This window comes from Rhea pennata, chromosome 13 (assembly GCF_028389875.1).
Source record: "Rhea pennata isolate bPtePen1 chromosome 13, bPtePen1.pri, whole genome shotgun sequence".
NCBI classification, from domain to species: domain Eukaryota; kingdom Metazoa; phylum Chordata; class Aves; order Rheiformes; family Rheidae; genus Rhea; species Rhea pennata.
Window position 1 is genome coordinate 21085266 of NC_084675.1, and position 70304 is coordinate 21155569.

The 70304-nt window shown below is 48.1% G+C and overlaps 2 protein-coding genes across 5 annotated transcripts; one reads left to right on the forward strand and one right to left on the reverse strand.

Annotated features, from left to right (window-relative positions):
- Positions 1–2142: 2142 nt before the first annotated feature.
- On the forward strand, positions 2143–20125 carry MTHFSD (methenyltetrahydrofolate synthetase domain containing). Of its 4 annotated transcripts, none has more exons than XM_062586736.1 (8): positions 2143–2196; positions 2394–2497; positions 3731–3844; positions 4619–4732; positions 6768–6858; positions 7713–7825; positions 8044–8169; positions 17506–20125. In XM_062586736.1, exons 1-8 carry the CDS (start codon positions 2169–2171, stop codon positions 18034–18036), a joined length of 1221 nt encoding a protein of 406 aa, XP_062442720.1. In that variant the 5' UTR covers positions 2143–2168; the 3' UTR covers positions 18037–20125. The 4 variants fall into 4 exon arrangements, with proteins under 4 accessions (XP_062442720.1, XP_062442721.1, XP_062442719.1 ...); XM_062586737.1 differs by having other exon boundaries at positions 3770–3844; XM_062586735.1 differs by lacking the exon at positions 3731–3844 and adding an exon at positions 3893–4006.
- A 10068-nt stretch (positions 20126–30193) lies between these two features.
- On the reverse strand, positions 30194–33612 carry FOXF1 (forkhead box F1). The gene is made up of 2 exons (XM_062586520.1): positions 32553–33612; positions 30194–30900 (listed from the first exon to the last, which is right to left on the reverse strand). The coding sequence occupies exons 1-2, from the start codon at positions 33610–33612 to the stop codon at positions 30740–30742; spliced, it is 1221 nt and encodes a 406-aa protein (XP_062442504.1). The 3' UTR covers positions 30194–30739.
- Between the last annotated feature and the right edge of the window lie 36692 nt (positions 33613–70304).

Below are 70304 nucleotides of genomic sequence, written 5' to 3' on the forward strand. Positions count from 1 at the left end.
ATTTTTTTAAAAATGAGTACTAGAAGTAATTCAGACCTGTTGAATGGAATAATTTACTAGGCATTTTGGTGGTCCTATCCACTTTCCGTTAAAAAGAGAGACTTTCCACTGTCATGTGTATGAACTGCTAACACTAATGCTAAGGGCTGCAGTATGAATAGAAGAGATCCTGGAAAAGTAATTTGGAGCAAACAGGACTTCAGACCCATGGAAGCAAAGCTGAGAAGTAAACTGGTAGAAAAGACGTCACCAATTAGCAAACTCCTCATTTAAGAGCCTATGGCAAAATATCCTCATTTCTACTGTGCTGTTTTGGGCCCTCTTTTTTTGGAAGCCGAACCCACAAAACTGCCTTGCACGGAGGCTGCAGAGAGGTGTAGGTGGTCTGATCAGATGTGAGCCCCTGTGGCTGTTAATTCATTAATTTTCACAGCATCATTGCTAATTTATTCACTTAATAATGATTCACAATTCACTTCCTTAAATGAGAGGAGGAAGAGCGTCCGGTGGAGCGGAGCCCCGAGTCCCACAAGCTGCAGCACAGTGATTTGGGGGGGGACCCAAAGCCTTGCGGCCAGAGAGGATCCGACCACAGGCATGGGGGGGGTCTCCCAAAGGAGGGTCCGGGCGGGCTCCCCAGGATGGGTCCACACGCGCCGACCGTGGTGTCCGGAAAGGAGCTCGGTCTCACGAGCCTCCTCTTCCTCAGCTGGGAGCGCAACGAGCAGCTCCGAACTAAAGAGCGGCTGCACGCTGCTCACCAAAGGCCCAATCCCGACCTCCCCATGGAGATATCAAAGTCGCTGGGAGTTTTCCGTGAGTAGGAAGTAGAGGAATGAGCTTCAAACGCTCAGGCCCTGCTCCACATGGGTGGTCTATTATGCCTGGATGGATTCCCACTGGCTCCAGCAGCACTCGGAGGTAGGGAAAAGGCTCTTTCTAAATGCACCCCATTGCAGGACCAGGGCTCTGAGCACTTTATTTGAACGAGCACTAGGGATTTCAGTGGAAAGGTGAAGCCTAGGTGCATTTCAGCTATTGCAAAGCATTTGACCCCTTGCATTGGTATTAATCCGAGTTCAAAAAACAGGGGGAAAGACTCCTGCACCCGGCGGAGTCCTGGGCTCCGATCCGTGCTGTGAAAAACAGTTCAGCAATCAATGGCAGTGGAGAAAATACGTTTGTATCTGCCCAGCTATATATATGCAACTATTCAAAGAGCATCCGAATTTGTTCTGCCTCTCGGCTGGCAGAGCAACAGTCGCCTCGGACCGTGGATGTGTCTCGGTAGCATCTGAGCCAGGCAGATTAGGAAACAAATCCATCAGCCATATCCCCCTTCCCCAGCATGCTTTAAAATAACCCTTCTGTCCTGTTGTTCCCATGACCCTGCTATTCCTCTCCACGCGGGAATGTCCGGATTCTCAGCACTCTCCGTCTTCTCGGAGTGATTGCTGAACATATTAATTCTACAAACAATAAATCATGCGGATTAATCATTTGCTGGGCTATTAAATGCAAGTGAGAAGTGCTGGGAGATCTGGAATCCCTTGCAAAGGCTGGATATTCATAACCAGCCAATTTTAAATGGAAAAATAATTGATTTGGGAGTTTATCTGATGAAAAGCTTTCTTTTCTTTCTTTCTTTTTCCCCCCGAGATATGACACACGATGCAGAGTGAGACCATGCTACTTCTGTAACCTTGGGGGTTATGCGGCATCATCTCTTTTTTTTGTTTTGTTTTAGGCAGAAGCTCGCAATGATTCCCACGTCCCTTTGCATGTTTAATTCGAGGAAGGAAGGCGACGCTGCTCAAGGTTTTGGGGCGGGTGAGCCCTGATACTGCTCTCGCAGAGCACAGGCAGAAAGACACCGCAGGGCGCCTGGCTGCAAAGACTGCCCAGCGAGGGAGTCTTATGAGAAAGGAAAAAGGCAGCCAACAACAGCACATTGGGAGAGCCCCGGGAGGATACTATGTGTAAATGAAACATTTCGCTAAGAGTCGTAATTCCGATTGGGGCAGAATCCAGCCCCCCCAACACACACACACACGCACAGACGCTTTGACTTTGACGGGTTTTGGCCCCCGCACGCCACCGTAGCCGAACGCGCGCGCGTGCGCTGAGAAGGGGCGGGGCCCGGCTGGGTGGCTCCGCCCCGCGCCGGCATGGAGGGGGCCGTGCGGCTGCGCGCGGGTGAGCGCGGCGGGGGCGCGCGGCAGGGGCGCGCGGCGGGGGGCGTGGCCTTGTGGGCGTGGCCTGTGGGGGCGCGGCCGTTAGGGGCTCGGCCGTTGGGCGCGGCCGTTGGGCGGAGGCGGCCTGAGGCGGCCTATGGCGGCGGTTCCTGCCTCCGGCGCTCTGAGCTTTGGCCTGTTCTGCGTTTCTTCCCGCAGGTGCCTCCAAGTGGGACGTGCGGGAGCAGGTGTGGGACTACCTGGAGGCCAGCGGCCTGGCCGCCTTCCCGCGGCCCGTGCACCACCGCATCCCCAACTTCGAGGTACGATGGTCTGCGGTGCTGTGCCTGGGCGCTCCTCTGCGGGCTGCGCTGGGAGGGAGGGACGGACGGCAGCGGGAGGCTGAGACCGGTGGGCACCCCTCCGCCATGCCAGCAGTGGGGCAGCCCTAGCAGGCCATGTCTGTAGCCCAGTTGTACCAAAACACCTTGTGAGGGATGTAAATATATTCATGAATGGGGGAACTGAGGCATCTGGAATTAAATCTGCCCATCTAAGGCCTTCAGCAGGCCTGTTGCGAGGGAGACCTCCCATCACCACCAGCACTCGGCCTTGGAGCTATAATGTGTGGCTCAGTTGTGACCAGTGCCAAAGTTACTGCTGAGCAGTGCTGGGAGAGCTCTTCTTCCTGCTCTGGCTGCCTTATGCTCTTAGCTGATGAGTGGGAGAAAGGAATAGGAAGGCTTCCAAAACTCAGTTGCTTGGGTCAGGGCTTTACTGTCTGCCTGTTTTGATCCAGGTTCAGGGTGTGCAGCCATGTATCTGCCATATGTTGAAGAAATGATGATCATAATAGTGTTGTGGGGATGCGTGTTGTGTGTTTTAGCCCATGAGCGGCATTAGGGGATCGGCCCTGCTTTTGCCAGAGGGACTGGCAGAAACACTGCCTCAGTATCACAAGGAGGGCAGTGGCCTTGAGGTAAAAAAAAAAAAAAAAAAAAAAAAAAAAAAAAAAAAAAAAAAAGAGAGAGAGAGAGAGAAAGTGCTGAAAAGGAGGGAGCCTGAGACTTTATCTCCCCCCTTAAGCAAAAGGATATCAGAGTTGAAAACGCTAAGTGATGGGAATCTGTGCTCTCCCAACCTTTCACATCTTACTTGGTTAAGAATTGAATGTTCTGAGATCTACTTAGTCTCTAGAGAGCACCTTGTCCAGGAAGTGGCTCATCTGAAAAAAGTATCTGATTGTGACCTATGTTTAGAGGAATCTATCTGTATTCATTGATTAAAAACAGAAACTGGCCTCCAGTTTTGAGTTAGGTACAGATGAGGCAGAAGTCAGGCAGTGTGAATATACGTGGCTCCCCTTCTTTCTGAGGCCTGCAAGATATTAGTCAAGCCCAGCAACAGTGAGAGCTTCCCATAGAAAATATCATAAAACGTGCAATATGTCCCTCACAACTCCTACAGAAATCAGCCTTTCTACTTGATGAGAGAGTACAGATTTCCCATCTCTGGTTTAAACTCCTTGCTGATATGCTGGTATCTTATGAAAACAGGGTGCTTCCCATGCTGCAACAAGGCTTCTGGGTTTACAGGAATTCAAAGCTGCCAATACTGTAAAAATAAACCCTGATGCTCCCCAGAAGAATGCTCGCTTTCTAACCCTGGAAGTAAGTAAATGTGTTCTCTTGTCTCCCTCAATTCCTTTCTTCACACAGGGGTCTCACCAGGCTTGTTGCTCTATTAAAGAGCTTGATGAGTTCAACAGAGCAAACGAGATTAAAGTGGATCCTGACAAGCCTCTAGAAGGTGTTCGGCTAGCTGCACTGCAGGTAATGGGCACCTCTGCACCCCCAAGGAGGAGCACAGCAATAGTGCAGTTCACAGCATCTTTTGCTGAGCACCTGGCATCTCTCCTATTTCAGTTTTATTAGTGGTAAGCCTCATGAGGCTGCTTCTGTGAGGATGTCTTTGCCTTTTTGGCAAATGGTAAAGGTGTGTTTAGGGTTTATGTGGAGCAACAGCTGGTTCACCATCTTTGTGTTCTTGTTCCCAGAAATGTGTGTGATAGCCCTGCTTCATACTGTCTTACATTTATCACTGAATGAATGTGTGACAGACTTAACCTGGAGCAGTGAGTGTTCTCTAGCTTGTTATTTTGAGTAACTTGTTTGTGTTTCATACTCTTTGGACTAATAGGTATGTCTTGTCATCTACTTCCTTAAAAAAAAAAAAAAAAAAAAAAAAAAAAGTTTTACTGCACTGAGAGGATTCATCTACAAGCACAATACAAACAATGTTAACCACTCTGTAGCAAATAAGGTAGTTGACCACATGGAAACCTATGGGACAATCAACTTCCTCCTTTCCCCCCCACCCCCGATATATTTAGTGTAAGATGAGTCTACACTCTTTGTAATGTGATAACTTCTGTTATTACACAGGCAAGGAAGACTCTGTTGGTTCCAACACCACGTTTGAGAACTGGTCTGTTTAATAAGATTGTTCCACCTTCAGGTGCAACTAAGGAGATTCTACGGATATGTGCTACATCTCAAGTAGGAATAAAAAAGGGGGAGGTCTGAATTAATACTTAAAAGTGTGTTGAATTAAGGCATTCTAAGTAAAGTTGAAATATGAAATATTGTTCTACTAATGTGTTATTCCTATTTTGTGTATACATCCACTGTGAACAATTTTTTGCTAGTATTTAAATTGTCACACAGTATTTTTCAGCATTATTTTATTTATTAGTACGATATCTGTATTTAGTGAATGTTTTTGGAACATTATGAGCAACTTTTATGGATGACCTAAATCTTTTAGCTTCTAGTAAATATTACTTCTATTTTCTTCTGCAGTTTTCAGCTGGTGAATTATAGAAGGAAAAGTATTTTAGCGTGCATAGGTTTTGCCTAATCTGATCGATAAAATATTAAATGTACTGTATAGGAAAGATCAGTTCTTTTAGAATCCTAAGTCTAAAGAAACATTAATTCTGTCATTTACTTCAATTAAGGAGTAGCAATGCTGCTTACACAGCTGTTTTCTGTGGTGTGTTGCTGCCCTCTGGTGTTAAAATGTCAAACTGTATAGTTAAACTCATTTGGCAAAGAATTCTGCATTATTTTAAGTGCATCTTGTATTCGATGTAAGAATAAAAGTTCTACAAAATGAAGTTCTACTATTCATTTTCTCCAGCTGAAAGCAGTGAACTTCCTGCAGTAATCCTGTATTCAGTTAAGGACTGTAAATGGATGGTAATTGTTAATAGAACAAAGAAGCTCATTAAGGTCATTAACTAATTAAGCTTTTCAGGGATGAAGAGCGCTTTTGAAAGAGACCTTTCTTTTGACCTGCTCAGGCCTCATATCTCCTCTGTGATCTTGCCACTATGTGTCTGTTTCCCCCCCCACCCCCCAGGCAGGCATACTAATGAATAAATGCTATTAGCAATTTGTGTTTACAAAGCATTATACAAACAATTCTGACAACGTTGCTGTGAAGTGGGTAGTGAGTATTACTCTGATAAAGTGAGTCAGCCACAAATTATTGATTTTTTTGCTTTTGTGCTCTAAGCTGAAAATATTTGTCCTTTTATTGCGAAGATTAAGTTAGGACAAGATTGAGTTGGTGTGAGGATGATTTACATCACCTGTATTAAGAGTCATAAAATAAATCTACAAATATTTTTTTAAAAAATTCTGAAACCTTAAAGTTTGGAAGCTGAAGTGAAACAGTTTAATTTCTACACTTTTGTACAGAATTTGAGCAGAAAGTATTCTTTGAAGAGGATCCTGAAAGGGAAGAAAAGGATGGGGGGGCAGGAAAGGAAGAGGTGACTGGGTAAGGCTTTTCTTTCCCTTTGCCAGGAACAGTGTGTTTTTCCATTCGTTAGTGTCTTAGGTGGTTTCAGCAAAGATAGCTTAGCTTGACAGTGGCACATCCTGAATGATGGTCACCCCTCAAATTGTTGGGGAGCATGTAGGCAGCTTTGGAAGATGCATTTAATGATACATGTGCAGAGAATCTGACAGTACAGTGGATATGACGTGAAACGGCAATTCAGATTGTGTTCCTGGTTGTGCTTCAGCAAAGCATTTTCTGTAACTTCAAACAAGCAGCTTAACATCTTTATGCTGTGTTTGCCTGTGTCTAAACTGAGCTTCAGGGTTTGTACGTAAGAATTAAATTAGGAATTTGCAGCACACAAGATCCTCAGGGAGAGGAACCTACATTTTATGACTATCACGCAATTCATTTTGCTTGCCATCATTTTCAAAAATAGATGCCCAGTCTAGGGTTTCGAACTCAGAGCTTACAGTCTTAAAGAAATAATCTTGCTCGCAAAAGTGCCCACATACTCTCTGAATAGCACTCTCTGAAGTGTGCCAAAACTTTCATCACTGTAGTAGAAAATGTATTCTAGGATTCCCTAGAGGATAACTTCAGAAATGTTTCTTCCATGTGTAGCCAAGTTATACACCTTGAAACTTGGGGAACTACTTGGATTTATCAGAATATTCTTGATTTCTGTCTCACTAGTTGGGAGGTTCAGCACTCTGCAATCCTAAAATTATGTTTTGATTGCAGGGTGTAAAAGAATACAGTGTGCCTATAGGTCTTGATGGGAAAGCACGAGTGGACTTGGTGGTTGTAGGATCAGTGGCTGTCTCTGAAAAAGGTATGGTAGTCCCATAAACTTTTCAGAAGGAGAGCACTAAGCTGTGATTCATAAATTTCAGTGTTCCTTTTGGCAAGCCTGAACATCTTTGGAACTGGATCATTGTCTTGAGTTTAGTCTCTTCTGTGTGACAAGTTATTGATTTCAGTCCAGTCAGGAAGAATCAGTGCCTGCTTCACAATAATGCCACCAAGATGTGGTGGGCAGGCAACAGTGTGGTTTGGAGCCTGCAGGCCAGTGTTCTGGCTTTCAGTAGAACTTCTCAGGCAAGCATGGTGTGAGCAAGGAGGGCTCTTTGTTCAGAGGATCTCCTCTGTTAGAGAAGGGAAGTGTAAAAGGATAGGTGTTGCAGTTGCTGATTCCGTACCAATTTGGGGAAAAAAATGCACTTTCTACTATTTTATAGACCAGCTAGTAGTAGAATGTTTTTCTGTCAACTTTATCCATTACCTAGAAATAAAATCCTTTTTGTCTGTTACCCAGCCTCCTTTTTGTCCATAAAAAGTTAATGCATATTTGACATGAGTAGATGGTTCTAATTAAGGCTGGTAAATAGGCTTCAATTTTAACCAAATGGGATCAGTTTTGTTTTCCTCACAAATTTGTCCTGAGTTGCAGGCTGCTGGGATCCTTCAGGTATTCATTGAAAGTGATATTCTTTTTTTTAATTTCAGTGCTAATCCTAAGGAAAGGTGTGTTCAGTGAACAGAAGCCAATCTGAAATTCTCCCAAGTTACAACTCCATGCTTCATTTATCTGTTGCAGACTGTTTAATTTAGTCACATGCTTTTGACAGAACCATCCTTTCCACTCTGCTATTCTGTGTTTACTATCACTATTCACTTTTGCTTTAGGCTGGAGAATTGGAAAAGGGGAAGGTTATGCAGACATGGAATATGCAATGATGGTGTCAATGGGTGCAGTTCAGAAGGATACACCTGTAATTACTATTGTGCATGACTGCCAGGTAAGTTAAAATATTCACTCTGAAGAGTTTTAAAGATTCAGAATTGTGTACTACTCAGCAATCCATCTGAAGAGGAAACCTGGCTGGTTTTGGCATAGCATCTTTACTTTGTTTGCACTATCAGTGAGAGATTTTGCTGTGTTGCAAGGCATCAGGAATGATGCACAATTTAGTGAATTCTGTTTTTAACTACTTACTATATTTCTTGTTCCTTGTAGGTTGTTGACATAGCAGAAGAGCTTCTTGATGATCATGATTTAACAGTGGATTATATACTCACTCCAACAAGAACTATCAAGACTAACTGCAAACGATTGAAACCACAGGGAATAATATGGCATAAGGCAAGTTGGCAAGTTATTCTGCTAAAGGTGGCTTACTCGTACCAAAGTTCTGTTGATAAGTCCCCATTTTTTTTTCTTCAGTAATTCTGTAGGGAAAATTACTTTTCTACTTTTGGAAATACTTGAAAAAGGAACAAATATATTTGGCAGATGAAACTGAGAAACAAGATTTTATGTTCAGCTGTTTGTCAGTGGTAATAGTGAAGAGGAAGAGTATGTTTTTTTGAAGCTGAGGTTGATGCATCAAATGGTTTATAGTGCGAGAGTCACAGAAAACATTGTCTATGGATTTTAAGATAGACGTAGTCTTGTAGTCATTTGTGGTATAACAGTCTGTGGAAGCTGAGTGGCTGCCTTGCCTTACATGTCCTATTCCTGAAAGCTGATTAAAGTTTGTTCTCTTCATTTTATGAAGACAGTGCCATAAGGATAACTTTATGGCATTAGGCTGTGGAATGAGGGAATATGTGCTGCTCTGTTTCTGTAAGAAAAACATGACCTGGTGGCTGGTACATTGTTGTATACATAGTGAATATATAGGATTTACTTTCAAATGATGCATTATTTGTGGCTGGAGCTCACTTTCAAATGGAGGCATACTGACTTGGTACACTTATTAATCATTTCATTTTAATTATTTAATTATTGTTTGGTCATGATTGAACCATGAACAGTATGAGCACTAAGAAGAGGAATAATTTACCATTGTCTTGCAGAAACCACTAGGGAAGTATTAGTGAATACTTCTAGGGAAATCAGGAGTTGTTTGGCAAGCGCTTAACAAACAGTAAAAAGAGTTAAATTTGTTAAGGTAATGTATCTACAACAAACAATTCTAGCCAGTACTATTTTTATCCCAATGGTGGGAGAGTATTTTATCCTGACTGTGGTTGAGGATTTGAGGTTAAAAATATAAAAATAAAATCTGTCTGTCTGTACTAGTGCATTTTTTCCATTGAATTATTTTTGAATCATATTTTTTTAGAATATTACTGAAAGTAATTGTTTTGAACACTTACCCCTTGTGCCCCATGCATCTTGCCAACATACTTTTGATCACACTCTGTCTTTCTTAGTGTCAGAATTCAGTCTCAGTGAATGACCTTGCTAACACTTTTTTCTTCTCCCTTCTGCTTCCCTTTACTAGCTACATTTTTCAAAGGTGTGAGGAATACACGCCCTCTTGCAGGGTCCTTTAATCTTTGTGTAGCTTGTGCCACTCCTGAAAAGTCAGTCAGTTCCCAAGCAATGTATTGCATTCACTGTTATCTTTGCATTTCTTTGCTTTTCAGAGAAAAATTCAAGATTGATGTGACATATGCTTCATAAATACTTCGCAAGCTTATGACAACTCCTTTGTGCTTACATTTAAAGCTTAAGTAGATGTTTAGTTGAGTCATATCTAAAGCTTGAGACGCACGGGTTTTTAAAAGTTTGTGTGTTGTGATGAAGCTTTTCTTCTATAGTGATCTCTACATTTGTGAGCATTGTCTGAAAAATACAGCTCTCGCTGAATTTCCTGAAGCTCTCTGCAAGACCAGAACATGTTACATGACTGAGCCTTTATTTAAATATTTGAACTTTGTTTTAACATCAGAAAATCAGAGGATCCAGCTTTTGACTGTTCCCCGGGGCTTGATGCGATTAGGTAGGAACACTGGAGAACTACTACTCAAAGCTGGGATAATCATTATGTTTCCATTGCTTTGGAACAAGAACCAAGTATCTTATATATATGAAGAAGAAAGAGCTTGCATTATTCTTTCACAGGGAACTGAGCAACTTGTGTATGTTTTGTTTGTGGTTGTAGAAGTACCTGTGATCAGCTGCTTCACGGAGAGTCTTGAAAGTGGGAGGTCTAGTTAATAGTCAAGGTGTTAAAAATGCAGAATTTGATTCTTGCTATTTAAATGCTTGTCTATGGGCTTTTCATGCCTGTTGCTACATCCTTTTTTCCTTTGAATCCTGGCTTTGCTATTGCATTCCTGTTCCTCAGAGCAAAATTAAATGAACTAAGAGACAGTGAGTAAATAAGTACTCCACTTGTGAATAGGGTATTTTGTCAACAGAAGGTAGCTTAACTGCATTGTTAGATGTGTGGTATGTAAAATACATTGCAGAAAAGCTCATCCATGAGGAACATGACTAGGTCAAGCAAGAGAATGGTTTAAGAGCTTAAATTAAAGAAGTTTGCAAACATGGGATTGCTACTAAGCGTTGTTCTAAGGGATGTGCTTTCTGTGAAACCATTAGGACTTATAGCCATCTATACATGTGTTCTGTTTTCAGCTCACAAGAGGTCAAAAGATACTTAAGCAGCAAAAAAAAAAAAGTACATCTTCAGGCTGAATTTCTGTGCTCAAAGAGGCACTGTATTTTCTTGGAGTACATTTGGTTGTTATGTAAGAATGAAGCAGTGAGTCAGATATGGAGATAAGTGGAAATAGGTGTTACTCTGATAATAACTAATTTACAGCTCTTGGGGTAACTGATATGATTTGCCCTCAGTTGCTTCCTTTCAGGTACCCTCAGTGCAGAATTTGCAGCTGAATTATTCCATGCTGTCAAGGTAGTATGCTTTTTTCAAAAACAGGAAGATGTGAATTGCCTGTTACAATTTTTAGCCCAGAAAAGCTGAATCCAAGTAAAGCTGACTTCCAAGTAATATAGCTATTTTATCAGAAATAAAATATTACTGATGTCAAAGAAGCATTATCAAAATCAGTACTAGGTGCTCTAGAAACACTTCTAATTATGAAGGTAACACTGGAGTGTGTGAGGGGAGAAGTCTTCTGCATCTGAGGTCAGGGTTTCAAAAATCAGTAAATATTTTTGGAGGAGAGCAAAAGCTTCTAAGAATTGAGTATGCTGGAAAACTTGGCTAATTTATCTGGATGCCAATGGAGAATTATTTGGCTTCATCTCTCTTAAAAATCTAACCCATTGTTTCTGGGAACTCTAAATTCATGAAGCGACTTACATTCTCATTTAGTATTTTGTATGGGTAGCTGTGATATTTATCTGTGACACTGTCTATTATGTTTGTCACAATTATGAAGTTATTTTGTGCTGTGCTTATTTTGAAACTATACAGATTCATTAAAATATTTGGGGTCATGGAGAGGGAAATGAGTAGCTGGTGGAAAAAAAACTAGAATCTAGCAAGCATTTCCTTCTGTGTGGGGGTTTGTGGTTTTTTCTTTTTGCTTTTGTTTGTTTGTTTGTTTGAATCATTCTTTTGCTGAGAATTTAATAGAAGCAAGAGAAGATTTTTCCCAAAATGAAACAAACTGGGAGCATGTAATGCTGAATGAGTTTAGTATCTGATGGCAGAGGCAATACCTAACAATCATCAGCTTTTGATCCAGGTCTGTGCTAGAATATTTGGAAAATAAAATAATATTTCAAGGCTCAGAAAAATCACACACCCAAGTTGGCAGAACCTCTAGCACGGACACAGCTTGGCCATAAGAAGTAAATTATTATCAGTTTAGCCGTGGCTTTTTTTGGAGGGATGGCACAATCAGGGAGTGCTTCCATGTGTGCTTAAAGATCTCAACACCTTTGTAAATCTGACCCTTGCTATAGAGCCCATGGAGGCAGCTTTTGCTGATGGATTCCAAATGTGGGTTGCATAAGTTGCTTTCTCCTGAGGGACACCAGCAAACTTTATGGGCTGCCAACTCCCAGAAATATGCCCTTGCATTGCGTGCACATATTTGGACATTTTGTGCAAATGAATGATAAAATGTGTGACGGCACTAGCCTGTCCTAGCTGTATTGGCTTTGTCTGTGCCACCGTTTTAAACTCCCGTGAACTCAGTGCTCATTGAAACAAGCAGCTGCTTAAGGACACAGCACAAGAAATGGACTCCGTTCTGGAGGCCTTTTAAGGAGTCTAGGGTCAGACGTCCTCCAGGGTGGGCAAGGATGCATCGTTCAAACTCTTTCACCTTACTAGCCTTAGGACTTGAAAGGGCTGCTGGATCTGCTCTGCTAGAGACTCTTAGGCCTCCTTCTCAGTCCTCCCCCACAGCACCCTCAGCCCCACCCAGGGCAGCAGTATCTGTCTCCATCCTGAACCATATTTCCTAATATTCGTTTGGGCACACGGGTCAATAGCTTGGTGAAGCAGAATTTAATAGCAGATCTAGCATGCTCTCTATTCTATAACTGTCCTTCTTGCATCTGCTGTACATCAAAACTGCACCGCCTTTGCTGCCAGGGAAATCAAAGTGGTATTTGGCTTGGCCTGCACTGTATCAGGGGTCAGCATTACTCATTCTGTCAGAGGATAAACAGATCTTTCATTTTCCTCGGAAAAATATTGAAAGTGGCTATGTTCACTGTTCTGGAATAACAGAGGTTGAAGAGAGCTCTTGATGTTCCAACAGAGATGCTGCAAAAGTCCATCTGCCTCTGCATGGTTTTGAGACCAAATCAGGTGTCATAAGAGTGGATGCTCAGGGTTAAGTGCTAGGAGGTTTGTATTGGCAGTTAGTAACCCAGACTTTGTTTTCTTCAGGTTTCTGTCAGAAAGGGGCCACATTTCCCTTCTCAGCTCCTTTCCCATAGCTTGGTAAGTGTGTGCCAGAAGAATTCATTTACCCTGCTGTCCTCTTTCCCCAAGGCTCTCCCAGCTATGGCAGGGACAAGCCAGGATTGTTAAATGATTAATTGCCTTTTGGTGGAGTTATTTTTAACCTGAATCACTTCAGTTGCTGAGTTTATAGCACAGATCCGCAAGTACTTTTGTGTTGGCCAGCCCCAGAGGGCTGAAATATCGAACTGGACTGGTAATTGATGGTTGAGGGATGATAGGAAACTTCTTCAGCTGGCTTCACTGTCAAAGCCAATCATTTAACTACATCACAGCACTCTATATAAAGTTTACAAACATCAGTAAATGGTTTGGCTCTAACTTTATAGGAGTGGGAGGGGAGCAAAAGGAGAAGCCTCAGTCACTGGGTTACCCAGGTCTCCATAATGAGATCAACAAGCGTTGTGGTAGAACCCAAGTCCCCTAGATCCTGGCTTAGCTTTAATCACTATGCAAGACTAGGGAGGAGTGACCAGCCGGCACAAGACCAAGAAACGTGCAGCTTATTTGAAAGAGAGGAGGAATATCTTTGGACACTCTCCACATGGAAATAAATCATTGCAATCCTCTCCAGCTCACAAGACAAAAACTTTTGCATGATTGTAATTAGCAACATATTGTACTACCACAGAAGAGTTCTTTTGTTTGGTATTTTGCAACTGAGCAGAGCAAACTCTTTCCCCTCCTGAGCCACCCACTGCCCCCTTTGCCCTTTTGTCTTCCACCTCCTACAGCCCCAAAAAGGTGGTGAATTGGTTTGTGGTGAATCAATACTCTGAAATTCCTGTTTCTGCCTTTGCCTCACATAAGAGTTAGGGGAGAAGATAGAGAAGGGTTTGAAAGCTTTGACTCAGCTGAAAGATTGTCCTAGACCCCAGTGAAGAAACAATGCCTTTATGGTAAATCCTCTGCCTCTTTCCCTGTCAGAGGGATGCCTGTTGACAGTGTCAGAACTTGCTCATATAGATTTTCTTTGTTGTTCTGTGTTTTTTTTTTTTTTTTGTTTTTTTTTTTTTTTGCAGAATGTTTTCTAATACAGACAAGTCTGAGTGCCAGATCAATTGCTCAATTGCTTTCATTTCTTTGATATTGTACTTATTAGTATCTATACACAGGGGATGAATTTCAGGTAATGATTAACTTCACTTTGTGGTCTTGCTTAATGATCAGAACTTCCAGTTTGATAGATAACTGGTTAATAGGCCTTATGGATACACATATCCTATTGTGTTCTTTGACACTGTCTCCCATAACATCCTCCTAGATAAGCTCAGGAAGTGTGGGTTAGACGAGTGGACAGTGAGGTGGATTGAGAACTGGCTGAAAGGCAGAGCTCAGAGGGTTGTCATCAGCAGTGTGGAGTCTATATGGAGGCCTGTGGCTAATGGCATCCCACAGGGCTCAGTACTGGATCCCATCCTGTTCAACTTACTCATCAATTACTTGGATGAGGGGCCAGTGCCGCCTCAGCAAGTTTGCCGATGATACCAAGCTGAGAGGAGAGGCTGGTACACCAGAGAGCTGTACTGCCATTCAGAGAGACCTGGACAGGCTGGAGAGTTGGGCAGAGAGGAACCTCCTGAGGTTCAGCAAGGGCAAGTGCAGGGTCCTGCACCTAGTGAAAACTAACCCTAGGCACCAGTACAAGCTGGGGGCTGACCTTCTGGAGAGCAGCTCTGCAGAGAAGGACCTGGGATTGCTGGTGGATGACAAGTTGACCATAAGCCAGCAATGTGCCCTTGTGGCCAGGATGGCCAATGGTCTCCTGGGGTGCATTAGGAAGACTGTTGCCAGCAGGTCGAGGGAGGTGATCCTGCCCCTCTACTCAGCCCTGGTGAGGCCTCACCTCGAGTACTGTGTCCAGTTGTGGGCTCCCCAGTATGAGAGAGACATGGAGCTACTGGAGAGAGTCCTGCGCAGGGCTACAAAGATGATCAGAGGGCTGGAGCACCTGCCCTGTGAGGAGCGGCTGTGAGAGATGGGCCTCTTCAGCCTGGAGAAGACTGAGGGGGGATCTTATCAATGTGGATAAGTACCTGAAGGGAGGGTGTCAAGGGGATGGGGACAAACTCTTTTCATTTGTCCCATGTGACAGGACAAGAGGGAACGGGCAGAAATTGAACCACAGGAAGTTCCGCATGAACATGAGGGGGAATTTCTTCCCTGTGAGAGTGACGGAGCACTGGAATAGGTTGCCCAGAGAGGTTGTGGAGTCTCCTTCTCTGGAGATCTTCAAAGCCCGCCTGGATGCAACCCTGCCTAACATGCGCTAGGTGCCCCTCCTGAGCAGGGACGTTGAACTAGATGATTTCCAGAGGTCCCTTCCAATCTTACTGATTCTATGATTGCAACTGCATCTTTCTGAGTTTGCAGGGAGCCTGGAACAGTAGCTCCAAGAGCTCTGTTAATTTTAGTGCCAGAGACTGCTGGTCACTTCACTGAGAAGCGAGGCCATGTTGAAGCCTGGCCAGTTGAAATCTCTGTTAGAGAGTGTGCTGGCCTCTGGCCTGCCTACATCATCTCCTCAGTTTGTCCTTGAAGGACTGGAGTTTGATTGGCCTCTCAGTGTTCATCTCATTGAGTCCTGTAATCTACAAAGTGATGAGGGCTTGCCCTTGGTAGCGTCGATCTTTCAAAATAAACACCCAGTCTGCATGTCAGGAACTAAGTTTAATTTGGGAATGAAAGGAACTGTAAATATACTTGGTAATAGGTTGAGGTTGTGTTTTGGATCCAGGAGTGATTAGTTGCATGAGAATAGAAAAAATGTTTTTCCTGTTTGATTTAATTAGCATAGAGCTTACATTTCACATAGAAATTTGACAGAGGACAACAAATGTTCCTAATTGTTGGCCAGTAAAAACAAAGTAAGATGGCTTCAGCCATTGGCTTGGTGTTGTATTGCCCAGGGAAGGGGAGTTTGCTGTCAGACATTGCAGTCCGAATTCTTGGTTGAGGAACCCAAATCAATCCAAGAGTCCATAGAGGAATAACTCTTCAAAATCTGAAAATGGCATATACCTTTCAGAGCGCTAAGGATCCCAGTGGAAGTCCTTGTCTCTCTGTACTGGCTGCCAGATCAGGCCGGTTTTGTATAGAAATTCTTCTCAATCATAAAGTCTGCTTGTTTAAAGGGTCTGATCCCAAACACACTGACTCTGGTTCTGCAGTGTAGCAGAATAGTGGCAGACTCTGCCTGTGCTGGTTAGCTCTATTTGTTGTTTGATCTTACATTAACAAGATGGAGCTAGGCTGGACTTAATGTAATTTTTTTTTTGTTTTGTTTTGTTTTTTTGTTGTTGTTGTTGTTGTTGTTGTTGTTTGGGGTTTTTTTTCAGCCTGAAAGAAAGCTGGCTTGTTTGCTCCTTGGGAGAAGAGTCCTGGGAACCTTTAAGAAACTTCTCTTGACTGGCTTTTCTTTTGCTTCGGTCTACTATTGCCTGGACACTCTTTTCCAGTTTACTCCAGTCACTTTTAGAAATGAGCACCTTTCCCTGAAGATCATTACATTTTATACACTGTGTGGTGCAGCTAGATCCAAATTCACCCTAACTGTAATTGTAAAGTGAGGAATTTGAGGGGTCTGAGAAGAGAGATCTGAGCTGAGAGATCTGCAAACATATTGTAGCCTGAGTGTGCTTGTAGTCTGGTACAGCCTGCTGAGAGTTGTGGCTTGTAAGTTCGGGTGCAGTACTCTGTTAGAGTGGGTTGCTCACACTGCATGGGCTGCTAGCTTGAGCATCTCTTCCCTGTGTTCTATTTTGCTCGCTAAATTTAAGAATTGGGTCTTACGTTGATAGATGTTCTGCTTGTCCAGCAGCCAAGTATGAATTATTCCTCTTTCCAACTGCAGTCTGCAAGCCAAGAGTTAGATCACATTAGCTGGGGAACCATTGAGTTTCCTGCCAGTCACTGAGTGCAGCCTGGGGCATCTCATGCCTGAGATTGATAGGGTTCAGCTCTTGAGAGGAAGAGCCCTTCCAGAAAAGCTGCTTATGACCTGGGGCTAGTGGAAGGGTAGGGGGTTCACAGTTTTGAAGTACAGTGTCAGGGCACTTTTCCACTCTGATACCATACAGCAGACTGATGTGGGCTCTGATGAGCAGCTGCAGGGGGTATATGAGGTCAAAGGGCAAGAAGGGAAACTGCAGTGATGTGGCACAACCGGAGAGCGTGCCTCCAGTTGGGCCCAAGCTTGTAGGAGCCCTGCCAGAAGGCACGCTCCCCAGCTGCTGACTAACGCCATAGTCCCTCTCCATTGTATGACCCAGCCTATGGGATATCCTGTTTTAAGGGGAAAGAAAGCAAGGAGGTCTGCAGAAAGAAGTGCCTGATGGATTGTTGGCATGTAAAATTTTGCCAGAGCAGGATCACAGGCCCTCAGTAAAGGAAATATTAAATGGTAACAGTGAGAATGCAAATCTGAATGCACCCTGATAAATAAATGTCAAAAATCTAACAGCTCTGAGTTTGATTTTGATTTTCCTGATGGATCTACATTGAGCAGTTTGCATAATTAGAATAACTAATGTTTGTTTATTGTCCTACAGTGTTTGCTTAGGGAGCAACTCCAGACTAAGGCCAGCAATTAGTAACATTTTGAATGCTTTGGCACTCCGAATGGCAACAATATAATAAGGTTCCCGTTTTTATGGTACAAACTAGTCCTGATAGTCCTTTCATTTCCTTGGAAGGAGAGAAAATTCAATTAAAAAAATTTTTTTTTTTTTTTTTAGGTCAGCTATGAGATGCTGGAAAAAATTCCCATCCTAAAGAGTCTTCGATACAGAGAGAAACAGGCAGGCAAAGATGTTACCCTCAAAGACGAACATCCAGACTTGGCAAATGCCAGCAAACCAGCAGTGTTAAATGAGAAGGCAATGGCTGAAAATACAAGACCGCAGGCTGCAACTGGCTCGGCTCAAATAGGACAACAATATGTTGAAAGCGATTCTTTAAGTCCCAGATTAGAGGAATCTGGCATGCTTACTACTGTTTATGTGGGAAATATACCTCCCACTACAAGAGTGAGCGAGCTGAAGTGTGCTTTAAGGGAATTCCATGCAACTCCTTTACGACTGAATTGGCAAGGAGCACAGCACAGGGCTTTTCTCAATTACAAGGATAAAGCAACTGCAGAGAATGCTGTATCCTCTTTGAAAGGCTTGAGCCTCAGGGGCAATATTTTGCGAGTTGAGCTAGCCAAGAATCAGAGAAACAAAGGGCAAGTCAAGGGGAAATCAATAGTCAAAAATGAATATGAGTAGAGGGAAAAAAATAGGTGAGTTTTTTATTGTTTTGTGAGAAGCCAACCTAAGTTTTCAAGGCTATTAGTACATCCTCTGATTTTCTACAGGTTGAACAATGAAGTGCAAAACCAACTTTGCCTCAAACAAACGAGGCATAGATATCACAGCTGACTTGCCTGCCTAATTAATTCCTGCAGTAGTATATGCAGAAGGTATTTACAAAGATGGATGACAGAGGGGGCCATGCCTCTATACAGTTAGCCACAAAGTACCCACACTTTGTGCTTTCCTTTTCCATTGGCATTGGGTTGCTTTGCTGTCCTGTTTGTTAAGCCTGGATAAAACATGCCCTCTGACATCTGTGTGCAGCTGCATGTAGTGGCATCTACAGAGTATACGTGCAAATCTATACCTGTGAGTTTAAAAGGCAGCAACTGTGTTTCAAGGATTACAGTCTTGCTAGCTAAGAAACAGGTCTTGCCTTTTAGAAGTTTTCAATTTTTTTTTTCTTTTAACATAAGGAGTGTAGCCCCCTTCTCAGGGATCTTACCTTAATTCAGCCCTCTCTAAGCACTTTATCTTGTACATCTTATTTCAGACTAGGAGATGAAAGCAAATACCAATTTTATTCTCTCCCTTTTCCCCAAAACACTTTAGGTGCCTCTTTCATGGATACATAGAATTATAAGCTAAATATTTCTGATTGTTGTCTTTTATAATTCAGTGCAACTCCATTGCCTTGGTGAAATTGCATTAATGTAGGTTGTAGCAGAAATGAAAAGCAGATGGACCATGGTCAAAACTACTCAGGTACTGAGTTGTTTGAAAAGTTGCTGGAAAGAGTAGCAAAGCTTATTCTTCTTGTGCCTTTGTGACCACCAGGGTGGTCTTTCTGCACCCACAGCATCAGAGTGGTGCGTGTTAGAGAGAGCAAGTACCAGAAAGTTTACTTTATAGGGAAGCACTAGCTTGAACAGTAAGACTTGCACACACATGATTATTCACTTACAGAATAAAGCAGAATGACGATTTATTTGGTATGGTTTTTATTATTTTTTTCTTCAGTTCCCTATTCCTGAAAAACAAGTTGAATTTTGGCTGAACCATCCTTTCTAAACAGAAGCACTTTTGCCATTGATGCTGGGCACATAGTCAAAATAAGCATCTAAATGGATTTTTTTTTAAGTACAAGTTGGAAACTTTTTTTTTAGTCAGAGGGTACTGTTAAGTATATTTTAAGCACGTTATTATGCCTCAAGGGTCAGACATTTCGTACAGTATTAAATAAAATGTTCTCAGCGTTATCATGTGCTCTGGGCACAGCGGCTCAAGGAAAGCATTGCTTCAACTTCTTGTAAGGTCAACAAAGGAGAACCTTCTCAAGAAATAGTGCTGTGTTCTCAAATGCTCTCTTTTCTTCCAGCTCAAAATTACTTTCAATAACACTTAGTTTGAATTCAAACATAAGCACTGTAGAGTCCTCTATCTTATTTCAGCAGATGTGCACTTCAGGGCTAAGAGTTGGGTTATATTACCGCTTGAACAGACTCATTATATCATAAGCTTAAAATGGAGAAAGGAAAAGCCAAAAAAATGCACAAAAAAAAAAAAAAGAGAGAGAGAGACATCACCCCTTTTCCCTCCAAATGGCTGCAAATAAAGTAACATGATCACCTGGTATTTTTTGACTCTTATAATACTGCTTGCTTTGGTGAAGATGCCCAAGTGTGACCTTAGCAGTTAAAAAGTAGTTACACTGCCAATGAAAACTTCCATCGTCTCAAACTTCGCCTGTTGTATTACAGATTGAACCAGCCTACTCTGGTCACATTTGCAGGAATTCCTCACACTGACTTATTTCCTTTCCTGAAGTTTCAGTACAGATAAGAATAACCACTATTAACCACAGGGGAGAAAAATGGTTTTGTGTTTTTAACTGAGGAACAACTAAGAAATTTATAAGTGAGAAGTGGTTTGCATTTATATGTTAATACATATTTGAAAGTACTCTAGCATTTTTTTTCATGTTAATCCTAGTACTGTAGCAAGTCTGTTTTATGATTGACAGAAACCACAACACACAATTAAAGATCAGCTGACCTCAAAAGCAATGAAACAGAAATTAATTCTGGCCTTCTCTCTGTCTTCTGCTAATGTAAGATTATCATGCACCATGAATGTTCCATTTAATTTCTCTTTGATGCTTTTTCCTCTCTGCAGTTTTGGTTCCATGTTCAACCCATAACATGAGTGATGCTAGATCTATCTCCAAGTAGACTGATCTCTGTATTTTTCTTCCATCCTTTTTCTTCTTGTGTGTTGCAAGGCCAGATTTCACAGTGATAAGTAATACGTTGTTATTTTCCCAATAGCCAATTAACAGTCCAAATCATGTTAATGGAAAGATACTAACTAGACAGAGGTATGTAAGTATGGTTAGCAGCTTCAGAAAAAAAAGAATAAAAAAAAATAATTACCACAAACTTAAGTTAACAGACTATTCATTAGCATTTTGCATGGTTGGGAAAGATGATGATGTTGCTATAATACTGTCTTCTCAACTTAAGCGAGTCATTTTTGATTTGGGTTATTAACAAATGTAATATCCTTTGGGCCTTGCCATCTTGAAGTCATTAAAAATTCTTAATTCAAGATAGCAGCTGGTCCAGGTCACTTTGACAGCCTGTTGCAAACCCATCTGTGTCAGCAGCTTCAGCTAATCAGTAGCAACTGAGGTGCAGGTACAAGTTTATTTCTGTCATCTCTGCTTCAAGAGCAGCAAGCTTCAGGAAAGGAATTAGTACAGGCAGCTGTTGAAGATAAAGCCTGAAGCTACACAAAGTTCTCCAGGGTTCAGAGCCTTTGCATAAAGTTAGTAACAAGAAGTTGTGAAGTCACACGAACACAAAACAGTAGTCCTCAGAAATCAGGTTAGGCTGCCCTACAATCATTACTTTGACCTACTCATTTATGTCAGCCTGCTTTAGTTTCGGTAGAATTTTTCTCTTAGCAAACGTGACTTAAGAACATACCATGTCCTTTTTAAAGATAACAAACCGTAAAGAATATTATGCCACACACAGATTGCTGTGACCCACAATGAAAATAAAATGTGACTTTGTAAGAACCTAAGTATTTTCATTTTGCATCAAAGCTGGTCTATAAGCTTACCTGTGAGGAAAACGGTGTGTCTCATACTTTCTCAAATACATTGTCTATTAACACATTTAGTAGGATTTTGACCCTGCACACTTTAAAGTCAGTGAGATTTTTGCCTTGGACAGCAAGGGAAGCTGTGGCAAGAATGAGGCCCCTACTGTTTTTTTTTGTAAAGTTGCTCATCTTTAGCTAAAAGACATTTCAATGCAAGATGCTAAATTGTTCCTTAATTAAATAATGCAAGACTGCCTGAGGCACACTACTACTTTGCTTTCTAATTTGTTAGCTGTGTGATGTGGATTTTTTCTTGTGGCCTGACCAAGTTCCTACTTGGGGGAAGACAGCAGATTTTGGAGGGAAAAAAAAAAAAAAAAGTGAATGGGGCAGTTTGCATCTCTTAGATCTATTGTTTCAGCCTCTCTGCACGCTCAGGAAGACATCAGTTATATACAAGTCGCTTTATGACTTTTCTCTGAATCCACACAACTGAAATGCAAGACTTAGTGAATCCTTAGACTCTGATCTCATGATGAAACTAGGAACTGAAGCCTGCTTGTGTTTTACTCTGGCCCTGACTAAGACAACACAAGATACTTTACCAACAACCAAACTAGAAAGTCCACACCCTGAAGAATTTAGAGTCTAAATTAACAGATTTTATAGATGAGAACTTTTACTGTAGTGATAATTCTGCCTTTTATGCCAGTTGCATTTGTCTTTCTGCAGCCTAGGTTGAACTTGGCTAGAGATGCATGGCTAGTTTGTGCCTCATCTCAGGCAGATACTTGTCCATACTTCACCTGTTTATTGGCATGACTGAAGCACTAGCCTAAAACTTCAGAGGCCTCAGTGCTTCAAGATAACTCTCTAATTGGCTTTCTGTGACCCCTTATGTCCAGAGCAATGGGGGAAAAATATCTTTAAGGACTGAGTCCCTAGTCTCTTTCTGGATAGTGGGACATCCTTGCTTCTTAAGACTGTCATAATAAAAACATCCAAGATGACAAAGAAGGGCCTGGGCACTGTAGAGAAGTTAAAAATGCTTGTGATATGGTGAGCTGCATTTAATAGGAAATTCAGTGATCCCTAACAGAGTTGATTTTAATTCACTTGCAACAACAGAAAAGCCTGCGTTTCACTGGTATGTGATGAGACAAAAGTTCAGCAGTACAATGGGAAATACTCTTCTGAGCCAACTTTGTTCAGAAGTAATTAAAAATGAGGTCTTTCTATTCTCTGTGCAGCCTGATGTCCTAGTTTGTCATGTGGTTTGATGCATTCTTTCCAGCTCCTTTCATGGCACAAACAAGTTACGATGTTATTGCATGTCCCTCCTTTTGAGGGTTCAGGGGAGAAAGATGCTGAGCAACTCCTGAGGCTGGTCAGCTTGACTTTCAAAGCAGCTAAGAGAATACAGAGCGCAGCCACCCTAGGTGTTACATCATATGTATGTGTTTTCTAGAACCATTTTGCCCCTCTACTCACCCTCTTTTATCCCCATTTGTGGAAGATGCTAGGAGAAAACAGTGTCAAATGACTGGTTTTAGAACATGGTCACTTTGGAGTAGATTTCTTGGTGGATACTAGTCACAGCATAGTGTGTGGCACAGAACAGTGAGGCAACATTGTAATCTGCTAACAATAAAAGCGAGGTGGCTAACTGCCACTCAGCACTGAAAACTGTACAGTCATTAGAGTTTTCCTTCAGACAGCTATGTCCATGCATTTCCTGGAATAATGACAAGGCCACACAGCTTCAATCCACCAAAGAAACAGCAATTAGTAAACAAGCCGGGTTGCTGTGTAGTCTGAGTTGCTCTGAGTGACAAAAGTCAGATTTTTTGTTTCCATGGAGAGGGAGAAAAAAAAAATCTCAACTTTGGAGTGGGAAGACAGTAAAGTTGGGTCCTGTTTCACAGAAGCAAGTCTCCATCCAGCCCTCCAGTGCCTCCATTCACATTATTCCCCAATCCCCTCTCAGAAATCGCTCTTTGAGGACAGAGGATTTAGCTCATTATCGTTGGAAACTAGTAAAGTATCTGTGGAAAGGCACAGTTAAATATTGGCTTGAAGTCCCATCATTTTTTTTATTTCGTCGTCTTCTAGTGCTCCAAAGGGAGGAACATATGTTTTTTAGGAGAATGTTTCCATTAAAAAAAAAAAAATCCAGCATTGGCACTGCATTTTTCTCTACAGCTACAGCAAGGGCAGAGAAGAGGGAGGAAAAGCATGTGCTGTGAATGCACTCATTCCAGTTTCTGAGAAGGAACAGCCCCATACAGCAGTCCTGGCTATGGAGGAAACATCTGCGACTGTGGCCATACTAGTCAGGCAAACATACACAACAGCCTGCTTCACATAGGGCTATGAATGCTTTTATTTCCTCATTGCCATCTATAAAATGTAATCTCTCTACAAGAAGAGTGCACCATTTCCCATGTTTTCATGTGCAATGTCCGCAACGTCTGCTATAAACATCATGAAGTGTTTGCGGGCCCCTCCACTGACATAGGTACAGAAGTCACTCCTTTTCATCTTTCAAAGCACTGCAGAAATGTTTAGGGTCATGTATCCTGCCATTGTTCTGGACTGGGCATCCCACCGAAGTCACTGGGAGAAACGATCTCAGGATATGGACCTATCTAGTCAATCTTTACAGTGGCCCTGGTAACAACCACACTTCACAGACGTGGAGATAACTGCCAATATAGACTAGATGCAACCGGTGATTTCCAGCACTTTGCAAACCAGCTGGGGAAAAGGGACTGGAAGTGCCCTGTGGACTTTTCTATGTGACAGGTACCTGGTCTCCCAGCTGGGCATCTTGTTGCTCCTTGGTAGTGTGGCAGCGTCACTGTCATCCTGTGACCCTCTGCTTCCACCCACCTGCCAGAGGCAGCCAGCCTGATCCATGGCAGTGGCGGCCACTGTGCTGTACTGTGGCTGGGCAGCACACGAATGAATGGACCTCCATGCTCCAGAAAAGCCTTCTGATCAAGTGACCCAGCTGCAAGTCTCTTCTCAGTCCAAGGACATAAATCACAGGTCTCTCAGAAAAGACACGTGATGTGAAACTGGGCTGCTTTTCCAAAGAGATGCCCCCTCCAGAGGCCTAGCAAATCACGTAGAAGTGTGCCACAGCCCACCCCTCATCCCATGTGAGAACATACGCGGCTGAACTAGGGTGATTTTTTTTTCCACCATGTAGGAATAAGACAAACAGAGGTACTAGATGGAGGAAAAGAAAGGAAAGGGAAGGAAACGTCATGAAATGCTGCCTCTACATTTCAAGGCATTAATGTAGTCATTGCTGTCACTCCCCAGTAGTTTTCAGTGATCTGTTAGAATGAAGTTAATCTTTTGGACAAGATTAATGCTTGCTGTTTTCCCAAAGGGATATCGTGTTTTCGAAATGTTTCCAGGCACTTGCACTGCTTAGACTCCAAACAGCGGTGTTTCCATTTCTCTGATGGAAATGATTACTCAGGCAGTTGATCTGCAGGGTCTTTTCTTTACCACCGTGCAGGAACATGGTTGCTGTAGCAATTCCTTCTCCAAGTGAACTCCTGGTACTGTAAGTCACTGCAAAGCTTTCCAGGGTCTGACATCTTGCTTTCCCAGGTGTGTTTGCTTATTTTTTTTAGTAATTAGCCTGAAGTTGAGCTGAGCCACAGAATTGCAGTTTCTGTAGCATTTGGGTTCTTTCAACTGATTTAAATAAAGAAGTTACTATGTTCAGGCACATATATTTATGCCAACGTAGCTATTGAAGTGAGATGGGACTGCCAGTGTCCCAGCATCTCATTCCATGATCAAGCAGAGATGGAGGGAGTTTGCTGACACCTATCCCTGTCACAGTGAATTTCAACCTATGGTCCTCAGGCTTCTTGGGATCACTCAGAGAATCTGTAAGAATTATCTGAAAAGAGGAGGTTCGTGTTTACTATGCAGCAATCTACCTCAACGAAATTTCCCAAAGGCACTGTATTGTTCTCAGAAACATTTAGCTTATTTTAAGATTGGAGTTAATAAATTTATCAGTATTTTGATAGGTCACCATGGCCTGTGACAACAGGGAATTAGTCTCAAGCACCTTTTACAAGTCTGTGTAAATAGATCTCGACTCCAGAAGATCAATAACAAGCTTTGTTCCCTCTGTTATAATTAACATTTTGATTTTAGTTTCTGATGGAGCAGGATGAATTATTGGCAGTAAAAATCTAATTAAAAAACAATTGAGCTGCATGTTTTTCCTCACTTCTTGAGCCAATCTGATAATTATTTTTATGAGTAACATCAGCTCATCATTTCAGAGCTGCTGTTAGCACTTTCGGTGTCTCTTGCTCATTAGGCCTTTCCCTTCTAGCCAGCCAGCTCTCACGCTCACCTGCATCATGTACTGTGTCCCTGCGGATGATTCCCTGTGGCAAAGGCCACAGATGTGGAAATACTGTTCACAGTCAAATGCAAGCCTGCAGGAGCACCCCAACTTTCCTGCCGAAATTGCTGTCACACAGCAGTTACTCTTAAAAAACATGCAGGGAAGCAAACATGCATTTGGATATTGTCTCCTAAGAGCATTTCAGTGACAGAGCAGTCAAAATATCTTATCAATCAAAAGTGAAAAGAACTGTGGCTCAGATCCATCAAGATACATAGGTACAAAGTACATACAGCCCAAACTTCCTGGATTCCAGGGAGAAGTCAGGCATCTAATTATTTTGATGGATTTAAGCCTTTAAATGCTAAGAGTAGAGACCAAATTCAGAATTTAGGTTTTCCAAATAGCCATTTAAGATTACAGGTTTCTGTTTCCATCAGCAAGGTCTCTAAAGTAGCTAGTTTTCTGCTAGTCTGGATAACCATCTTCATGCATCATGTGCTAAGTATCTGTTTCATAACTAGACTTTGCAATGTCCCACAATAAGCACCAGCAGCCGCCCCACCAGGGCAGTATACGCGCTGAGCATAGAACGGGGCTGATCCAGAAGCATCTACAAGCTACACCCATCCGATATTTTCAACCATCAACATTTCAATGCTAAATTCAAAGATGCACCAAGGGCAAGAGGAAATGCAGCAAAACAAAACGAAAAAATAACTTTTAAAACCTATCCCAACACGTCGAACACTATCTGCCGCCGAAAACGGCAGGAAGCAGCCCAAGTTTGAAAACACACTGAACCAAAATAATAACAGTAATAAATCGCCCTGAGGACGGGGAGCAGCAGCGCGGCCGCGGGCGGGCAGCAGGTGGCGCTGCCGCCAAGGGAACGGCGCGGCCCGGCCCGGCGCGGCCCCGGTCCCGGGTCCTCCCCGCGCCCGGTGCCGGAGCGAGCCCGGTTAATGCTGGGCAGGAAAGGTGCAGGAGCAGCTGCGGGCCCCCGGCGCCCTACCACTCCGCAGGGCTTTCTGCCCTTCAAGAGCGAGCCCCTCGCTCCAGCTGCGCTATCTCACACTGCCCCCCGTGAGGACGCCCCTGTGCGCCCCCCATCAATCAAAATCCCGTGTGGACACAAGGGCAAGGTGAAAGAGCAGGAGGGAGCTCTGCAGCTGCCTGGCGGTCCCGTGGGGCTGGGCGGAAACGCCGCGAGCCTGGGGGTGAGCTAGCGCAAACCGCGGAGGGAAACGGCACGGCTACCAACGTGCCTGGCCGTCAAGCGTTTTGTCGCAGTCTGGTGTTTGTATCACTCTGGAAGGCCAAGCATGTACAACGTGCTTGCTGGTCCCCTGAGTGTAGGTGCATCCCAAACCAAATACAGGCGGATGCACTAGGCCCTATTTCTCACTATAAATTCCTATGAGTTTTCCATAAGGCTGTTGCTCAGCTAAAATATCAGAGCAAAAGCCCTATAGAAAGCCTATAGGCCCCTAAAGGGCATCTACAATGAGAGACCACTTCCTACGGGAGAAGTGCCCAAAACAGAGATAACTCTGCTGCTAGATCATCTATTGATCAGCAAGCAGGAGCAGAGGGTAGATCACTGATACTGAATCTAGCTACGTCAACTGGCCGGGGGTTAGATTTTGGCAAGGGGGAGGCTGTTGCATGAGCAAACACAGGGTTTCTGAGCAAACCAATTTCTCTTTGCCCCTTACAAGAGTCCAGCTGATCACTTAAACGTACAAGCAGAGTTTGTGCAAAGGAACCAGCTGTGACAGCAGCTTGCTTTTCACCATTGCGTGGGACAACAAATCCAAGGCAAAAGCAGTTCTGTCCTGTACAGAACAGGGTCTCAGAGCTAGGGGCAGCTGCGGGGTTTCATCCTGTCCTCCCTGATGTAGGTGTCTGAGATGGAGAACTGTCTGTTTAGACTGCGCTCACTGGCTTGAGGAATATGTGGCGTCCACGGTATGTGGTGGTTCTGTTTTTCCAGGTTTGGCAGCACAGAGAGGGAGAAACCAAAGGGAAGGAGAAAAGTGAATCATGCAAACCTTTGTTGGGGAACAGATATCAAGCCTCTCTCAGGCTAGTCCTGAGGCTTGCAAGGTGTCTGCCTTCACTTTCCAAGCTCCCTAGGAGCCCAGACTTTCAGATGATTGATTGTGGATGCAAACAAGCAGGTCCAAAATGAATCTAAGGGCTGAAAACGAATCTTAGAAGCAATAGTGAGATTTCAAGGAAGGAAGGAAGAACCACTTGGTAGAGACTGAACTTCTAACCTCCAGACCTTTATCTCAGCCACACCTCACACAGATATGCACTTCAGGAGCAAAAGCTCAGGCCTTAGCTTGCACTTTAAAAAGATGGTAACAACATGGCTCACCTCCAACAGATGCAGAGAAGGATGAATCCACAAAGCCATAGAAACAAGGACACCAGGAAATCCCCAGTAAATGCTGTAGGTTAGTTACCTTTGACCCGTACAGATCTACTCTTAAAAAAACCTCTGAGGACGTCTCTCCCTACAGCCTTTGCCACTCACCCTAATTAGAAGAATAATTAGAAAATAATTAGAAAGAAAGAAAATAATTAGAAAGCTTTTCTTTTTTGGTTATCACCTAACATTGCTTCTAGTTAAGCTGATTACACACAGCTGGGCTAATTGCTGCGCAGTAACCTAGTTTTCCTATTAGCTATATGCAAAGATAGAAATACACAAGCAAATAAGCAAATTAATTCATAGGCAACTATTTTTATGTACGTGCATGTATTTATAGTGCGAACATTGATGAAAGCGTATTGGTCTAAGGAAGTTATTAAAGCCAAGATTTGCAGGGTATGGTAGTATCTTTTATCAGCCCAGACAAAACCAAACTTTGTAGCAAACAGCCCATTTCTCAGAGGAGCGGGGCGCGTTCGCCCGCTGCCTGGCCCTCTTTCCCGATTGCGGTGTGCGTACGCCGCGTATTTATTCTTCTCGAACCCAGCGGCGCCGAATTTTACACAAGTTGTGCCAGCTCCCACTTACCTGCTGGCGTTTATTTTTCCCCGACACAAAACCTGAGGAAGGTTTTAATGCTCCCTCGCTCGGTCCCGGGCAGCGCCGGGGCCGAGCCGGGCTCGCCCGAGCCCCACCACCGGCAGCCGAATTGCTTTTTACTCCCTCTTCGGCGTTTATTTTATTTTATTTTATTTTATTTTATTTTATTTTATTTTATTCCCCGCGGTGCTGGGTTTGAACCCGACGGCTTCGCCTCGGGGTAGGGTGCGGGACACGGGCTGGCTTAAAAAATATAGCTATATAGCCTGCCTGGGATGGAGGAGAAAGAGAGAAGAGGAGCCGAGTCGTTGTTTCTCTCCAGCGACATGTGCGATCTCCAAGTAAAAGGCAGGCCGAGCTGTCAAAAATCGCCTTTCAGTTTCTCCTTGGGAAAATAATGTAATAATCGCCTCAGATTTTCCTCCCTTCTCCGTCTTGTTATTATCACTTGAAATATTTCTGGGCGGCGAACGGTATCGCCGGGGACAAGGGACCTGTCGGCGGCAGCAGCCAAGAGCAACAGAGGCCCCCGCGGGCCCACACCGACATGGGAAATTGTCGCACGAAGATTTCCAGCGCTGACAGCAGCGGAGCGGCGCGGCCGGGGCCTCCCGGCTCCCCCGCGCAAGCAGGGCGCCGCGGAGCCCTCTCCGCGGCCCGGCCGCAGCCGGGCGGCCACACACTCCTCAGATATATCATTACGCGTATTACACCGCATGCTCGTTTATTTGCTGCTCATACAATCGTGAAGCCCATGTACAAATAACATACATGTTTTATTTTGGTTTGATTTTTTTTTCCTTAGGGACAAACGTACACAAAAGGGCTGGGCCAAAAAAAAAAAAAAAAAAAACAACCCCCCCCAAAAAAACAAAACTGTAATTACAATTTTATACAGTGCAGAAAGAAATTAAAATAGGTGTCATCAAACTGTACAAAGAGGGTCAAAAAAAAAAAAGAAGGGGAACGGAGGGGAATAATCCTTCATTATATATATATTTCTATAAAAACATATGGAGGATTGTCTTTACACAGAGACCATGATCGACTTAAAATTTACAAAGGTTAACTAAAAAAAAAAATCTATATGGCAAATATTGCCAACAGAGATCCACCGCTTTAATACTGATCAACTGAGACTACTCGTGTCTCGATTATTAGCAACAACAAAAAAAATGAAGAATAAATAACAGAATGAGCATGGCTGTCTCTTTTCAAAGTGCCTTATTCTCTCTGCATAGGGTCTGATCCTGCAGTCTTTATGCAGGCAAAAAAATATTAATAGCTAAAAAAAAATCCCTCTGAGAGATTTTTGCCGGCTGTGTGTTTGCCGGCAAAAAAAAATAAAAAAAAATAAAAAAAGAAAAAATAAAAAAAGAAAATTAAGTATTTCTCGGAAGCAGGGGCTCGAACTGAGACGAGACTGACGTTGGGGGGCAGGAGGGCCCCAGCGCGACCCCGCTCCTCGCCGCGGTGCAGCGCACTCCCGGCGCGGAGGGGCGGCGCGCGCAGCCCCGCGGCCGCGGAGCGGAGCCGCCGCCGCCCGGGCGCAGCGCGGGGCAGCGCTTTGCCTGCGCGCCGCGGCTCGTTCCCAGCGCCCAGGCCGAGCCGGCAGCACCGGTGGCCCGGGCGAGGCTGGATTTCGTTGTCAGCTCTGCCGCTACCAAACGGCGTCGTGGCATCGCTTAATGCTTTGACTTAGACAAATCCATTAACAACTTAAAAATCAAAATCAAAACCTCTTTTGTTAAACTCTTAACCCAAAATTGCAGTGGGGATCTCGGGGAGGAGGCGGCCGAGGTTTGGGGGCCGCTTTTTGTTTTTGCTCTCCCGGTTCGCCAACCCATCCCAACCCAAACGAAGAAGCAGAAGAAGGCAGAGACCGTCTTTGATTAAAGACACGTGTTGGAAGCCGGCTCCGGCCGATGCTCAGCGGAGGGGCAGGCGCAGCCCCAGGGCCCGCACGCGTCTGTCCCCGGCCGCGCACTGTGGTCCCAGGCGTCCGGCTGCTCCCTGGGGCTACGCCGCACGCACAAAGCGAGTCTGCAGAGACCCCCTTCCGCCGAGCGGGGCCCGGGGGGGGCTCGGAGCCCGGGTCAGGCCTTGGGGGCCCCAGGAGGTGGCTTTTCCGCCCCGTATCACATAACGCACGGCTTGATGTCCTGGTATGTCACTTGTTGGTGGTAATAGGAGCCGCTGCCCGCTGAATGCATGGAGGAGGAGGCCATGGCGTTGAAAGAGAAGACGAATTCCTTTCTGTCGCACATGCTTGGAGACTGGGAATGATACCGCGGGATGCCTGCGGGACGGGGGGAAAATTGTCAGCCATAATTATATTTAGCAAAGGAGGTTGAGCAGGGGGACAAGGCCGTGGTCGGAGAGGGAGCCCCCTCCGCGCCCGCAAACCCTCCGATCTCTCGCAGATATTTTTTCTTCCACGCATGCAAATCTGCGGGCCCGTCCGTGGCTCCGCGGGTGCGGACAGGTGCCGCGGAGAAAACCTCCCGCGCAGGCGGGACGGTGCGGCACTTTCCTGCCCGGGCCAAGTATATTGCGTTTTTTTTTTTTTTTTTCTCCCCATTTTACTTCCCAAACCGAGAGTGCAGGCTGCTTCCCCGCGCCTCCGCGGGGCGCGGAGCAGCGGCGGAGCGGGGCGCCGCTTCGGCCGGCCGGAGGCAGACGCCAGGCGGAAAGCGCCGAAAGCAAAATCATTTCTGCCCTTTCTGCAGCGATCTCGGGACCCAACAACCACCCCCCCCTCCAATCTTCCCCGAGGAAGCGGAGGTGACCCGGGATCCCGAGCGCAGGGCCGCGGTCCTCCCGCACCCCTCCGGCGGGGCTCGACAGCGCTGCTTGGCTTTGAATTTGGGGTGTTGCCCGGGAGCATTTCAGCTACCGCCGCGGGCGGTTCCTTTCCGCCGTGCGCCTTCCCCCCCCCCCCCCCCCTGCACTTTATTTCTGTTTACACCCGGGCTGGGATCTGCTCCGCGGCCCCGTCCGCCAGCGCGGCCGGGCGCCCCGAGGGTAGGGAGAAACCCGCGGCCCGAGCCGCCCCACCTGGCCACGGAGGAAACGCGGAGCAGACGGAGAGGCGGGCGCGGAGCCGCCGAGCCCTCTCTGCCCCCTCCGCGGGCTGCAAGACGGGGCAGCAGCTCCGCAACCAGCCCGGCCGCGGCCTCGGACCCGTCCAGGCCCTGCGAGCGCCGCGGCCTTGCCGAGGCCTCCGGGTCGGACAAAGCGCCAGCCCGCTCCGAGCCCGGCTCGCTCGCCCGCACGCCTTATCCCGGCCCGTGGGCAGCGCCGCAGTTGCGGGCCTGGCCCGGGGGCTGCGCGGCCGCGGAAGCTTCCCAGGCCTGGGAAGCCCGGGCCCAAGGGGAGCTGCCTGCAGCGCCCTGGGGGCGAGCGAGGCCGCCCTAGCCCTGAAACCGGTCCCCTTTCTCCCTGCCAGTGTCACTAGGACCCTCGGGATCCCGTTTGGCGACGGGGAGTCCGGCGAGGGGGGGGGCAAGGGGGCAGGAGCCGGGCTGGGCTCCCCGTCCGCCCCGCGGCCGTCGGCAGCCCCTTTCAGCCCCCGCGGCTCTGCCATCTCCTACCGATTTCCTCCCAGCCCCATGGGCTGCCCGGCCCGTCTCGGCCTTCCCTTCGCGCAGCCCGCACGCAGCCCCGGGCCGGGACGGTTTGGGGGGGGGGGGGGACCCGGCCGGCCGCGCTCGCCTCTCCCGGCGCCGCCGCGGCGTCCCGGGCCGCGCAGGGTGCGCACCCCGCGGAGCCGGCCCCGACGGCGTGAACCGCCGGGAGCGCCGCGGCGGAGCGGGCCGGGAAGGAGCAGCCCGGCAGGGCCTGGGGGGCAGCCCGGGGGGCGACGACTCCCCCGACCCCGAAGCGTTTCCGAAGCGGGCCGGCCCGGCGCAGCGAGCCCCGCAGCCCACGCGTGGCCGGCCCCCGGCTTACCTTGCAGCTCGGCGGCGTTGTGGCTGTTCTGGTGCAGGTAGGACTGGTCTAGGGAGTGCGTGGACAGGCTGGACGACAGCGGGTTGGCCGTGGGGTTGCAGGGCGACAAGGGCTGCTGCTTGATGTAGGACGCGCCGCTGTTCAAGGCGGCCGAGGCGGACGGTGCCCACGCCGAGGCCGAGCTGGAGTAAACCGAGTGCGGCTCCATGACGCCGCCGCCGGCGAGCAGCGGCGAGGCGGGCACGGAGCTCTCGTGGTGCGGGTAGTCCCCCGCCGAGGAGCCGGTGCAGCTGCCCATGTAGGAGTGCCCGCCGTTGGCGGGCAGGTGGGGCACGGAGTGTCCCGCAAGGCCCATGCCGTCCACGTTGCTGGACAAGTGCCCGTTCATCATGCCCAAGCCCCCCTCGAGGGAGAGGCTGTTGGGGGGGCAGGAGAGCCCGCCGGCGGAGCCCTGGAAGCTGTAGCTCTCGGGGAGGTGGTTGAAGCTGAGCCCGTTCATCATGCTGTACATGGGCTTCAGCGCTTGGCATTTCCTCCTGAAGCCGCGGGGCCGGCGGCGGAACGAGCCCTCCTCGAACATGAACTCGCTGGCCGGGTCGATGGTCCAGTAGTGGCCCTTGCCCGGGCGGCCCAGCCCCTTGGGCAGCTTGATGAAGCACTCGTTGAGCGAGAGGTTGTGGCGCACGGAGTTTTTCCAGCCCTGGTAGGAGCCGCGGAAGAAGGGGAAGCGGCTCTGCAAGAACTGGTAGATCTCGCTGAGGGTGAGCCGCTTGGAGGGCGAGCTCTGGATGGCCATGACGATGAGGGCGATGTAGGAGTAAGGCGGCTTCTCCGGCCGCCGGATCCCCGCGTTGGTTTTCTTCGCCTTGGGGCCGCCGCCGCCCGGGGCGCCGCCGCTGCCCGGGGCGCTGCCGGCCGCCCCGGCGGGCGCCGCGGAGGCGGCGTCCATGGCCGAGCTCTGCGGCTGCTTCTCGGCCACGGAGGACATGGGGCCGTAGCTGCTCTGCGCCGGAGGAGGAGGGGGCTGAGAGGACAGAGCCTGCTGCGCTTCTGCAGTCATCTAGGGCCAGCTCCGCGGCGGCCAGCCCCGGCCCTCCTTCGCCACCCTCCCCCACGCACCCCCCCAAAAGGCCACGCTGCTGGGGGCTCCCCGCGACTCCCCCCTCCTCCTCCTCCTCCTCCCAGCCCCTGGCAGGGCTTGTTTCCACCGGGAAGCTTCACCCCTCCGCGGATAAACAAATGGAAGCGACCCCCCCTTCCCTCCTCCTCCCACTTTATCCCTAAATCCAAGCCCTGCTGCAAAAGGCGAGCGAGAGGCGGAGGGTTGGGGGGGGCTGCGCGGGGGGAGCGCGCTGCGCTCGGCCGCTGCGGGAGAGAAGCCGGCTGCCGCTCGCCGCCCGCCGCCGCTCGCCGCCGCGGGCCGGGCTCCCCGGGGCCGCCGTGGTCCGTGTCCCGCCGCCGCCCCCCTCTAGCTGGGCTGGCGCTGCCGCTGCTGCGGGGAGCTGCTTCCCATCGCGGTGGCTGTCGGTTCTGCCCCCGGCCCCGCCGCTCGCCTTTTACTTTATCTCTCGCAGCGGCGGCTGCCGCTCCTTGACAGACGTAAGAGCCGAGAGGAGTTCCCCGCCCCGACCAACTCCCCCACGCCCTCCCGGGCGGCCCCCTCCGCCGCCCTGTCCCGGCCCCCCTCCGCTCCCAGCTCCCAGCTGGTGGGCAGCTTTTAAAGAGCCCTTTCCACACGGCCCTGCCCGAGCCGGGGGGCTGCGCTGCTCATCCCTGGGTGGGGACCCACGCGCGACCGCGGCGGCGCGTGGGACGGCGCGGCGCCTCCCCCGTTTCCCCCCACCCCACCCCCTTCCTCGATGCCGCTCGGCTCCGGCGGTTGCGGAAAATCCCGTGGGAGGGTGGGAAGGGCCCCACGCAGGGCCGGAGTGAAACGGCGGAGGAAGGGCCTGCGGGGGCCGGGCGGCGGCGGCCGGGCCTGCGGCGCGGCGCGGCGCGGCGCGGCGCGGGGCGAGCGGCGGCGGCGGCCTCCGCGCCGCGCGGAGCTTCACCCACTTAAACCCCCTCTTCGTGCGCTCTTTTAAGCTCGGCGGGCCCGGGCAGGATGTTTATACTGCGCAATGTAAACACGGGCTCGGGGGTGCTTTAATAAAAAGAAATCGGCGAAAACTCCTGCTGCCTCTCGAAATGCCCTTTTCTGCCTCCGCCGCCGATCCGGGGATGGGAACGGGCTCTGGCCCCCTCGCCTGCTCTGAGGCTTCTTTGAGAGTGTTTTTTTTTTGGGGGGGGGGGGTATATAAATCTGTGCTGAACGTTTGCAGTTGAATGCCAGGAGTCCGAGGCTCAGCTCCGTCGGATACCACAGGCACACACACACCCGAGGGTGGGGGGAAGGAGAAGAGGGAGGCAGAGTCATCAGACCCCCTTTCTTCCCCCTGCTACCCCCCTCCCCCAAAAAAGCCCTTTTGAGCATCTTGCGATCAGGAGAGCTGTCACTCACTCGCCAAGGTAAGTCGCTTTAAACCTTTGTCACCGTCTTGCGGATCGCGCGTGGAAACTTGTGCCCCAGGGCGACCAGCGGGGAGGGGTGTGGGGGGGGGGGGCGGCCGGGACAGTCTTGGCTTTCACGGCTCCTTGCTAGGAACCGAGCAGATGTGCTGGCCGCCGCAGTGCTTACTTTCTAGACTGGGGAAAGGAAGAGAGAGAGGGAGCGAAAAGAAAAAAAAAATGAGGAAAAAAAATCCCCCCTCAAGTGCAGGCCGCACCAGAGTGCTGCGGGTCTGTCCTGCTGCAGCCTGCGATGTCAGTGCCTGGAGAGAGGGGGACCCCTGGCTAAACATCCCCCCGAAGGCCCCCCTCTTTCCAAATTCGCTTTTAAAGTTTTTTTCTTTTAACGATAATTTAATACCTTTTAAAGAGAGATAGATACCGATCGGGTTTCCCAACTCCCTTCGCGTTATTCGCAAGCAGTTGTTAGTAGCCTCCGGGGCGCCTGTCACATCTGTGATACAACCAAGAGGGATTTAACATCAGGGTCTTTTTTTCCTTGCCTTCCCCTTCTCATCATTTCGCCCACCCCATCCGTCCCCTGTCGTCTCCGCAAAAGAAATCATTTTGCAAAAGCACCAGTCCCCCACCTCCCCAAGCAAGGGGAGAGCTGGGGGTTTGGGGACGGCGACAGGGAGCCCTTAGCGCCGTTCTGGGCAAACTCCAGAGCCTGGGGGGGTGTGTGGGGGGGGGGGTGGCGGTCACAGAAGCACGACAGAGAGGGGTTATTTCTGGCGGTTTTTTTTTTTTCCCTCTAGAAAGCGGCGAAAACGCTGCTGCGGGTGCTCGGGGAGGGAGCGGCGGCCGCCGGTCTCCCCGCTGCCGCTTCGTCGCCCGAAAGCACCGGCGAGGGCAGAGCAAGAGAGGCAGCAAGGCGGGTTTGGGGTATTGCTGCTCCTGGGGCAAAAACATCCCCCTCCCCCAAAAAAACATTTATTCGGGAAAGGGTCGCCTTCTCCCGGGGCGAGTGGCGCCGGGGATGCCGCCCGGGAACTCCGCGCTAGCGCTCTCCTCGCCCCGGACCCCGAAAGCGAGGAGGTTTTTGCTTTACATCGCTTAGAGAGCGTCTTCCCTGCATGTCCCCCCAAAAACGCAAGAGGAAGGAACTAACCCCAGCCTCAAAAAAAAAAAAAAAAAAAAAAAAAAAGAAAAGAAAAAAAGGAAAAAGAAAAGAAAAAAAGAGAGAGAGAGCTCGTGTAAAACCCACATTTAAAACCGTCACCAGCGACTACATTTCCACTAGGAAATAAATATCTCCGTCTCCCTGGGAGCAAGCTGTTAACTAGAACAAAAAAATATCTCGGTGGAAATGAAACGATTTCCCTTCAACAAAACCAGCCTCCGCACAAGCGCTCTTCCCCTTCTGCCCTCGTCTCCCCGCAGTATCTCTTCGGAGTGTAAAGATTCGGTTTCCGACGTATTTCTTATAGCCAGCAAACATTAAAATGGAAATATATTGCCCCGAGTTTTATAGGCCTCGCCGTGGGAAGAGCAGAAATATTAGAGCATTTTGTATGGTAAACTGAGCCCACGAATTTGGTAAATACCGGGTTTGGGGAGAAAAAGCTGTGTTTTCTCTGAAGTAAGAGAGGGATCGTGTATAGGGACTTAACCGACCATGCCAGGGTTGGAGGAATAAAGGAGGAAAAAACACGTCGGGAGAGGGGTTGTTAGGGACACTTTATCGCTTGTGAAACCTCCGCGCAGGTCTCAGAAATACTTTCACATTCAAAACCTGCTTTTGGAGGAAAGATTTCTGGGCTGAAGATCCTGACTGGGACCAGCTTCACAGATGAACATGACTTTTTTTTTTTTTTTTTTTTCAGTTGTTTGCTGTTGTTTGCTGTTGTTTTTTGTTGCTTTAGTCAGGCCCGCCCCCAGCCCTCAGCAGAGGAGAGTGGGCAGGAAAAAAAAAAAAAAAAAAAAAAAAAAAGCATCTGGAGCAATTAGTCCTTTTAATCCCGGCACCGTTTGGGGGCCTGTTTTGCCGTCTCGGACCCTCACGGATTATTCCCGGCTCCTACTCCCGGCCGCGCTTCACTTCCCAAACGAATCCTTCCCAAACCCCGTCCACTTTGCGACTTCCCTCCCCCTCCACGAAACTCTGCCGTGTTTTGTGTAAAAATAGACAAATCCGAGCTTTCTTCCTTTTCCTGCGCCGAAGGTATTTTTACTAGCTAATTGCTTAAGTGAAGTCAACTTTGCGAGCAGGCCGTGTGTAATCCGAGTATGGAAATGTATATAGGTAGTATTGTTATAAGCAGGCTGGGTGCTGCTCGGCGGAGGGGCCCAGGGTGTTTGTGCGAGCCCGGACCACCCAGGGCGAGGGGAGTGACCGGCGCATGTCCCTCTCCCCCTGTCCTGCTTTGCATTAACACCGCTCGCAGGAACCCCGCTCCCCCGGCACCAGCCCTTTCCCCCGGCTGCTTTTTCTTTTCTTTTCCTTTTTATCTTTTCTTTTTTCCCTCTTTTTTTTTCTTTTTTTTTCCCCAAGCGAGGCCATCCCCGTGCCCACTCGCCCCAAATCCGCTGCAAATTGATGCCTAAACGTTTACTTAAGGCCGAGGGGGTGCGTTTAGCCAAGGGACTGCAAGGAGAGGGAAAAGGCCGCGAGATGTGTGGGGAGAAGGAGCTGGAAGAAGGACACGCTGGGGCCCGGATTAACCGGCGCAGGAGGGTGCAAGCGGGGCCGGGCCGCCCCACGGAGGGGGCTGCGGAGCCGCCCGCCGCGGCGGAGACCCGGAGCCACGGGCGACCGGCTGCTAACGGGGTTTGCGCAGATGCAAACAGGTTTCCTCGCCTCGTATGGGCACTGCAGCAGGGTGGAACTGGGGTCCAGACCCCCCCCTTAAAAAAAAAAAAAAAGCAAGAGTGGCCCGCTTCAGACCCCGGGAATGGGGGGCGGGGGGTGTCCATCTCAGAGCAGTATTTTGCCCCACGCATGTGCGTGTGGCGGGAGGTTCCGTGGCACAGACAGAGCCTGGCTGGCATCTCGGCTCGACTCAAGGACCGAGTGGGACATGGGGTTTTCGGGAAAGGACAGCCCGAAACTGGGAGCGGTGCAGAGCAGAGCTGCAGAAGCGCCTAACGCGGCTGCGGAGAGGCGCATGCTGTCTATCAGCCGCCGTGTGTTAGGCAGAAGTTCAGGCTTTGGTCAGAAAGGAAAAAAAGAAAAATCTTGCATTTTTTTCCCCATCTTTTCCCCCCTTCTGCCCATCCCGAGACTGCCCCCCCCAAGCCCACATTTTCCATGACGTCCTTCAATGAAATATTGCAGCACAGGAATTTACAGCCCTCTTCAGCGCGGGATTTTTTAGGAGTTTTCTGGCAGGACCGGGTCCCTGTAATACAAATCGGTTCCAGCGATAATAGGCTCCGGGCGCTACTACTTAGACACAATCGCTTCCCACAGAGATCTTTAAAATATCTCCGGGTATTTATAACCTTGCTTAGGGAGGGTTAGCTAGACTACTTTCCCGGCAGGATGCTTTTTGGCTGGCTGAGACTCAGACCGAGTACCAGGGCACCAGACCGCTGGAGAGGGAAACCGCAGGTCTAAGCCGAGCTGGGTCCTGGCTTGCTGGAGCGCCCGAGTGGCCAGTGATGCTCCCAGCCATCCCCGATAAAACCGCCAGCCCTTGAGGGCGGCCAGAGGTGTAAATCCAGGTGTAAATCCGGGTTGGCACTGTCGGACGTTTGCTGCTTTTTCTATGCACGCGGTTACCCTGCGGGATCCTCTAAGTGACTTGGGTGGGAGCAGAATTGGGGCCCCGGGAGGTAGATGCGGGCTCAGCGCAGGTCTTGCAGCCGGGGGTGGGGGGTGCGGAGGAGAGCTGGGGGCACCGGCCACCCCTAAAGAAACGGGACAGATGGGCTGCGGCTGCAGAAAAAAAAGCGTGAAATATACTCCCCACTCACGCTTTTTCCCTCGGCATCCACCCGCGCGTGCACGGAGGGTGCTGCCAGGCGTGCTCACGCGTGTGCTGCCTGCGCGATGATGGGGGGGGGTGCCCTCTGCGAGCTCCTCGGGCGCCAGTCCTCTCCCAGCAAGGCCCCCAGCTCGCCGGCGGGGTGGGCGGGGGGGGGGGGCCTAGCGCTCCTCGCCGGCGTCTCGGCAGCCCGCTGCGCCCCCCGCGCCGTCGGGCAATGGGGCTGCGATGCTCCCCCCACACACACACCCACACCCCGAAACTGCATCAGGGTTTGAGCCCGGGCTCCCTGCACACACGAAGGGGGGGGGGCGGAGATTAAGAAGAACCGGAGCCCAAACAACCCCCCCAAACTAAGCAGCGACCCTCGAAAAAAAAAAGCGGCTTGCCGCTCCCTGCTCCTTTGCAGAGCACTGTGCCACAGAGACGAGAAATAACCCGTGTTGCCATTTCCAGCTTTTCTAGCCCCAAGGGCCGCCGGGTCAAATAGAAACTTTGTTGTCTGAAAAACGTTACGATGCCTCTAAGTTTCTGGGCAGGGAGTCGCCTCCGTCGCCCGCCGTGCCCGGGCCGGGAGAGTCCCCGCGAGAGGGGCACGGCGAGGGGCTTCCCCCGCACGGCTCCGCTTCGTTTTCAGCCTTATTCAACCTGTTTCGGTTTTTTTTCCCCTTTTTCTTCCAAGCCCTAAACAAAAATCCCGTCTATGTCGTCCCTTTCCAAAACGACGGGAGTCGCACTGCAGGACCTGCGTGTAGGTGCTAGCAGACAAGGGCGGTTTTAATGCTGTAGCAGGCAAAAGCCATCGGTCCCCCAAATGAGTCGCTTCGGGTTTCGAACAAGATACATCTGCCCGGAGAGGTGCGAGAAATTAAAACGGAATAAGCCAAATTAAAGACGAAAGGGATTTTTCTTGTACGGATACAGAAAAAACACGGGGACGATATATTGCCAGGCTGAATAGTAGCCAAGTGAGTGGCTTCGTTTCTCCCTAAACCCCGCGGAGAGATGCAGAAAACAAACCGAACGGGGCAGGGGACGGAGCTGGCCTGGCACTATCTCCACTGTCCCTTTGGGGCTCAATGCCCGGAGATGGGTGCGTGGATGGGGCTGCCCGTACCGATGCGGGGGTGGCCCGAGCCCCCTGAGCTGGAGGGCGAGGACATGGGGCATCCTGGGAGGAAAAAGCACACGGAGCAAGCTAGGGGGCTGGAGGGATCCGCAGGGTCTCCGGGGTCGTGCAGCGCCCCGAGCTAGCTCCGCGCAGGGAGGAATAAGAGCGTTACTGTCCCCCCCCCCCCCCCCCCCGGGGCTGTCCATGCCGGGACCCCGCGGAGTGTTCTCATGGGGGGTGTTGGGGGGGGGAGGCTGCACCTTTCTCCTTGGAAGAGGCTTTGGAGAAACCAGCCCCTGGTTTCCCCTTCCCTTTGCGCCCAGGTGCAGCCCATCCTTCCCAGCCCCGGCAGCAAGCTTCACCTGGCCCCGGAGAAAAAGAGGATGCCAACAGCCGGGCGCTTCCCAGGGAAAGGGTCCCCGGGGTCTCCTGCCTGCAAAAAGACTTTTTTCCGAGCCCTGCCTGCAGACCACGCATTGCAGGCTAAAACCCGTAGCTGATTCGGCCGGGGAAAGGGTCGGGGCGCTCGGCACGGGGCGGGCGGATCGGCTTGGACCCGCCGCGCAGGGGGCTTGGCCGACACCCGCGGCGGCGGCGAGGCGCTGGGCAAAGCCGGTGCCGCCCGCGGAGCTCCCGGCTCGGGTCTCCCGTGGGGAGCGACGGAGCTAGGAAGGATGCGGGAATAGTGGTGTTTTCCAGCCAAGGATGCTCGGGAAAGCAGCCTCTCGCTGCCTCTCCCGATGCTCTCTGGTCTCTGCGCAGGAGACTTCTGCCCTGCACAGGCGGCCGCCGCGATCTGCGAAAGCGGCTCTGGCTGGAGGCAGCCCCGGCGCACCCCTCCGGGCTCCCGTGGGGAAAAAAAAATATATATATATATATATATATACACACACACACATACATATATATATACACACACACATATATATAGTACCCTGAGCCATTTCCCCAGGCGTTCTGCTGCAGGGACAGAGAGGGTGGGCGACATATTAGCCGCACAGCCCCCACATCACAGGGGGCAGCAGGGAAACTCGCTGCTCCCCGGAGCAGTGGGAAAGGCCACAGCATCCAGCGGGCAGGCGCCGCCGGGCTTGGCTTGGCCCCTGCTAGTCCCGTGGAGACTCGCTCTGCCCCAGACCAGGCTTAACGAGGCCAGGCTGTAGAGCTAGCTCTTGTGTCAGAGGGGAAACTTCCTTATTTTCATTTTTAACCTTGTTTCTGTAATAAATCTTGCATCTAAACTCCGTGCCACCCCAACCCAAAGGGGGAGTTTCGGGACTCATGTTCATAAATAAAGTGAAAAATCCCCTCCGTAAACAACCGCAGCTCTCTGCTCGCGTCTCCCCTCTTTGCAGAGAAGTGGAGAGGGTTTTGCTTGGAAGCTTTCCTGGCAGAAACTATTTTTCCAGCATTTTTTTTTTTTTTGTCTTTAATAAGTGAATTTCCAGTTAATGATACATCACTTAATTGCTAGACCCCGGGAGCTCTATAATCGCTCCAGCGAGCACTAGAGCCGCACTATGGTGTGTTGCAAACTCATGCCCTGCCTTGCTTTGCAGTTACCAGGGCAGAGAGTTAAAAGACACCAAAAATTGGTTAATCATCTTTCCCACATCCTTAGAAAAACAGAAGAGCGCATTGTAAAACGATCCGCTTTGGACGACTAGCCCCTGGCTAAATATTATGAGCGACTTTTTGGCTTTAAAATTGTTCTGCACGGAACGACTTGCTTAGTTGGTATTCCAGGGAAAGACGCTCAGTGGATATAAGAAATCCTCAATCCAAAGTGGGAAGGATTTACGGATAATTGATTATTATCCCCTAGAGTTTCACGATCTCTGCAACGAAGCAGTTGCTTTTTTCTTTCTTTTTTTTTCTTTCTTTTTTTTTTTTTTACCCCCCTTGACAATAAAGTTATTAGGAGAAACGGCTACACTCATCTTCCCGTTGCTTGTCTGCGTTTCTTAGGGAAGGTGGTGTGCATGTGTGAAACCTCGGGAGAAATGGAGTAAAGATCTGGAAAAAAATCGGCGCAGAACATACTAAAATTCGAATAACGAACCCAGAAATTATTTTGCCTATTCTTTTTTCAAAATCATTCCTTGAATTGTAAAAATGTCTTAAAGTGTCTTAGCAAAACACCCGTAGTTCCACACTCTTAACCTCCCTTAGATTCCAGTCCTTAAATACGTCTGTGGAAATAATTTTGCATCTAATCCCATTAAAATCGGTGAACGAAAGAGCTTCTGCCTTTCCCCCAAGGTACAGAAAGCAAAGTCCTCTCGCCAGCGGAATTTGGGGGTTACCTACGAGGAAACCTGCGGACACAGGGCTACCCAGCGGGACAGGCTGCACTGAAATTATTTCTCTTGCGGGATCGTTCGTTTCCCGTTTGGAATCGGATCTAATTTGGGTGTTTAATTCCAAGCACCGCGGGAGTTTTAACCGGGCAGAGGGAACTTTAATCCGGCTGGAGGACCTGTGCGGCGACGGGCGCGGAGCCCCGCGGGACGGGGCTCTCTCCGACACCCCGCGGCCGCGCTGTTCCGCGCCGGCGCTGCCCGGCTCCGCAGTCGCGGCGCCCCACGCGTGTACGCGGCGCTGGAGGCTGGGGAGGGGGATCAGCCCCACGGTTCGAGCCCGCCGGGCTGCTGTTAAGCTGCTCGGATTCACACGAATATACACGCGCTGTGCACGTGAGAAAAGGGACATTTTCCTTGCATCGGCAAAGGACGGCAGAGCTGAAGGGGAGCCCGGGGGCTGCTCTGCACGCAGACGCCCCCGCGCCGCCAGAAAGCAGCTGCCTGACTCGCCCCTGGAGCTCCTGGTGGGGCTTCGTCCTACTTAGTGCAAGTGTTTGAGTCAATGACCGCAGACAAATAGGTGGGCAGATACACACTCCTCGAGCAGAGAAGGCAAGAGAGAGCGAGCGAGGGAGAGGGAGGAAAGAGAAAGAAAGAAAGAGAGAGAGAGAAAGAAAGAGAGAGAAAAAAAGACGGAGGGAAAGAGAGAAAAAGACGGAAGGAAAGAGAGAAAGAAAGAAATGGAGAGAGAGAGAAAGAAAAGGAAAGAAAGAAGAACGTAAGGTAGGAAAAGTATAGAAAGTAAGAGAAAAGGAAAGGAATAAAGAGAAGAAAGGGAAGGAGAGAAAGGAAGAGAGAAAATAAATATAGAAAGAAAGAAAGGAAGCAAGAATAGAGAAAAGAGAAATAGGTAAAGGGCAAGAAAGAAAAAAGAAAAGGAGAACAAGATAACAAGAGAGAAAGAAAGAAAGAAAACAGAAAGAGAATGAAGGAAAAAAAAATCCTGCAAACGAAAAATGGGAAACAGAGTATAGGCTTTCCCTGCAAGACTGGGGTGAATCGGGAGACAGACGGAGGAAAAGGCTCTCAAATGCCCCGAGAAACCGCCAGCAGCGACTGCTCCTCTCCTCGGCGGCTGCCGGCCGCTGCCTCTACCTGCTTCCGCAGCCGAGGCGGTAGGAGAGCGAAGCAAGCAGCTCCGAAAGGAAGTTCACGTGCAAATGCCCCCCGAACACCGTTAGGCAGAGGGGAGGAAGAATAAAATCCCGGGCTTAGGCTGAGGGAGCGAGGGGCGCTTGGGTTTACGTTTTATCGATCCCCCTCCCCCCCCCACGAAGATAGAAATTGGCGGGGTGTGAGCTGCTCCGTCTCCGCGTTTGCCCGGGCGCGGGGCGCTCCGCGGGCAGGGACCCGGGCGGCCCTTCGTCTGCCCCGCGTGCGCGGCCGCTCCGCGCCCGCTGAGCCCGGCTAATATCTCCGCTGCAAGCAGCGGCACCGTCTCCTCGTTTACTTCCCCAGCTTAGTAGGTGGCCGTGTATATTTTTGTTGAAGTAGTGTTTATGTTAATGAAAAAGGCTGAGATTACAAACAGACCACTGAATGCCCTGGATGTTGCTGCCGGATTGGTCTAAGCTGTGTACTTTAAACCTAATCAGTTGCTGGGAGCAAATATGATTTTTGTATTTTTAGCAGAAACACATTTTGCGCGCTTCGGGGAGCCCGTGCCGCCTCTCCCCCTTCGCTTTTGTTTCGCGGCGAGCTCTGAGCGAGTTTGCCACCACTGCCCAGGGAAAGCCAGTCAGCCAAGGGGACTGCGGTGGGCGAAGCGGCGGCATCCAAACCAGCTCTCAAAAATAAACCACCAAAAAACCCAACGAAAACAAGCCCTCCTGCTTGGGGTCCGGCCACAAAAGCTCGGAGCCCGCTTCCAGAGCCCGGCAGGAGAAGCTGGGGCTCAGCTCTCCTTCCCTCCATCATCCTCACCCCGCAGATGGATTTCAGTGTCCCTGCGGCGAACGTGTGTTTGATAACCTTGCTTGTAGCAGGGGGGAACCGGAGACCCTGTGGGGATGGATTTTGCTCTCTCTCTCTCTCTCTCTCTCTCTCTTTTTTTTTTTTTTTTTTTTTTTTCTCGTCGAGTGTATTTAGGCAGTACTTGAGATTTACTCCAAAACGCCGGTAATTTACCCATTTACGATGTTAAAAGATATAACTCCAGACCCTTTAAATGTTGCGTGAGTGGGAATCAATTCTGTGATCTTTATGCAAAAACTAAAAAAAACCCCATCTTTTTTGCAGGGGAAGACAGCAGTGATTGTCTGCCTATTTTTACTTTGATCTCTGAGTCTGAGTTTGAGATTATTTTTATTCTGTTTTTCTTAACAAAAAATTTCTCCTAAATTATTCCGGGCAGACCCCATGTCCTCTGCCTAAATGTTTCTATCACCTTCTGCATGCTTCAACTGCCGCTACTTATAGGTACATAACATATTTTTACAGACTCCCCCACCCAATCGATAATTTTCCAGCTTGGAGAAATCCACCTTTGGTCCCAGGGAAAATGGGAGCGCACGGATTCCTCCCTGCGGGCAGCTCCGCGAGCAGACGTGCGCGCAGCCTTTGGCGTTGCGCTCCCTTTCAACACTTTCCTTTTGTGGGCAAAAGCTCTCGCCGGAGGAGCCTCTCCAACAGAGCCAGGCAGACCTGGAGGATTTGTGCATTCAGATATTTTACTACCGTTATGATTCCTCATTGACTAAAGTTCAAAGAAAAAAAAACGAAGCGTAAACAAGTCCCCGTTTGAAGGGGATGTTAACAAAAATTAGGGAGAGGGAAACATTAGCGGGGAAGAGATTAGGGAACGAACAGCAAGCAAACCCTGAGCAAACCCCCCCCCCCCCCCCCCCGCTATCGCTATGCCGCACTGGAGCTGCAGGGGGGATTTTCGCCCTGGTTTCGGTGGCAGCGGAGCCCCCCGAAATCAGCTTTTCTCCCTTAGGATATCAACTTTTCTCCCTTAGGATCAGTCGGGGATTAAGCCATCTCCACGAGGAAATGGGAGATTCCCAGTGCAGTGTTTCCCGGCGACAGCGGACAGGGATTTTCCTTTCTCCTGCCCTCGCACCTGGAAAGAGCCTTTCCCGCTTTTGCATTTTTTCCCCTCCCTGGAAAACGGCGTTTTTATCTAGCAGCGTTACGCCACCCGGCGGAGGGGTTGGCAGGGCGAAAAAGCCGGGAGAGCGGATAGCTCGGAAGAAAACGGCCCCCAAACTAAGCCCGTGCTGTTAGGGACAGGTAGGCCGGGCGGGGGTGCGGGGGTGCGGGGCCCGGCGCTGCGCTCCGCGCCCGGGTGCGGGCCGGGGGCTGCCCCTTACCCGCCCCGTACACACGCACACACACGCACACCTCTAACCCCCACATCCGACGGCGCTGCTCGCTAGCAGCACTAATGATGCCGCGTACCAGCTATGCGGTGTGAGGCAAAAGCAGATGAAAGTGATGTCACATTAATGTCAGCTAACAACTCTAGCCCACACAGCCTTGATTGCTCTTATTAATCTTGCCAATTTGTCTGTCAGCACTCGGCTAATCCCTAAATAGCCTTCGACAGGTGCTTTATGCTTCCGCCACATCCCTGCTCCCCCCCCGCGCCGAGGCAGCCACCCACCTCTGCCCCAGGAGCCCCTCGCCTGCCCCGGGGACCCTGCTTTTCCCCTGTCCGCCTGGGATGCTCCCCTTCCCCTCGGAGGGCTGGGGGGAGCGAGGCGACTTTGCAGATACTGTTTAGTCTGTCCAAAGCGGCACCAGAGCTTTGGGTTTCCCCGAAGGCCGGTGCAGGGAGACCTTGGGGAAACCGAGGGTGGTGGAGAAGAATTACCTGGGGGCACCTGGGGATGGGGAAACAAACCCTCCAGGTGGGTTTAGTCCCGCGTCGCTGTTAGAAAACGCGCTGGGGCACCCTCTGCCTCGACTACTGCGGGACAACGAGTCGCGCTGCTTTTATTTGTTGTGGGTCTGGTGGTTTTATCGAGTGGAGAAAAAGATTAAAACAAAAAGTCCAAACTGAAGTTGCAATGGAAAAGCTGCGTTACACCCTGAGCAACTTTATTCTGCTACTAAGCTCAGGGTTAAATATTTTCTTTACTATGCTATCAGAAAATCCACTGGCTTATTATAGTGTATATTTAACTATAAAGTACTAGTTGAGTCTTGAATGGAAGATTAAAATTATTGTGTTGCAAGACTCAATCTTTGTAATGTTGTTATTTAGTACGCTAGGCTTAAACACAGGTTTTGTATGCAGACATTCCTATTAACTACTAAAGACAAATCCTACTTTCCTCTTCATGCATTAAAAAAAAAATAGTTTTAGTTCTACTCAGCAACTCCACTTCATTAAACAGTTCACACACAGATCTGAAGCCCTTTGCATTGCATTAGTCTCCTCCCACAGTTCACCTGGGAGGTGCTCTGCTTCAGGGAAACAAGCTGCCAAACCTGGCTTTGGTGGAGCAGGCTCCTATTTTAAATCTGAAATTGGCTCAGGCTATTTCCAACCCTGTGCTCAGGGCAGCAGGAAAGGCTTTCAGAGGTATCTTCAACCATTCCCCTAAGAGCCTGGTCCAAAGCAGTCCGAGTCACCATGGGAAGTGTTTCCACTAATTGAGCTCAGGGCTCAATTCATCATTAACCCTTGGGTGCTTCAGATCAGATCCTAAAAGCCCTCCAAAAAATACATCTCACAACTGCAAGCTGTTTCACTCCATCCTGACCTGGATTTATTATCAGGAGACAGATAGATCTTTTTTTTTTCTTTCTCCCCAAGCCATTTATTTCATCCAATAAGACTATCCATCATAGTATGCTGGAACCGACCTGCGATCCGAGGATATTCTTAGATACGCAGCATGTCAGGAAACGGCTAGCAGCCCTGCATGATGCAAATATTTGGATGACCGAGAGGTAGGAAGGATTGTCCAAATGTTTACTAAAGGCTGTTGATAGCCTAAGGATTTATAACTGGTGTATAATGTCTGCCCCCACACAGCTCCTCTAGCAGGTGCATCCAGTTTCAACATGACACATGGTATGTGTGTATGTGTGCGCTCTGGGAAAAGGGATGAAGGAGAAAGACTGCTTCACAGGTCTCAGCTCCCTTTCCCCACCTCTGATGAAGCTGCTTGCTTTTTTTGAGCCTCAGGAAAGGCAAGAAAGGAGCCCAGGACCAACTCCAATGATGCAGAGCCCGGGTAGTAATTCAAACCATTGCTAACTTTTAAAAATAAACCTCAAGAAATGAATATGTTTAATTAAAATTTCCTAAGTGAAACCAATGCTCTGAGTTATTTAGGCCCATCAAAATATTCCCTGTCACACTCCTTTAGTGTTCTCGTGCAGGAAATAAATGACATTGTTCTAGTTATTGTTCTTGGCATTTCACTTCCTAATTTCCACCACCGGGAGTTGATCTCTTCTGTCTCGCTGAGCTCTACAATAAACCCTAATTGCTGCTACAAGCCTATCAAAAGTGCTAACAGATCCATTTTAACCATTTCTGGTGTTCAAATAGCTACAACTTTCCAACAGTGATGCACACACAGCTGGAAATAACCCCATTATCTATTGCCAAATAACCCTTTCCTCCCAGCTCTTGGAAGTAGCATGTTGCTCTGTGTAGCGCAGGCGGCAAATCCTTTTGAAGCCACCAGCCGCGTTAACAGCAGGAGATGACCCCCCAAAAGAGGAATTTACACCCTAGATAGACCAGGCTGACTGACTAGAGACAGAAATACACCCAAAGAAAGATTTAGTATCTCACCCAAGGCCACATAGCAATTTGGTGGAAAAGATAGAAAATGAACTCCAGTGCCTTGATACACCCGGCCAGTGACCTACTGTCCAGCTGCTGCTGCCTCGGGAGTCGTTTGCAGGATCCAGAGAGACATTTGAGGACTCTAGTCCAGCCCCCTGCCCCAAGCAGGTCTGTCGCCACCATGAGATCAAGTCAGCCAAGGCTTTGTTTAGCTGAATCTTGAAAACCTCTAAGGATAGGGAGTCCAGCAATCATGAATATTGACAGTCCTTATCACAGCAGCTGCAGAGCTGTCAGTGCTCTTGCGTCCATCTAGCCGGGTGTCTCAAAGTGTTGGCAGCGCAGCAGCCTCTTCGGCTAAAAGCATTCCTTGCTACCACGTTTTTGAGACTCTTCAGCCTACAAAATGGGAGAAATCAGCAGAAAATTGAGTCACTGAAGTCTAGTAATTGCCTTCCCCTTGTCTATTTTGTAAGTTTTGAGTCTCTGCTAGAAAAATGAATGTGTGCCTTTAGTGTGCTGCAGAATTGCAGACAACGTGCTTTTCTTAGTAACGTGCTTTTCTTGGTAACGAACAGCAATTGTATCTGCTGCAGAAAAGCCTTTAATTCATTACAGCCCTGGACTAGTAGAGTTTACCGACTGCTCAGATGGGCGAATACAATGGCCCTATTGTTTGGCCACGGGAAGATTTCTTAGTTGCATGCTGTTGCATAAACTGTATGTTTTCTATTTGTTACCTGATTCATTTCAATGGGTTTCCTTAGATGGGTTTAAGACTGTTTGTCCTCCTTGTGCTGAAGCAATGAAAGAAACTACTGGTGGCTGTGGACCAGATTATTAGTATTACCTCTTTTGGCTTGTTTAAAAAATAAGAAGAGAACTTGGTGTTCCTCTCAGGAGCAGAAATTGCGTAACAAAATATATGGGAAAAAGAAGTAAGTACTCAAATTCCAAAGTCATCTGTTGTGCTTGATGAAGGTTTATTGTATATTAGAAGAATTCAGTCCCGGTTTTGATGTCACATTCTCGGTATGACCTTAAATGTGGAGTCATAACTCAGACTAATCTGGACTCATCTCTCCTTCAACCTATCTCTCAGTCATCACCCAGCAGTGCTGAAAAAGCCTTTCCTTGACAATGTTTTTGAGCCATAGACTGGTTCTGAGCCAGAGGGATGCAGGGAAAGCCAGTTACATTTGTTTAAGTGGCTGGTTGCTAGCTCCAAATTCTCATCCTGAGATGCCTGGACTGGGCATCTCAGGGACCTGCATTGCAGGTTTGGACAGATCAGAGGTGGAACACTAACTGTGGCATTTCTTTTACTGCAAGAAGAACTATTTCCACAAATACGTGCACCACTCACCTCTCCGTTACAGCAAACATGGTCAGTTTGCACAGAAACCCAAAGCCATCTTCACAGTTCAGCCAACCATGCCTACTACGACATCTCTAACATTTTGTAGCTGTGAACATCAGTATTACATTCTTCAGATTTGTACTCCAGTAGGGATGTGGTATGGGGTTGGGATCTTCCCCCTGCAAGTCTCCCTCCAGGGAGACTGGTGGGGAGGATCAGGTGTCACTGTGGCAGATGCTCTCCTTCCCTGGGGTCCCAGGGCCAGCCCTGCGGGTGCAGTGTGGTGGCAGTGCTAGAGATCAGGGAAGCTGAAGGAAGTGAGCAGGCCAGGCTGTTGGGGAGCTACACACCATCCTCTCACTGCCCAAAGAAATTCTGCCTGGAGAAATCATACGGACTCTGGCTGTGTTATCTTCCTGTCCCTTCCAGCCTCTGCGCTGGAAACACATGCCCTCTTTTCCAGCCAGCTGTTTTGGGGATGTGTTATGCCATTTAAAATACTGTCGTTACGGCTGTGGACCAGCCAACAAGCACTTGTGGCCTGGAGCCAGCTCACTGCTGACTATCTCCTCCTGCTGCTGTCTAACTGGTTACAGGGTCCAAAATTGCTGCCCTGCCCCAGGCAGTGGCAGGGAAAATGCCCACCCTGGGATCTGTCTAGCTCATGTGGTTGTACCACCCTAAGAATAAGATTAGAGAATTAGTAAAAAGGCTGAATTTGAGCCATTCCAACCCAGAGCTCAATCCACTTTTGAACTCCTGGCCCTTGCCAGGCCCTGAACACAGACACTCAGCAGCTCGCATGAGTTCTTCTAACTTGGATGCACTGCAGCTCTTTGTCTCACCTCTGCTACTGAAGCCCAGCCAAGAGGAGGCTGCAAACCCGGTAGGATTCAGCCCAGGGTTGACTGTTGTAGAAATAAATTAGCTCAGTCCCTGGCACATTTTGGTGCATTTGGTCTTGGAGGCTGTGAACGATGGCTTGTGGTGCAGACCAGCAAGGCAGTTTTGGCAATATACAACTAGCTGTTTTCCAAAAGCTAACTATTATTGACAGATTGAAAGATTTTTATTCCCTAGGATTTTTCCTGGCTAATCTGTCAGAGAATATGTAGGTCAGATTGTAACTCAGCTTCACTGGATTAAATCACAGTGTGGGGCTCCTTTATCTTAACCAGAGACTCTATACAGGAATGTTGCACTGTCCAGCCCTCAGGCCACCCACCTCTGATCCCAGACTTCAGCATCTGCTCCAGGCCCAAGCTCTGACCCCTATGAGACATGCTTTTGCAAGGTCAGGAGGTTGGGTGGTAAAGGGGGAATGGGGAATAACCGAGAGACATTTGAGGCTGGCTCTGCAAAGAGATTTCAGGGGGATGTTTACACTGGCTGTTAAGTGCAGGCTTGAGCCTGTTTTTCTCTCCAGATTTGCCTCCCATCTGCACTGTTGGCACGAAAGCATGGATCAGGCACAGACTCAACCCCAGCTTTAGTTTCCTTGAAGAGCGTGGCCCATGCATGCTCCATGCCCTCAGTCCTTGGTCATGAAACTTGGGCCAAATGGACTAAAACAAGGTCTGATGAGGCAGCCAGCCCTGCAAGGGAGATCTGGGGCTCTTTCTAAGGAAAACAAGGATGCTTTTAGTATGAGCTATGACAAAGACATTGTGGTGTAGCCAAAGGCTGGCAGAGCCTAACCAGAGAAGCCATAAGGAGCACCAGAAGGGTAGAAACAGATCTGTTGGATGGAAATAAATGAGTGTCCATCTGAAATGGATGGAGATACAAGTCTACATATTGCTTTCACCCAGAAGAGAGTGTTTCTTTTGATGTCATGCTGTGGTGATTCAAGCCCTTCAAGCTTGTCAGTAGAAAGGATTATTGAAAGTACTCTTGCACTGAATGAATGGCCGGGATCCATTTCATACACATGGACAAATTATTCTTCCCTGGGTGGAAACCGTGTCCTTTGGGATCAAGTCAAAAATGATTTAATCTGAAGTTTCTCTGTGGAATTTTTGTTTGCATTTTTCTGCAAGGACGAAGCAACCATCTTCATCCAAGAAATAGCTGCAGAAGGGTTACTGAACATGGTCTAACTGTCCATGAGGAATAAGGCGGACTGCTTCTATGTGCATCACACTACTTTCCCATGAGACATTTCCATAAAGAGAGAGAGAAAAAAGAACATTTCAAGCAAGATTCTGAATTTTTTTTAATTGTAAAACTGAAAATGAGTTATTCTATTTTTTCACAACCACTTGTATAAAATTCCTTCTTTGATGAAGAGGAAGATGTCATTTCTTTTTTCTGTAAGGGCTGATCAAATAGGAAATGAAGATGGTCAAAGAGGAGACAACATAGAAGATAAGATGCCAATCCATTTCCCAGTGATATAAGTATTGATTTCACTAGGCAATACAGAGGGTTGTATGGTGATATTTTTTCCCAACTACTCATTAAAACATGCTACCCCCCAATTTCTACTTAGCCTTCTAAGTGAGTGACTAATTTTCAGAATTGAGTTAGTAAGTCTTAAGTCGGGGAACTCAGCCATGTTATTCATGCAGCTCCAGGTAATCAAGGGTATTAAAATCACTCTGATGGGATTTGGAGACTTGATCTAAAAAGAGACTTGGTCACCCCAGTACAAAGCAATACAACATGTGACTCATGGGTGTGAGCTCCCTGCAGCGGGTCGGGGCTCCTCCCTTGCATCAAGATCCTGCTGGAGAGGAAAACAGTGGTACCTTCAAGGCTGCAGCTCTCCAGGGCCCAGGAATCATCTTTCTTCCCACTAGGGCTGCACTTGAGGGCAATCTGTCCTTGTTGCACTGAATAGCATCCCAGGTAAACCACTCACCATGGTGTCAGGCCCTGAATTCAATTCCCTTCCCAGCCTTTGCTTTCTCTGAGATAGCACCTGGGAACCTCCATCCCTCCCTGTGCAGCTGTTCAGTTTTGCAAGGGAAAGGCTCCCAGATGTGCTAGGGAGGCAGTGGGCAGAGTCCTGAATTCCAATCTACGCTGTGTGGACTCTTTGTATATTTAATTTAAGGAGAAAATATGTACAGAGACCTTGGAGAAAGGCTGGGGAACCAGGCATGTCCCTTTGAGCACACAAACCACTGGCCTGGGAGGTTTTGCAAGTTATCCGCCCTCAGCTTTCCCCTGGCTGCAAGATGAACTGGCAGCTAAGGGGCCTTCTAGGATCAGAGGCAGCTGAAGTCCATTCGTGTCACACGACAAGTCCCCAGACCCTCCTCTGGAGAAGGCTTGAGGCATCCAGGCCCTGTAAGACTCTAGGCGTGACCCAAAAGTCGGGGAGCACAGCAACACAACACCCATGTTTGATACTTTTGACTCATAAAACATGTGGCATATCAGATCAATAAATATTTACACACTCATAAGCGAGTTATGGAGCAAATTTCACTGCACTGTAAGTGCATTTAGCCATGGTACTTGGTAGCTACTTGATTATTGCGTGAGACAATACATTTATGAAGTGTTGGCCTTCATTTAGTTACTAACCTCATTGATGTATAATATAAAAATGGTATGAAACTAATTGTTTCCATGGAAACAGGAATCCAGCAAATGATTTCATATCACAACTTGGCAAAAGAAAAAGAAGAAACTTCTGTAATTGTTCCCATTAACCAAATGCAAAGGATTCATGCTCAATCTCTACTACACTCTGTTTCACTTCTGCTGTGAATTAGGAGAGGAAAAGTTAGCACAGAACCACATAAAAAGCACTGAAACAAGCTGCACTTTACTGAGCATTTGTAATTCTGCCACCAAAACAATTTTCCTTCTGGTTTACAGGTTTCTGGCCAGCAGCACAGACTCTCACAGACCCCCGTTTACCCGGAGATGTCATGCACAGAGGCTTTAACTGTGCAAGAACTGTGCATGGAGGCAGAAGAAGGGCATGTCCTGCCACACTACAGGACTGAATAGGACAGGTTGGAGACAGGACAACCCTCACTTCAGTGGTGAGTACTTAGAAAGTGAATTTCAAAAGCAAACTTAGAAAGTCAACTTAGAAACTCAGGTTTCAGAGTGAGCGACCAGGGCAGCCCTCCCTGACCCCAAACGATGGCGATGGGCCACAGCACAAATCAACTCGTGTGCAGAAGGGGAAGGGAACCAATCCATACCTCATCTTTGCTCAGGTTTGCCCCTATTTCGTCCATAGGGCATACAGATGACTGGAGCTCAAGCTCAGCTCAAGGACTGTTTTGCTTTATGCAACACCCCAATACAGCTGTACTGGAGGAACTAAAGGTCTCTCAATTCCCTGGACCCCATAGCTCCCATCTGCCTGAGATTTCTTCACCCCAGTGAGCCCAGTGAGAAGCAGTAGGTCCTAGCAAGTTGCTTTATTGTTCAGATGTCATGGACCATCATACGCAAGATCAACTTGGCTAGATTTTAGTAAGTCTAGCGCATCTACAAGGGTCCAGAGTGCCCTACCTAAATGGAACTGTGTACCTCTCATGCACCCTCCCACCCTGCAGGATGGAGACCTGGCTGCCCGCTGCCACCATCAGCCTGTCCCCACATTGGCATTGGGCTCTGCCCCCTAATCCAGCCCCTCATGCACAGTGAGACAAGGAACTGGCAGCACCAAGGAAGGATCAGCTCCCAGGATGATGCCCCTCAACCCTGCTGTCCTCTCTGGAGGAATGGGGAGACGTTACCTGCCACCTCACCAACCTGCTCCATCCCGGGAATGGCCACAGAACATGTTTGCCATTGGGCTAATTATTGCTAATTGTGCCACTTGGCTATCTCGCCATCCTCACCCTGCATAGGGCTGATAGTGATATCAGTGAGATAAGGAGCATGCGGATAGCGCAGGTAGCTGGTAAATGCTGTCAAACTTGCAGTGGGGTGAACTGCTTTCTGGAGGGGCTTATCTCATACCACTGACTGTCAAGAGCTCCTGAGGCACCAGTCCTCTAAGGATGAGACCATGATACTAAGGCTAGGTGGAGTGAAGCTGAGCATGCTCCTCTGAGCCCTTTAGAAGATACTATAAGAGATTTTGGTGACTCAGTATTTGCGAGTAATAAAGAAACAAGCTGGCTCCATTTCAGAGTAATTCTGTGAAATTTACTTTACATGCAGTTCATTCTTTGTGGGTTTTTTATTGTTGCTAGTTTAGCACTATGGAAATGAAGGTTTCACCATTTCTCCTTTCTTTCCCCCAGAGAGAAATAAATTCTGTTTTTTCATCAAATCCTGCAACTCTCAGATCTTTTGCCCCTAAATTGGTCTGAGCAGTAGGTAGAAACTATCACCACCTATTTATAAAAGAGGAAACTTGGGCCAAAAATCATTGTCATTCTGCAAAATTTTCAGAAAACTACTTGTAAATTGAATACTTGAAAATTTAACATCCAACTCAGAGAAGTCTTATGGAGGAAGTACATTGTCTCCTGCAGTCTCATATAGCTTCTGTCTGCACGTATACAACAGCACATCACACTGAAGGTTGGTGCCTGCCATGCCACATCGGTGCTGAGTACCTACACGCTGCCTTTCACTCAGGCATCTCAGAGCCTGTTTTAAGAGTTACAGGAGCACCGCTATCTCACTAAGCACATGACTCAACCAAGGCAAATGTGTTTTACAGCTTGTGTTTCATGGCTATCAAAGTCAATGGCAAGAAAACTCATACACCTGAGAAATCACTTTGGTCCTCTAATTTGAGTCTTGGAATATTTTCCATGTCAAGTATCTCCACATTTAAGAGCAAAGTAGGAGACCTGGAGAGACAGATAGACAGACAGAACGCTTCTTCGTTAAGACACCTTGATCATGTGCTGTTCCCTTTACCCTGCAGAATCAGGCCAGCTTTCAGTTTGGTTTCAGTTACCAAAGCTTCGCAGCCTGTTACAGTAAAGTTCATAACAAAGTCTGTGGCCAGCTCTTTCTTCGATAATTCCTTTCCCCCCATTTGTTTATCTCAAGTACTGAGCTTTGTTCCAGGCCCAAAACCAAAAGCCTTTCTACCCTGTTCTCTTCTTGACTTGTTACAGATGTAACGAAATAAATCTTTAGAAAGAACAAACCTTCACTTCCTCTCTCCCGTCTGATTCAGTCACAAACCCCAGGAAAGAAAAATAAATCACAGTGTGAGCTCACCCAGTCCTGGAGGATACCACATCTACTTCTGTAGGCCACCGTTCAAACTGGACATGTCCATCCCTCAGAGAGGTCGGCTAACACAGCAACTTAATCAACAGCATCAGGCCGGGGTATCACATGAAACGAGCCACACAAAACAAAGCCACATGCATTTCCGTGAGCCAGAAGCTCATCTTCTCAACCCTTCCAAATACTCCACATACTTTTCCCCCTGTATAGTTGCACAGTGAGACAAAGTTCAGATCACAGAATCAGTAAGGTTGGAAGGGACCTCTGGAGATCATCTAGTCCAACCTCCTGAAGATTTCCTGGTGCTGATTCCATGGGGGCTTGAACCCAGGACCTTCTGCCTGTAAAGCAGATGTGATAACCACTACACTTCGGAGATAATCATGAAATCTGTATTTTGAACACAGCCAAAGTCAGGGGCAGACAAAAATGTGTTGTGATCGGGCTGAAGTGAGACTGACATGATGGTCAGCATTGGCTGTGAGCACATGACCGAGCTGTTGGTGCCTTCTCAGAGGTTGTTTCTCAGGCACCACAGGGGAATATGCAAAGTTGTTTTTTCCTCGCAGACTGGCAGGTTGTTCTGTCCCTCTGGTCTCTTCTCTCCCATCGGAGTCACTTAACATCTTAAACTGTTGTCATAAAAATCAGCTGAAATCTTGGCCTAACCGCCTTTCCACTTCACTTTGCATTGCCCTCGGCTGGGAGCTGACAGTCGGTCACCATGTTCAAGCCGTGGTGATTGCATCCTCCAAGTGAAGGGGGCCACAATTTCCGAAAAAGTGGTTTGCCTGACTGTGTCTTCCACAGACAGGGATCTAAGGGAAGTCTAGACCTGGTTTTAAGCTGGGAAATACTGACACTGTGTAAAAGGGATCACCTGGGTTTACCACAAGCAGCATCTAGTCTGTTGTTCCTTATTCCTTCAAGGAGAGTTAGGGGAAGATGTGCAGAGCCACAAATTGTGCTGAAGTCAGAGGACATTTGGGTTACACTTTCAGTCCCAGACTTTCACCCTGGAGGGATGAATTAAGGCTTTTTTTTTTTCCTTTTTTACAAGACATTTTTGCACATTTGAAGCAATTCATACAGTTAACATTGAAGAAAGTGTAATTAGACACTTTAAGAACTGGAAGAAATTAACTCCGACCACAGACCGTTACTCAGACTATTATTTAATAATACTTCCCAAATGTGCAAAGCACTTAGTTTTAGAATAACAGGAAAGAAGTATAACTCCTTATTGAGAGCTAAGGCTTTGGCCCAGGGAACACGCACGAAGAAGGCAAAAGCCAGGCTTCAGAGCTGGAAGACGAATGCCATTTCTTTGCCACCTGACGGGTGCCAGGGCATCCGCCAGGGACAAAGCCCGCTTGGCCCTGGCTCGGGGCCGTGAAGGCTTCGATTCACGGCCCCAAACTCTCCGACCCCTGAATCGCTGGAACGCAGTCAAGGCGAGCAACGGGCCCGAGGTGCAAAGAGCTGGATGAGAGAAGATCTCCTTCAATCCCAACATGCCGAGGAAACCGCTAAGAAATTGCTGTTTTCCTTCTTCTACAGCACTAGGCAAAGCTGTTGACTCACCCGTAGCTACGGAGGCCTGGCTAGAAAGAGATTATTGTGATTTCTGTCTGTTTCTTTCCTTACTACAAAAGGCTCCATTCATCGGGGTTAATTTTGAAGGGAGAGCAAGGGGTATCAGTAGCATGAACTGTATCTGAATGTCTCGACCACATTTCAGCAAGCCACGCTAGTTGGCCAGTTCAGCCCCCTGAAAAAGATATCTTTCATTTTAATTTTTTAGTGGATCATTTCTCTGATTCTAAACAGAGGTATCTTTTCTGGCTATGGCAAGTCTAAAAAGTACTGACGAAGCAGGGAAGTCCATTTTCGTAGCAAAAACAAGAGGCCATTGAAAGAGCATGAAAAAAGTTGTTCTTGAGGCGGATATATACATTTCTTCTGCTGGAATCAACATACCTATATTCATCTACCTAAATGCACATACATATATGAAATAAGGCTGTGTCTAGACCACTGAACTTCTACATTATTTCACAAGGCTGACCAAAATGGGTTCTTTTCTTTTTTAAATGCATACGTGATGCCTGATTTGCTTAACCACTAGTCATTGTGGAGCACAACTGGGACTGTCTGTGTGTGGGAAGAGCTACAACGTAATTGCTTTCAGCAGAATATCACTGTAGTCCATAATTAAAATATACAAGGTTGCCAGATTCAAAATTTTTAAGTGATTTCATCTGTATTTGGTGATTATGTCTGTCTGCGCTGCTCATTTAAAATGATACTTCTATTTTCAGTGCACAAAATGGTTCCTGGGCAAAATAAAAAAATATCCAATAACTTTGTCCTGTCCTCCTTGCAATCTCCAGGAAAGCATCTAGGGAAGCATGAAGAGGCAGTGCTCAGACTTCACAAGCATGTCACAGCACCGGGGGAATCTTCGGTGGAAGCTGCTTGGGAATCGCCCTTTCAGAGATGGAGCAGAAGGTGTCGAGAAAGGAAAAAAGGGAGGAGAAAAAAATGACTAACAGAAAAATCTGGCACCTCCTAAATCAGAGTGACAATTTCAGCACAGTGTTTATGCATGGTAGTAAAAATAAATTATCTGAGACTGATTGTACCCACATGCCACTCGCTAGGCAGCAGGGATGTCCGCCGTTATCGGCAACGAGACACGAGGAAGCACATGACAACGGCAGTCAGCATCAGCGTGGCAGAAGCAGCGACAGAGCTGCCTTCCTTGTAATTTTAATAAGCAAAACCAGAAAGTGGGAAGAGTGATGTGTCGCTGTTCCCCACCACACCAACGCGCCCATGTGACTTTTGAGGAGTCCCAGCGAAGAGCACAGGCGAAGGAACAAAGTGGTTTTAGTGTACCTTCAAGCTTTGACAAAATAAGCCTGTGTATTCATAAAGTCCCTTCCTCCTTTTTTTCTTTTTTTTTTTTGGGGGGGGGAGTGAGTCTCTATCTGGCAGTGGGGATCCAGTTCTGTGCCAAGCTGTGACCTGGGGGTCTGTGATCCCATCTCTGGTCCTCTCCTGAAGTCCTCATGGTCTTCTGCAGCTCAGGCGAGACCTGCCAGACCCTGAGACAAAAGCAGAGGGACCTCAAGTGTGTCCTTGCAGTGCTAGGAATACAGGTCGGGGAACAGCCTTACTCCATGTCAGGCAGAATGCATGTCTGTCCCTAAAGCACAACTCAGAAAAGTGTCCCCGCTGGCACAGATGAGAGAGTCCTTTCTTCATCCGCATCATAGTCCCCCCAAAAGCCTTACTCTCATGGTCTTTCCATAAGGTCTGGGTGCTCAAAGGTGTTCTGAGATGCTTGTGGAGCATCCTGAGTTACACATGGTCTGGGCTAGTCCCTGTGGGACACTTTCTGTCCCTGCAAAAGCTGCTGTCCCTTGACAGGATTGAACCCTGCACAGCAAGTTCCTCCCCATAGGTCTTTAAGAAAGGTCTCTGCCACCAGATTGCTCCTTGCAGTGGCACAGCCCCTTGAGGAATGACTGATTTTAGTGGAATTAGTCTACCCAGAAAGCTTTTAATTCTGAAGTTATTCTTTGCTCAGGGCTGTTGTAGCATCGGTTACTTTGTGCCTTGCTGCAGTTTCCATACAGGAGGGAGCAAACGAGCCCTGTCCCATGTTTAAACTTGCATACAGTGACACAACAGCGAGGTGGTGGGGAACAAAAACCTCTGCATGGTAATGCACAGGACCATATACAGTTGTCTCCAGCAGAAGGAGGGTCTCTGTGCTCGCCGTAGCCGGTGGCTTCACCTGGTGGTACAGCCAGTGCTGGTGCAAGCTGAGACGGCAGGGGCCGGGGGTACTCTGGGGCCGGGGTGTAGCAGGGATAAAGAGACAGAAGAGATCCCCCGAGACTCCCACCACCTGTTGTCCCCACAGCTGTCCATCTGCACAGCTGGAGACCTCCGGGGGCAAGTGACACCAGGGTTTGTCCATAAACAATCTGGGGGAAGGGGAGGGAGCACAGGGAGGGCGACACAGGCATGGACTTATCTTGCGAGGGCTCTTAAAGCAAAGCAAGAGAGAAACCCTTTGAAGGACGATTTGGAGCAAGAGAGGATAGTACAACTGTTCTGACTGCAACGTGTGACAGATTTCAGGACATCTTGATGACGTAGGTATGTCCAGAGTAAATTCTGTGCATATTCCAGTCACTCATAGGTTTTGACTTTGAATATGACTTGAACTCATGTTGTGACAACTTCCAGAGAAAACTGAGTAGTTCTGCAAGACAGGAGGAACAGCATCTGTATGCTGGAGGTTTCTTTGCTCCCTGGAAAGATGCTTTGTCAGCTGGAGCTTTCCCTGTTGTTAGGGTACCTGCACAGAGCCTGCATGATGCAAATATCCTGGTGTCAGCACTGAGATGAATCTGACACAGTGGCCCAGATCTTCCACATATGTAAAATGTCATGACTTCATGCCTTTCAGCAGAGCAACAATCCAGCTAGAATTGTGCTGTGTTATCTTTCAGAAGTGCTAAGCCAGCTATGCCTTGGCATACACAAACCCTCAGGTAGCATCCTCTTCCTCTCTCAGAGGAGGGCTTCACAGTCACTGGCAGCCAAAGGCATGTCTGGCACACAGAGTTTTTAATCAAAATGAGCAATATAAGAAGGCAAAGATGATAGAATTGCTGTTATAATTGTAATGAGTCACAAATGCTATTTTGATCGCTTTCCTTGAAAGAAGTACACAAAATCCAACCGGTTTAATTAAAGATCTCCTAGGCTTTGTAATCAGCATGGCCACAAATAAAGGCAAGCCTCCTTTCATGTGGCAGACTGCAGAAGTAGTTTTCTCATTAAAATAATAAAAAAAGAAGCAAAACCAACATTTTTAAGTTTGTTTGTAACAACACGAAGACATGACATAAAGGACCTATATCCCCTGTGTGACATTTGATTAGCTGGGGTAAAGCACAGAAGGCTTCTTTTTCTATGGTTTATGAGCACACGTGTTATGTTGCACATGTCTGCTTAACACTGCATATGTCTCCAAGGAGTCCTCATGTAAAATCATTTAGAAATGGGAAAAGGAAGCAACTCACAAGGGACTGAGATCCTGACAGCTAGAAACATGGTCCTACATGGTCCTGCCCTCCGTCATACAACGTGATCTGGGTAACAACCTGTGTGGCAGCAGCCAGGGCTGGAGATAAGTGAGATGTGGGCAGGGCAGCTGTTCAGAGAGCCCTGAGATGCAGCCTGGAGCTGGGTCATGCTTGTGAACGCACAAAAGGATAGAAACTTCTGTCAGTTATAGAAAGGAATGAGGATATTCCAGGACTGATCCAGACAGAAAAATAACAAATCATCAGATCCATTAATTGATGCATAAATGAATCCCCAAGACCTTTCCCTTGTCAGATTCAAGATGACATCCACCCACGCAAGGAGGTTGTTGCATCTACCAAACTCAAATTCAGAAGCCCTTTCTGAGCATTTTCAGAACAACTGCCCAAAGCCCTGGATGCAGAAACAGCCTTTGAGGCTGCTGAGATATTTAAATAAAAGAAATAGGATGGGTCAGTCAGCAAGGTGTTTTCTTTCTTGGCAAGCAAGCTTTGAGCATGGATGAAGTGAGAACTTTAGACCTAGATGCACATGGGGTTCTGTCTACATCCCACATGGGATTGATTTGCTAGGAGGATCAGAAAACGCCATGAGGCTCAACCTGGTAGAAATAGCTGCTGCTTCCTTCGCATCATACCATTACAGTGACTGTGAGGTGCACAGTATCCCACATGCATCCAAGATTTGCTGCAAAACATCAGGGAAATGGCAAGAGGGCAGATTAATCCCATCTATTCTGAAGAAGCCCATGATTAATACAACTTGGACAGTGTTGTAGGAAAGGGGATGGCTTAAAAAGATGGAAGAAAGTCTGTGGCAGTCCTTAGTTGATACTATATATGGTATTTGGTCAGTTCTGCTTTAGAAGCTGCAGCCAAAATTGCATTTTTATTGTATTTCTTTCTAAAGCAGAAAAGGTCAAATAACTACACTGCACACAAGAACTAGTGATGATGGATAGTGCTGCAGATGACAACTGCTAATTTATAAGCTCTAGTAGTACTTGCTGGGGCAATCCAGGAGGCTACAGCCTGCACCTGCCCTCTGCCAGGCCAGCGAGGACATCAGATCACGTGGCCTGTCTGCTCCTGATCTGTCAGGGGCCACTACTGATTTTGGCTTGTGTGGACAGGCTCAGCTAGGAATTTTGTTGGGTTTGACTCATGGCCCTTTGCAATCGGAGCTGCAGAGTCTGAGGAGGGGAGAGCACCCAGCTCAGGGGGTTGTGCGCTCAAAGCCCGGCAGTTCTCACCTGCAGAATCAGTCAGCTCCTGACCGGGAGAGGACTTCTTTGCATCTCACTTTACCGATATGTTTCCCCTCACCGTTTCTAGACGAATGGAACAGCACATGGGCAATACTTGCAAAGCCTTTTGGCAGCTCAATATCAAGCTGACCACACAGGAAAAGAGGCTCTGGGTTACTGTCCTTAGAAAATCATGGCTGCTTATTTCCAGAATCTTTCTTCTGTTATTATTTATTCCTATTGCTAGAAGTACTGTAACATGAGTAACCCAGGACCCTGGCAGTGTTAGGAGCTGTAGAGGCAGAGATTGATGCTGCGTCAGCTCATCAAAGAGGTTATTCATAGACCATGAGTAGAGCAAGTAAAGGTAGATGACCGCAGATGAGGAGCTTGTGGGACAACAGGGTTCAGTCAACCAGCAAGAGGCGAAGGAGGCTGTGCCCACATTTGAGAAGTCACAGAGGATCACAGCTCCTTGCCTGTCCCATCCCACAAGCAACAAAGTCATAACCTTGCCTCTACCCTCTGCCCCCTGAAGTCTCAGGGCACCTTTCAGCTTGCCTCCAGACCAGACGCGTTAACGAGATGGTGCTTCCCTGTCAGGACTGAGGTCCAGCCTCTATCCCAGCTACGAACTGGCCACTCTGGTTTCTCAGTTTGGCCGATCTGTGCACCCATGTTCTTGGGCTCAGATCTTGGGACTGATCTGTCCTCTCTGCAACGGCCTCTGCTTAGGCTCCAAAGCGCCCGGGATCTGTGCTCTCTGCTCTCTAACCGAACCAGCATCGATAACTAGTGCTGCTGCGAATGCAGGAACACCCCCCCTTCCCTCCACTCCCCTTTTACATCTGCTCTACATTTGCATCTCAGAAATTAGAGAACTTAGTTATGTGGAATTACATAGCTAGGGCTGGAGTATGGAACTGATTGGATATTCAAGCTAAATAAGACGAGTTTAAAGATCTTTCCAGGAAATTGAGTGGAACACCCAAACTGACATTCGGTATTAAATATTATATTTGTGCAGTTGCTCTTTATAGCCCGTTGGCATTGAACATCTGGGAGCACAATTTATAACATGCAGAAACTGAATACCTGCTTAAAATTATGCTCATCAGAGTTCAGAAATTAAAATATGACTGTGTACCCTCTGAGTCAGTCCATTCCGAAAAGGTAGGGCTATTAAAATATGATTAGTTGAGCTGTATCTGGTCTCAGAAATGTCATACACCACTACAACTGAAAAGACTTAGATACGACGCTGTTGGTAGAGTCCGCTGCCCGATCAGCAGCAAGATGCCAAAGAACAAACTTTGCAAAGACTTGCCACAGCCTCTGCCCCGGCCCTGTCGCGATCCTGACTCTTGGTCCCGACACGTTCGTGTTTCCAAGAGCTCCATGGACTTCATGGGTGGTCGGGATTGCATTTCCCCTTCCCCCCCCCAACCCCCTCGCCAGAGAGTAAAATCCAAACAGCAACCACAAAAAACCTGCAGGACCAGGCTCAGGTTGGGGTAATCATCATCTTTCACTTCTTGAAACACAATGATACATATATATGTGTGTGTGTGTATGTGTGTGTGTGTATGTGTGTGTGTATATACATATATACATATATATATATATACACATATATATATATATAAAAATCCTTTGCGATATACAATTGTCTCTCCTCATAAGGCAGATTGACCTAATCAGGTCGGCATTGCGCAGCGTTAATTACTGTAAACATTTTGTGCTGAAATCTCTGCACGGGCGAATTACCCCAGCAGCAGGGCCGAGGCAAGCGGGGCATCTTCTCTGCTGATCCACTGCTGCAGGTGAAGCCCTCCAGGTCCAAGCTGCTCTCGGACCAGCAGAAGCTTCCCCAGGGATGCTCAAGGGCTTCCGGGGCCATCACTTGCTTTGGAAAACCCACGGCCAGGAGCCAGTCTGGGGTACCGAGTGGACAGTGCTATTACAACAGCAACAAAATCCCCCCGAGCCAACCCCCGTTCTCTGTAATTGAAGACATTTCTCATAGTTGGGCGGCTTTTTTTTTTCTTTTTTTTTAAGCATGCACTAAAACAGACATCCAAGAAAGAGGCAGTTTTGGAAAAAAGAAAGCGCCGCCATGCAGTTATGGGCTTCAAGGTCTCAGGGCCAAGGCTGGGCCAGATCCCAGCCATCGCACCCCGGCCTCGCTGCTCTCCCCTCGCCTCATGCTGCGCTGAAATTCCTGCGGAAGCGGAGGCAGCGCCGCGCTTCCCAGCCCGGTGGGAGCTGCCTCTCCCCAGCTTTGTCAGGGCTTATTACTCCATGTTTTCACACTTATCCCCAAGGTGTTGAACTCGCCCTGAAGGTTAATTAGTAATTTATTGCGCTGTCATCAGTTCAAGGTTACTAATGGCTTCAATTTAGCCCCAGGGTTTTCAGAAGGGTAAAGGTTTTTTTTTCCCTCCCTCTTCCTCCTCCCTTCCTTTCCTCCTGCCTGCTCTGGAGGAGCTAGGATTTGCAGTGCATGGGAAAAGCAGCACGTCTGCTAGGAAAAGCACCTGGCAATGAGGAGTCTTCCTCTTCCCAGCACAGAGGAGGCCCTGTATCCCCAGGCTAGTTTGCATGGAGAAAATTTAAAACAATTCACGCAAAACAGCAACCCCGGGGGTGTTTTGAAGCCCTCCTGAGTGCGCAAAATGCCCGCCAAGCTCGGCCAGCCTTGCAAAGGGCGCTGCCGAGGGCTGCGATTTGGTGGCGATGGAGAACCGAACGCTTTTGCCTTTCCCGCGATGCTTCTGCGGACGTGCCTCAGTTTCCCCGCCCTGCTCAGCTCGGAGGCTGGCTTTCCGCCCCGCAGCGGGCACGCCTCTGGAGACAGCAACGGCAGGCGCCTCGGGGGGGGGGGGGGGTCAGCCGAATCAAACTGCGCTGCGAGAGGGCCAAGAAACCCAGGTTCCAAGTCCCCCCCCCCAAAACCAACCACCAAGCAGCCTGTCCACCCAGGTGCGACCCAGACACTGTCCCATCAGCAGTGCGGGTCGGGCCCCGGCTGCCGGCAGGGACTGCCGGGCAGAGCCCACCGGCGCCGGGTCACCCAGTTCCGCCCCCCCCCCCTCTTCCCCACCTCGCCTGCTGGAGCGTCTCTCGCAAAACAGCCGCCCGTCGATTTTTTTTTTTTTTTTTTGGAAAAAAACCACGTTTCCTGTGTTTATACAGGCCGTTAGGTAAACTGGCGGTGGGAAGGGGGGAGCGACGGGATGCGAGATGACGGCCGGGTCTGGCTGGGTCGGCTCCGCAGCCCGCATCCAGGTCAGGAAGGGACGGCGCGGGGCGGAAACGGCGCGCGAGCTCTGCCCGAGCGGGGACGGGCTGCGCCGAGCGGCCGCGCGCGGGAAAAGGGGGCCTGGCTCCTCGGCACAGGGATTTTCCCAGGCATTTTGGGGTGCCTGCATGTTGCGGGAGCTCCCAGTGCACCCTCGCCTCCCGTCCCGCCGGGCGCACGGGGGAAAAGGGATATCGGGAGGTCTCAGGAAAAAAAGGAAGAACCAGATCTAATCAAGAATATGGGGGAATTTCTTTCAACCTAAGGGTTGCAAAAGATCTGCAACACGTGCTAGGGTGCAGATGGAGGAGCAGGGCAGGCAGGTAAGGCCACGGCCGACGAGACGCCTGGCCGCGAGGCTCTGCGTCCGGATGCGCCGGTGCCGAGGGACAAATCGAGCCAGGGAGAATGGGGCAGAGGCACATTTCTTGGAGCGATGTGACCTGAACAGCCGGAAGGGAGAAAGGTATGGCCACTTCTTTGGATATTGATTAAAAAAAAAATACATAGGAATCTATATATAGCTTTTGCCTTCAGACACAGCACGCGGATTCCTAGAGCAACATCTGCTATTCCCCTCCCCTGTTTAATTTATGGCCGTTAACTTTAGGGCTAAGGACAGTTTATGGAAAAAAACACCTGCTTTCTCCTACTCCCAGGGCAAGCATGGAATTTTCTCTGACTCTGCATCCTAAATAAAGCTCCATTCCAGGCTCCGATGATTCATAGCACAGCTCACGCACACATGCCTTATGTTAGGAGGCCCTGTCAGAGGCTCGTGCCCCTTTCTCCGGGACCGAAGCACAGGCTGTGCACCAAACTCATTTATACACTTCACTAGCCCTTCCGCAGAGCCAGGCTGAAACCTGAGCCCCGAGGCTGGAGTGCCCCGGCATGACAGTAAAACCCACGCAACCGCTTGCAGAAAGGTGCCGGGATCACGGTCTTACGTAGGGTCATTTGGACCATGGCCAAAGCTACCCAGCGCTGGTCTGCGTTTCTGCTCCCGTCTCTCCTCCGAACGCACCTTGCACATGCCACAAGCTCGAGCCCGTCCTCGCTCCGCTTTCTAAGCGACGCAGTATCTCGGCCCGCCAAACACAGATCCCTGGCTCTGCTTCTGTCATTATAAAAGATCGTCTTTCCATGATCGAGCTTTCAGTCATGGCCGCTTGTCAAAAAGAAAAAGAAAAAAAAAATCAAAATGGAAATTGTTGGCAGGGAACTGAAGATAAAACCTGGATACTCTTCCAAGCTCGGTTTTGAAAACTGATAGCCAGCGCTCACGCAGCACGCAACGACCCCCCACGTAGCCACCCCTCGCCCCGAGCGCCACGTCGCACCCAGCGCGGAGCCCGGGGAGGCTTCTCCCCGCTCCCAGCGGCCGCGCGGACGTGCGCGTGCTCCGATGGCCACACCACAGACCAGATTTGCTGGCTCCTATGCATCTTGTACAGAAGGAGCAAAGCAAGGTGGTGGGGGGGAAGCATATGACTAATCTTGCAACCTTTCCTTTTAGTGTTTAAGAGAAACGAAGTCTGTTTACAATAAAAAGGAGTGATATTTTTCATCCTTCCAAATAGAACAAGGGTTATATAAACAAAGTAACCTCAGACACAGCAAACACCTGTTGGAAGGAACTGGCTTGAAAAGACATACAAAAACTATCTATCTATCTATCAAGACTTCTTGGTGACCAGTGGTCAAGTTCAAGTTGAAGTGCACAGCACAGACTTGCTGATTGAGGAAGGCTGCGATAAGCAAAAGCATTAGAAAATACTCATGGTTTTTGCTCAGGAGGTCAGCAAGGGAACAAGGAACTGCTTTCTGCCACTCGAGATGAGTTTAGGTCTGCATATTCCTAGATAATTTCTCAACTGGATTGAAGCAGTTTTTCCTGTACTCCAGTATCTCACTTCCAAGAAGAAACCTCAGATCAGGAAGTTATGGAATAACCTGTCATAAGTCTCCATGTCTTCCTTACACTCTTAAGCTCAGGTTTCAATTTTACACCAAGACATGCAGGCTTTTATTTCTTCCAAACTTCTGAGGTTTTGATTTTTTCCCAAACTAATCAAAGTGAACACAAATATGTTCACATAATCCTACAGTCTGCGTTTGAGATCTTTAAGCTTTTTGGCTTTAGTGGGGTCTTGTGGTGGTGAGTTCCATAGATTAATTGTGCATTTGCTTAATACAATACAAGGCTACATCATCTCTTTACTAATTTCTGATCAAATTAAACTAAATCAGTTATGGAGTTTTTTACAGAAGTTTTTACATGTTTTACAAAAGTTTTTCAAAGCTACCCAGCTCCTTGAGCAGAACTATGCTAGGGAGGTCCTCTACCTGAGAGCCAGGCATGGTTTTGGGAAGACCTCTGAATCAGCACAACAGAGTGGACTTTGGGAACTTGCTGTGAGAACACGCCAGGTGATACTGCAAAGTTTTGAACCACTTCAGTGCTTAAAGCAGACACAGAATCAGCGTGGCAAACCCATACTCCCATTTTTGTGGAGCATAACTCATGGCTTTACCAGCTTCACAGTAGGTTGTGCAGGGCCAGACAAACTGCAGGCTCCAGCCATGAAGGGTCTGAACTTCACAGAGATCCTTGATGGGGACAAATCTCAGGACCTACAGAGTCCAGTAGACGCTTATGACAAAGCAGCTGAGACCTCCTGGCAGGGCAGCCCGTTTTTTCCCTTCTTTGTCCCCAAAAGGAAGCCTGGTACAGCCTGAGGCTTGCTGGAGGTTACAACCCCAAGAGGTGGCCCTGGCAGGCAGCAGCGAGCAGTGTTGGAGGTCCTGGATGAGCAGCTCCACCAGAGCTGTGCCGCTGGATCAGGCCCTTATCCTGGGGAGTCCACCGCTGGGTATTTTATTAGAGTTTGGCGCCTGACCTGTGAAGTCCGGAAGACCTCAGTAATAGGTGTGTGTGATGACTCTCCTTATCGCATAGTCCGACTGGAATGAAAGAACCGAGCAGAGGCTTTTCCACAAATCAAACAGGAAGAAGGCAGGTAATTCTCCAGAAGCAACTCCCATTTTCCCCAAACAGCGATATTCCTCACGAGCTGTGACAACAGGAATTTTCAAAGCTATGATTCAAAATTATGACAATTTTATTCTCATTGTATTTTTTTTCCTTTTTTCCCCCCAGGAGTGAGGCAGAGGAGTATTATCTGTTCCAGCACGCCATGAGGCAGATTTCTCAGCTTGCATAAATCAGTACAGCTCCACTGAAGTCATGGATGCCTGCCAGCTTACACCTCTTCAGGAATCTGGTCCTGTGTTTTTATATCTCATATTTCGACAGGCCTCTTTTAATGAGGCTGAAGGAGGCTTCAGCAAAGTACAAACTCCCTGTTTATCCGACATCCGATCCCAGCTGACAAATTGACATTGCAGGACCACGCGTACTGGAAACGAGGCTGATAACACAGAGAAAAACGTTGTCTTCCGCTGTGTGCGCGCACGGTTGTAACTCTCCTGAAAGATTTGCAAGAAAACATTTTTCCACCTGTAATTAGAGAGGCTGCCTCGCTCCGGCCTGTGCTCTGTAAGTGCGCTCTGACAGGCCATGTGTAATATCATTTCCCTGCTTTCAACCTTGTTCCAAGTTCGGAAATCCAGAAGGCTGGGTGGAGGACTGCTCTGCTGGAAGAAGGGGTGGCTTATTTTATTTTTAAGTTTTCACTTCATTGCCTTATTTTTTCAGAGGCATTTAGACTCTGAAAAGAGCAAATTTTGCCTCAAATTCAATACAGCGCACGCAAACCGAACAACACGTTAAAGCAGGTCAACCTTTGGCTCTGTCTGGACATAAGACTCCGTGCTTGTGCAATACAAAAAGGGAGAAGCGGTTGTTCTTCATCCGAGCCTAATGGACAGGTTGCTGCAAGTGGTTAACAATCAGCGTGATTTCAAGTCAAGGTGTACCTCAGGCCGGCAAATATCTGCAGTCACTTGGTGCCCAGGTCACCATCTGCCCGCAATAGCCTCTATACCCATCTAACCTAAAAAATTCCCAAGCTTTTACTACGTACTTTGTTCCTGTATTTTATGCATATTATCCAACTAATAAATTCTCCTGATCTATTTCAGTCCAAAAACTAGAGCTGTTAAAGATGAGAAACGGCACGCTAGGTTGACGTAGGTGTCCTTGGTGAAATATTCTCTCTGTAACCAAGGGGAGAGGTTGAAACACGGTGTTTCACCATGACACTTGTTACCCTACAGCATCAGGCCTTGGTCACAAATATCTCTTTTTAATTTGTACCTGTATCTCTTACCTAAGAAGAAAGCAGTATCTAATGAGCAAGTAAGAACTGTAACTTGGTTTTCTAGCACTGCACCAAAGACGTGCTTTCTGCCCACTTCCTCATTTTTCCTGCTATTTCGGTTTATCACTCCTTTCCCTGTAAAACTGTTCATGTGCATTTTGGGAAGGAGCCAGTAAGTCAGATTTCTTAACGTTTTCTCTTTAACATGAAATCTAGTATTTCATCTTTAAATACTTATTCAGTTTGTTCCTTAATATAGTCTTAATATAGCTACTTTACAGTGTTCCAATAACAGCTAGGCACCATCTCATAGTAGTGACTCATCTTCTTATCCAAGACTGTACATATTCATTACAAAAACACACAGTTGAGCACTCTCAAATATTTATCTCACTCCAAAATAGAGATAGACTTGGTATCAATTGATCTGAGCCCAGGTTCACATCCAAGTTCAGATCCCAAGTTCTCAGCTCACACCTCACTTCCTAGAAGGGTGAAATCTAAACAGCTCTGCTCTGAGGTCTTTGTGCTTTTTCATGCACAGCAGCAGAAAAGT

Excerpts from the sequence above, each read along its gene's own strand:
- FOXF1 (XM_062586520.1), bottom strand. The coding sequence starts at position 33,612 with ATGACTGCAGAAGCGCAGCAGGCTCTGTCCTCTCAGCCCCCTCCTCCT. Across the intron at positions 30,901-32,552 it reads CAACGCCGCCGAGCTGCAAG|GCATCCCGCGGTATCATTCC; the intron begins GTAAGCCGGGGG and ends CCCGTCCCGCAG.
- MTHFSD (XM_062586736.1), top strand. The coding sequence starts at position 2,169 with ATGGAGGGGGCCGTGCGGCTGCGCGCGG. Across the intron at positions 3,845-4,618 it reads CTCGCTTTCTAACCCTGGAA|GCAAGGAAGACTCTGTTGGT; the intron begins GTAAGTAAATGT and ends GTTATTACACAG. Across the intron at positions 7,826-8,043 it reads CTATTGTGCATGACTGCCAG|GTTGTTGACATAGCAGAAGA; the intron begins GTAAGTTAAAAT and ends TGTTCCTTGTAG.